Here is a 56,151-nt window from a genome sequence, read left to right as displayed (position 1 = left end):
AAATCGGCAAAAAATCGCCGAAAATCCTTTGTGCGCATGCGTACAGGCCTCTCCCGACCCGGAAGAGGTCATTTCTGGTGCACTTCCGGGTCGGGGGAGGCCCATACGCATGCGCACAAGCGATTTTCGGCTATTTTTTTCCGCCCGTGTGCGTGTGCGCATGCGCACGGGCGCGCACTCCCCCGCCCTCCGGCCCGCTGCGCGCGCACTCCCCTGCCGTCCGGCCCACCGCGCGGGCGGCGCGGCGGGCACCGGCCCGCCGCTCGGTAAGTCTGGGGACCCCTGTAATAGACAATGGGACTTGAAAAAGGAATATTTTTTGTTTTTGTTTTTTTTGTCTCTTTTCTATTTTTCTATTTTGTTGTACTTTCTATGTGTTTTGTGTGTTGTTGTCATTTTTTGAAAATTAATAAAAATTATTATAAAAAAAGAAATGCAGAGCAAATGTAAATGAGCACTTATTAAAACTATGTTTAAATGCAAAATGCATTTTTATTGTGACATTTCCTTAAATTTCCAAATGTGCCCTCTGGCCTTGAAAAGGTAGCCCCTGGTCTACGACTTTAATATTAGGGCAAATTTAGCAACTTCAGTTAGTCAAGCGGGTAGCAGATTTTATTGAACACACATGGCCAATACAAACACCGTAATAGTTGGCCTCTATTTTTGGAAAGAGGCCAAGGATCAAAGATCCTGAAAACATTTATATATTTTGAATGTCTTCATAAAAATAAAATGTAAGAAATGAAGGCTACGGAACTTTACAACAAAAATTGGCATCAAGAACTGTCTGCGGCTCTCACTGACTTAAGTGAGTCAGTGCTTTGGCAGCAAAAGGGACCATACTGTAAGGGGACTGGCAAAGAGATAGGAGATGTTATGGACTATCTTTGTCTGGTGGTTTCTTGCATTCAAAGTTTTCTTACAACATCATGGCTGACATGTACGTAGAAGCAGCAGGATTTTTTTCTGCACAGCCACTGCTTACAGCTGCAGCTGTGAGAACACGCAGAATATATTGCATGTGGCCATTGCTACACAGACGCTCTTCCTGTGCCATTCATGTGGTACAGTAATTGTAATGTTGGAAATGCTTTTAATTCAGAACATGCTAGGACCATGTTGTGGTACCCAGGAAGGTACAGTATATGTTCTGACAGAGTGAACGTCAGTTTTGTATAGGAAATGCTATTGCTGTATTCAATATATAGCATTTTCTCTAGGTTGCACACCCTGATCAGTCTAATTAATTAGTCTAATTAGCAGCATCCTACTTTTGTTATACCATGTTTTCCTGAATCCACTCCCCCCCCCCTGCACAGGTTAGCTTGCATCTGTCTTTGCTCCATTTAGAGAGAATAATGTTCCTTTGGGAAATACTAGTTTGCTGATTTGAGCATGTTTACTATTGCAATACTTGGCTGTTTCAAACAAGATTCTTTACTGATTGTCAGGAAAAGAAAAGAAAAAATCCCACTAATGGTAGTCAGCCATGCCAAGAACTAAAAGCAAAGAACTTAACAGACCTTGGTTGCTGCGGTTGAAGTTTTTTCTATAAAAACCGGACTCATATCTGCTGGCATAAGACAGGGCATGTATAGTAAATGCCAGAGAGGGGCTAAAGTATAGGGAAACCCATGATGCTGATGATCTTTCCAGGTTTCTTCCTTGAACTCTTAGCCTCTTCATTTTAAAAGTCTAGCCCTCTTATTAAAGGAGAGAGAAAATGAAAACAAAAAACAAACCGCACAAGCAATATACTGTTTAATTGCTCAGTTAGACACAAATACCTGTATGATCCCACATTCAGGTTTTCTAGACAGTGAATGCAAACAAACAACAGTGGGATGACTACCGGTAACTGATGCTTGTCCACAGCACATTTTCTATGCAAATGCAGATAAAAAAAATTAGCTACTTATATTTTGAGTTATGTTTTGAATTATAAAACTCCACCCAATGTGCACTCGGTTTTACCTCAACTTTCTTCTTTCTTCTTCTTCTCTGAATGCCAAACTGATTTCATTTTGTACCGTGCCATGAGGACCTATTATACTCCCTTCCTGTCACTGGGAAGGCTGGGGCATCACTGCAGGCTGTTATCTGAGCACTGGGAGGTGTATTGTTCTGAAGTGTCAATCAGCCCTAAGAAAAGTGCTACATGGCTGCATTGTAAGCATTTTGGCAGGTGTCAATACCAGAAGCTCCATAGTACTTCAGATTACTCTGGTCCCAGGCAAGCTACATGACTTGTAAACTGGCAATGGCCTGTGGCAGAAATGCAGGGAGGCACAGGCCAATGAAGTTAGCACATTTCCTACAAAATCTATCTAAGGAGGCTCTGTCCCTGGCTCATTCAAATTCCTATTGATTTTTTTAAAATTACTTGGTACTACTACATGGGAAACACGGTTTGTTCTGCACAGACATTTTGTGCATTTTTAAAAGCTAAAAGAACATCACCCTGCTGTAAATCTTTGAATACCTCCACCCTTCTGCCCATTTTTGAATTATTTAGCATCTCCTGTTAACTTAAAAAGTTAATTAAGGCAGTCAATACTGAGCTTTGATGCAAAGCAAGAGGGTCACTAGGAAGAAGACAACTGGAAACCAGCCAACCTTCCTTTGTCCTTCTAGAAATGCTCTAAGTGGGCTGCATTGTAACTGACAGACTTCCTTAGTGGTACTGACAAGCCCCAACCAAATACTGGGTTCAAAGCAAACATGCCTTAATGTAGAGAGACGTGTGAGCACAGTGATGCAGCCCAAATGTAGCACACAGCAAGTCCTATAACAAGGGTCTCCTAGGGAAACATGAACACTCTCTCTACAAACTAACTAAACAGGGTGACAAGGCTTGAACAAATGCAACACTGTGGCCCTGTTACAGGATTGCTAAGCAGGCAAAAGAAAGAAAGAAAGAAAGAAAGAAAGAAAGAAAGAAAGAAAGAAAGAAAGAAAGAAAGAAAGAAAGAAAGAAAGAAAGAAAGAAAGCCGGAGCTGCCCTTGTGCCTTTAACAGCAGCTGGATCTTCAGAGAGATCAGTGGGTGAAAATTTTGCAACATGGAGATAAGCATTATCACTTGCTCCTGTCTGAAAATCAAGCTACAGTTAAAAGGGAGAGAAGCAGAGACTTGGGGGGGGGGAAAGAGGCAGCCTTATTCTATAGTAAATAGATTATGCTTTATTGAGGCATGTGATTTTACAAGACAAATTGCCCTTTGGGTGCAAGGAATAAGAAACTAGGAAAATAGGAAGACCCCCTGAGGGTCATTTAGTCCAACCCACTGCAATGCAGGGATCTCAACATGCCGTTCCCCATCCAATCTGAAACCATAGTGGACCCTGCTTAGACTTGCGAATGTGCTAGCAGCTTTATTGCTGGACTACTAGGAGTAGGATTAATATTTGAAAATGCAAGAAACAATAAGCCCTAGTAGAAAATTACCCACACCTCAAGAGTTGAGCTCACTATACAAAATCAACCAAAAATACAAACCTAGAGCAGCATACAAAGCATTACTTAAAGAGCCTGTTTTTTTTGTTTTTTTTAAATATCCACAGAAATCAAACTTTTGAACATGTGCTTAAACACAACCGGAGAAGAAAGAGGTTTCTGCTTGTTGTGAAGCTATTGAAAACACAGGATCCCCCCCTAGAAAAAAGAAGGCAAATCTCTTGTTCCAATCGTATTGGGGTGGAGGGATAATTCAGAACTTATTTTGTGACACTTAGAAGTTTTAATTCAGCATGTGAAAAAGCTAACTCTTATGGGGTTATTTGCTTCACAGGATATGAGCAGGAAGGAAGTGCTCAGTTGCTAAAAAAGAAAGTAGACAAAATATGCAATGGTATCTCTGTATGGCTGCATAAACAACAATTGTGAATTGATTCTTGTTCTTTTCGTTATTGTGCATAATAAAAGGTGCTGGAGAGGAGTGTTTTGGACTTTGAAATTTTCTTTGTGTTTCTGTTTAGAATAAGGTTTGTCATGTTGGATGTTAACAGTGTTTTGAATCCAGAAAGTGTTTCCCCCACTCAAAACACATTCATATCTCCTGTATTTCCCCTTTGATAGAACAAGTACCAGATGCGTGCAACTTCAGCCAAGATCAAGACTTGGCTGAGTCAGTCATGTTTGTGATGCATAGGATACAACAGAAACCAAAACAAATTGACCCAAAGCAACATCTGACTGCACTTTGGAATAGTGTCCAGATCTTAAATGCTGGTTTGGCTTTAATAATGTTTTTGCTAAAAACATTTTTTGTTCAGGCAAGCCTATGAGGACATGTTTTAATCTGGTTGGTGTTTTTTATATATATAGTTTATTGGTGATTTTAATTGTTTTTTAATAGTCATTTCAATTGCTGGGAGCTACAGGCTCCATGCCACATAAAATAGTATTGTTCACCTGCACAGAAATCCGAAGAGACTGAGCACTGCAGCCTGTGGAGAGCATCTGTGCAAGGCTAAATAGAGCAACACCTCAACAAAAAAAGTCAAACAACATTGTGGTCAGCATCTACTACTACAGGCCACCACACCAAAGAGAGGATATGGATCGTGTCTTCCTGCAACACGTTTCAGAGAAGCAAGAATTAGAAGTCACAGAGAAATTCAACTGCCCTGATGTTTGCTTATTAGACAAATGCTAAGCATGGAATTGTTGGGCATCTGCACCAACCGAGTGTCTGCAGCGGCAGGGACGATGAAATAACAAACTTGCCCACAATATCTTTGCTTGCTTTTTTATTTTTGAATATATGCAATACACCCCTCTCACCACCATTCCTCAACTATTCACACTACACCTCACACTACACCAACATATGAAACATTTGGGTAACTTAAATACAGTTTTCAAAATAATCAATTACCCAATCACATTGCTGCATTCAGTGCAGCAAATAAACTCCACCTCCAATTATTCAAATTATCAAAAGCTCACAGGTGTGCTATCATTCAGATCAGGGCTACAAACACACACCTCTGAGTAGCACCATTGACCACATCAATTTTAAAGAGAAACCTAACAGGAATATCCAACACATTCCTGGCATGCCACTGCAGAACAACATCCTCTTGCAGAAGTTGGAGGAAGGACTAAGGAGATTAGCTGCCCTCCATTTGATCGTAACCAGTAGTTTGGTCAGTGAGGTTAAAGCAGGAAGAACCTTGGGGGGGGGGAGTGACCATTTAACAATGGAATTCTTATAGTTATGGAAAGCTAAATGTTAGTACTGTATAGGCAAACATGTATAGTGGATTTCAGGAAGACTAGTTTTAAAAAGCTCAGATACTAGGTTAAATTTCATGGCTAGATATATTAATAGAGAAAGAACCACGAGATGTAAGGCACAATCACAAACGTTTCCAATCAGAAAGAAAAACGGGATACATCTTAAAAAGGCCTGTGAGGAGGACGAGGGGAAGAGGAGGGGGGATTGGACTTTGTTTCCTTGGCTACTTGTATGGATTGTTACATATCATAGAGGCATGGATATTTTGCCTGCTTATCCATTGGGGATTATAATGTTAATTTAGAAACCTAGCAAATACTCTGAGACTCAAGAAACAAGGTACGTACAGTGGTACCTCCGTTTACGAACTTAATTCGTTCCGGAGGTCCATTCTTAGTCCAAAACCATTCTTAACCTGAGGCGTGCTTTCGCTAATGGGGCCTCCTGCTGCCGCCGTGCAACTTCCACTCGTATCCCGGGGCAAAGTTCGCTACCCGGAACACCTACTTCTGGGTTAGCGGAGCTCATAATCCGAAGCGTTCGTAAGGAGGATGGTACAAGACCCGAGGTTCCGCTGTAGTTAAAACTCCATTGCACATGTAAGAGATGACATGTCTCTTCTGAAGTTAAAAGACTCCAGACTTCCTTGAGCCTGTAACCTGAGGGGAGGAACATGTGATTGACAAGGGAGAACCTACATAAACTGGTAGATAGCTAGGATGCTGGCAGTTCAAAGTACAGTATACAATAAGGAAAAAGCTTTGGAAGCCTGGCAGATAGGCCAAAGGGCTTCTATTTCACTATTGTTTGGTGAAGAGCAAGAAGTAAACTACTGTAAATGTGCACAAAATGGATATGCTTTAAATTCTGATTTTAAATTCTCTGTTTTGCATAGTACAAAGACTGTGGCCCAGGGACTGGGAACCTGGGGTCCCCCAGCTCTTGTGGGACTCCAATTGGCATCAGTGGCAGTCAACAGGGCCGACAGTCAGGGTTGATGGAAGCTGAAGTTCAACAACATCTGGAGTTCGCCATTCCTACTGAAACCAATAACTTTATAACACTGGAGCCAAGCTGAAGTGGTTAAGCATTCTTTAGATTCCTCCCTGTACATAAAACCTAGGTTTTAAAATTTCAGAAAACCTAAAAATCAAGACACTCTGGCACCCTCTAGCGTCCGGTTCTTAATTTTGCAGCTTTAGACAGCAACAATGCGAGACTTTCAAGGGCTGCTTCCAGCATTGCTTCTGTTTTACAAAGCCTGGTACAAGTTTGAGAGCAGTTTCTGATGTTCTAACAAATGCTGATGGAAATGTGATCAAGCAGTACTTTTTATGCTTTTTCTGCAATGGAAAATGCACCAACTATAATCCCCCCCGATCTCTTGAAGGAGAGAACACATACACCCCCAAAGTCAAGGTGTGCATGTTTTGTTTTCATAGAGAAGCAGCAGTGGGAAACAGGAAGCCCAGCTCAGTCACACTTCCTGTTTTGGTGGCTGTTCTATTCCCCTAACTGGGCAACCATTGAAGTCACCCACCAGAAATCGTCTATCAAGCTAAGCTCCCCATACATTCTGTGAAGTTCACACAGCTCAAATAATGTGGCAGTGTGACTCCCATCTGTGCACTGGTTCACAGTGCCCAGTACTGTTACTGTGGTAACTATCAACATTTCTGACCATAGCTGCCAAGTTATCCCTTTTTTAAGGGATTTTCCCTTATGCTGAATAGGCTTCCTCGTGAGAAAAGGGAAAACTTGGCAGCTATGTTTCTGACCATTATTAACATTATGAAGACACATTCTATCTTCTCCCCTACACCCATTTTCAACACTCAAGGAAGGGGGTGTAAAATGATGTGAATCCGGATTGCTCTTGATTAGCATGGAGTAGCTCTGTAGGGTAGAATCATAGAGTTGGAAGAGATCACAAGGGCCATCCAGTCCAACCCCCTGCCAAACAGGAAACACCATCAAAGCATTCCTGACCAGGGCCGGCTCTAGGTAGACCCCTGGCGGTGCGGTGCGCCGGGCCGGTAGGCTGGGCGCCACGCAGCAAAGCCGCGCGGAAGCCATGCTACACCCTGCGAGGGCGGGGGCGCCGGAGCGATCTCCGCCCCTCAGCACCAGGGCGCGCGACCTGCTCGAGATTGCCCTGTTCCTGACATATGGCTGTCAAGCCTCTGCTTAAAGACCTCCAAAGAAGGAAACTCCACCACACTCCTTGGAAGCAAATTCCACTATCGAACAGTGGTGTCAGAATGTGAATGGAATAACCAAATTATATAATATTGGTCTTTGGCTCTGTGTTGCATTTGCATTTGCAAGCTAGTAGCAATTCCCCTTCAAGAGCTGGCAGTGCCTGGGTGCTTGGTTTCTTTTAATCTTCTATCCCCATCTTTTCCCTATTGTGTTGTCTTTCGGATGAAAATCCTGCAGCTAGGATCCATCTTGGGTTTTTTGCTAATTGATTTTATGTTTGTGAGCCATTCTGGGATTTGAGGCTGAAGAATGTAGAATTGCTTAAAATAAATACCCAATTGGGAACAGGCCATGGGATTAGACTCTCCCTCCTCTCTATTATGAAGCAGAGATTCCTCCACCAGGCTTAACCATGACTAACAATTAAATTGGCAGCAAGGGGAATTAGAGTTACTGAGGAAACTGGGGTTGTCTGCTTAATCTAGGATCTGAAGCTAGCTCTAAAGTATGGTTTCAGGTCTTGTCTTAAGTAGAACCTAGGTTAGTCCTGCACATAGTTAATGTTGATTTTGGCAGGGTGCTTGTCCCATCTGAACATTATTTAGCTGTTTACCCAATCCCCAGAATAGTTCCCACCTGCACATTTTTAAATTCATGTATGAACAGCAACTTTGGTTTTCCCATTTATACCAGTAGGTATCTCTTTTGTGTTGATCCCTGCCTTCTAATTTGTTGGTTCTGTTATGCAAGTACCGTACTGATAGGGCATGATCACATATAGCTGCTCATGTTTTGTTTTGTTATTAATTCCCCACTTAAGAAGTGTGCAAAAGGACACAGTCAAGCAATTGTAATTTGCTTGTGCAGCTTTCTGGTTCTGTGGAAAGGTGAGGGATCAAAAGAAAAGTATATAGAAAGTACTGTATATACTTCTGTATATACTTCTGTGATCACTTGTAGCTGAGTAAGATTGTCTTCCATGAACACGGTCTTAACAGTGAGTCCGTAAGTGACTGTGGAGGCCAATTCTGGATCCGCACGTCCTTCCACAGTGGGGACATAGGTTTCCGGGCAAGAGTTGATCATGGTGAGGGTTTGCCAAACATGCCTTCCTCTTAGCACGTTTATCCCTTTCATCCTGATTTGAGTTCAAGCGTCTTCAAAGTCCATGACACCTTTGGTAAAGGCTGTTCTCCAACTGGAGCACTCACAGGCCAGTGTTTCCCTGTTGTCGGTGTTTATACTACATTTTTTTAAAAGATTTGCCTTGAGAGAGTCTTTAAACCTCTTTTGTTAACCACCAGCATTATGCTTTCCATTTTTAAGTTCGGAATAGAGAAGTTGCTTTGGCAGATGATAATCTGGCATCTGAACAACATGACCGGTCCAACGAAGTTGATGTTGAAGAATCATTGCTTTGACACTGGTGATCTTTCTTTCTTCCAGTACGCTGGCATTAGTTTGCCTGTCTTCCCAAGTGATATGTAAAATGTTTCAGATACACCCTTGGTGGAATCTTTCAAAGAGTTGAAGATGGCATTTATAAGTGGTCCATGTTTCACAAGGATACAGTAAGGTTGGTAGTACAATAGCTTTGTAAACAAGTATTTTGGTTTCCCTGCAAATGTCCCAGTCCTCAAACACTCTGTGCTTTAATCGGGAGAAAGCTAAACTCACAGAGCTCAGGTGATTCTGCATTTCGGCATTAATGTTGGCCCTTGTGGAAAGGTAACTGCCCATGTAGGAGAAGTGATTGACACTTTCCAACATTACATCATTGAGTTCAATTTGTGGTGCTGCAGAGGGGTTGTTTGGTGCTTGTTGGTAAAAACACTTTGGTTTTTTGGATGTTGAATGATAAGGCCAAGCTTCTTGAAAGCTTCTGCAAAGATATTTAGGATGGTTTGGAGGTCATTCTCTGAGTGTGCACACACGACGTTGTCATCAGCATACTGAAGTGCTATGACAGATGCTATGGTAACCTTACTCGTTGCTTTCAGCCTACTCGGATTAAAGATGTTTCCATCTGTTCAATATATTATTTCTACCCTGGTGGGGGGTTTGCAATGAAAATAATAAAGTTGGGGTGATAATACAACCCTGTTCAACACCTGATCCTACTGTGAATGGTTCACTTTGAGAGCCATTGCTATCTGTGATTGTTGCTGTGATATTTTCACAGAGGAGCCAAAGGATGTTCACAAATATATCTGGGCAGCCAATTTTCAGAAGGACAGTCCACACGGCATTATGATTTACAGCAGGCATCCCCAAACTGTGGCCCTCCAGATGTTTTGGCCTGCAACTCCCATGATCCCTAGCTAACAGGACCAATGGTCAGGGATGATGGGGATTGTAGTCCAAAACATCTGGAGGGCCGAAGTTTGGGGGTGCCTGATTTACAGTGTCAAAAGCCTTGGTCAGATTGGTGCCCAATATATCTAGCGCATAAATTTTTAATGTGGTTTGCTTGTGCAGTTTTCCAGATTTGTGCAAATCTGAGAGATCAAGAGGGAGGACCCTGGAAATAGTTACTAGCACAGCTGGAAAAGAAATGACAGCATAGAGGAAGTAGTGGGCCCAGAAAGGAGGGGAGGAGAAAGCGACATTGGATCCACCCATTCCAAACTCAAATTTACTGGGGAGGGGCAAACATGGACATTGGTGCTGTTTGAGGTCAATGTCATGTGGACTATGCAAATTAAATGGGAATGCAAACAGCTGCAAACATACAGTAAACTCCAGTGGATACAGGCCCTAAATAGCTAACCATGCTTAAGCCTGTCAGAGAAAATTTATAGCTCCAAAAATATTGCTTGGAAACATTACCTTGTTCTCTCTCTCTCAAATGATCTAACAATGACTATGCAGCTGATAGCATTATGTTTGTGTTCTCTAGTGAAACGTTCACCATGACCATATATTATCGTCTTTGTTTCCACAACTTGGGAAAGGAACTCACCCATCAATTCTGAATACCAATTTAAAATGTTTAAAGGTTACACTGGAAGATTTGTGTCACATCCACACCCTCCAGTTAAAGCACTCTGATACCACTTTCCCAGTCATGGCTTCTGCCAAGGAATCCTGGGAACTGTAGTCTGGAGTCTGCTAACAACTCTCAGCACTTTGACAAACTACAGTTCTGAATATTTGTTGGACAAAAGCCCTGACTGTGAAAGTGGAATCCGAGTGATTTAACTGGATTGTGTGGGTGTGCTGTTACACTTTGCTAGGCTCCTTACACCTTTGGATGGATGAGGGATATTTGTCAGATTCAGGTTTTCAAAGTACGACATGTTAAAAGTGTCCTTCCATTAAAAAAGTGATTGTGCAGCAAAGTTTGATTTTTATTTTTTGGAGAGATCACCAAATCCACATGTCACTCTATACTCTAATGTCTATAATTTATGGAAGAACCTCCAAATAACAGAAAGGAGTTACAACAGAAAAGCAAACTTTTGCTTTCAAATTTTATTGAAGGTGAAATGTTAAGCTGCAAAAATAGTGAAAGTGTGTTTTCCAGCTTTGTTATATGCTGCTGGCTTTGGTTTTCATCAATAAAGTACAGCCAGGTTTTCAGGACAGAACACAGTCTTCTCTGATCACCACTTGCTGAGTTCCTGTGACGCTAAGATGGCTGCCATCCTTCAGTTATCACAGTACTGTACCTTTTGTATAGACAGCATCAGCACAGTGATAACTGAGCCAGGGCAGCCTGTCAGTCATTGCCTACCCATGTTCTTGGGATGACTGGACTTCCATTTACCGGATGCAGATGGCCCCAAGACTCAAAAGCTTTACCTCTCCTCAGCCACATGTGCAGAAAGATGAAGGTCACAGGGAGCACTGATGCTTGACTCTTGTCATCGCTGCATCTGATGCACACATAATAAATATACAGGAAAATTTGCTTGGAAGGTTATTCAGTAATTGAGCAACCATGCTGCAGGGACTCTAGTTAATGGTTCATGGTATGGCTAGATGTATTTTTATACAAACTGCTCAGAGAACAACAACAAAAATCACTGGTACAGCATTTATTGACAAAATGGTGGCTGAGTCATTCCAGAGAGACTGGCATCATGCTCAAAAGATTTCTATTTGTGCAAAAGAACAACATTGTGGTTGAAGAGCCGTCCACACAGGAGGGAAAACATGGCATGGCTTGTCTTTCACAGCTCTGCTGAAACCAACTGAAATGTTGAGTCAGGATTCAGTGATGCGTAATTATTAGATAGGCACTCCTACTAGGCCTTATTATGTCACTTCCCTCAGGAAACCTTTCACATGAAATCATGTTTTACACAATACCTATTTTTAAAAGCAGCTTTCGGACTTGGAATGAGGAGTTCCTGAAAGAAGGAACATCACCCAATGAACCTCAATTTGTTTGCTCCGTCACCAGCATGTACTTTCTGGAAACTCCTGAAGATATTTTTGTTTCAACAAGCTTTTTCCAGCTGAATGAAATAGTCTCTGCCTTAGATGTTCATTTTGTATTGTTTTTAACCAGGGGTCCCCAGACTTACTGGCGTTTGGGCCGGTTCCCACCGCGCCGATCGCGCGACGGGCCGGAGGACGGGGGAGCGCGCGCCTGTGCGGGCCGGCTTAATGGCGCGGTGGCGCGCTTCCAGGGTGGAAAAAGCGCCGAAAATCTGTTGTGCGCATGCGTATGGGCCTCCCCCGACCCGGAAGTGCACCAGAAATGACCTCTTCTGGGTCGGGAGAGGCCCATACGCATGCGCACAAAGGATTTTCGGCGCTTTTTTCCCGACCCGGAAGAGCGCTGCCGCGCTGTGCGCGGTAGCAGCGGGCGGCGGCGGTGGGCGGCGGGGGTCGTCGCGGGCCGGATTGGCAGGCCAATTGGGCCGCATCCGGCCCCCGGGCCGTAGTCTGGGGACCCCTGTTTTTAACCTATCTTCAGTAGTTGCTTTGTACTATTTTTATGGTATATTTGTAAATCACGATAATCATGTAACTGGGAATCCCATTCAACTCCATTAGACTTGCTTCTGCATAAACATGCCTAGGATTGTGCCATTGGACCATTACTAATAGAACAGGTAGAATAGCAATGGTGTTGCAACTGCAATTGTTCAGGCTTCTGTCTTGGGTGCTTGCTTATATTTAAATCTAGCTGTTGTTTTTGTAAAAAAAATTACCTGCTTTTAATGGTTTTTATGGTGTGGTTGTAAATCACCTCTGGACCTATGTGAAAGGTAAATCATAAACTAATTTTAAAACACAACCCCCACCAAGACCACCAGAGCTGTTATGTCTTGTTTTGACTACAAATCTAATCTAGGTCTCAGAGTTTTAAAATCTAAGCAGATGACTATAGCTATTTCTCCAAAGCAGCTCTTTATTTGAAAGCTGGAACAGAACTAACTCAACTGCTCAGCCAGCCTGCTTTTATAGCCTGCTGGCTCAAACAATGTAACAAACCTAACTCAAAGTTCCCTCCTAAAGTTCCCACCTAAAACAACTGACGAGGACCTGAGGGAAAACTCCAATACATAACACCGCCCATCTGGCTGAGTTTCCCCAGATTCTCTGGGCAGCTCCCAATCGAGTGTTAAAAACAATACAGCATTAAATATTAAAAACTTCCCTAAACAGGGCTGCCTTCAGATGTCTTTTGAAAATAGGATAGCTGCTTATTTCCTTGACATCTGATGAGAGGGCGTTCCACAGGGCGGGCGCCACTACTGGATTAATTGCAGTTTCTGGGTCACCTTCAAAGGTAGCCCCACGTAGAGCGCATTGCAGTAGTCCAAGCGGGAGATAACTAGAGCATGTACCACTCTGGCAAGACAGTCTGCAGGCAGATTGTGAGCCAGTGGAGGTACCCAGTCACATCAACTTCTGACACCAGTCCCAGAAGGTAAAATCATTATTAATTTATATTACTTATAAGTATCCCGTGCCATCAACATTCTCTGAGCAGCTCAGGAAATAAAATATTCTTTAAAAAGCATGCAGCAATATAATTAAAAATACACTAAGATAAAAGAAGATATAAAATACCTGTAAATTGCTGTTTGCATACCCTTTGCTATTCTATGTGTTTTATTCATCATAGCCCAACAGTACAATCCAAGGCAAGTCTACACAGAGGCAAGTCTTTTGGAGTTCAATGGGACTTCCTCCTGGGTCTGTGGGTATAGGCTTGTAGTCTTAGGTTAAATAGAGCTTTTTGTGACTACCTAAAAGGTAAAGGGACCCCTGACCGTTAGGTCCAGTCGCAGACGACTCTGGGGTTGCGGCGCTCATTTTGCTTTACTGGCCGAGGGAGCCGGCGTACAGCTTCCGGGTCATGTGGCCAGCATGACTAAGCTGCTTCTGGTGAAACCAGAGCAACGCATGGAAATGCCATTTACCTTCTCGCTGGAGTGGTACCTATTTATCTACTTGCACTTTGACGTGCTTTCGAACTGCTAGGTTGGCAGGAGCAGGGACTGAGCAACGGGAGCTCACCCCGTCGTGGGGATTCAAACCGCCGACCTTCTGATTGGCGAGCCCTAGGCTCTGTGGTTTAACCCACAGCGCCACCTGCATCCCAGGCTTTGTGACTACTTACTGTAGCATTAATAACTGTTGTGGCATACAAAAAGGAATTTTCAGGACCCAGGGCTCATCTGTGAGTACAGTACATCTTTCCAAAAACAATGCAGCAAAACTCTCGGGAACTGATCCCAACAGAACTCTGTCTCTAGTAGTCTTACTCCCTAATGGAAACAAAATAAAAAAATTCCTTCCAGTAGCACCTTAGAGACCAACTAAGTTTGTCATTGGTTTGAGCTTTCATGTGCATGCACACTTCTTCAGATACCCTAATGGAAAGTCAGTGCCATCCAGTGGCTGGTGTGTTGCATTTGTTATGAAACCTGCCAGTTCAAATTTCAGGAGAGAGATTAGAGATGGGGTGACTACTCCACCCCAGTGGCTAAGAGACTGTTAATGCAATAGGCAGCCTCAGGCAAACTGCAGCCTGCTTCCAGTAACAGGAGGATAAGAATGTGATCTACATGACAGGTCTACCAGAACAGTTACTGAGATGAGGTATGGTAAAGCACTCAGAATATGAAAAAGGTACTGCAGAAGTGGTAAATATTACTAGCAAGTCTTCAGAACCATGCTTTGTCACGAGGCCCAAGTTCCGGAATAATAAAATACAAAATGCTGAGAAAATATATTGGGTGCTGCAGCGCATTTTCCATCTGAAAAATAGGTACTGCAAACTTTGCATTAGTGAGGAGTGGGAACCTGGGTATGTGAACTCTGAAATCGCAAGGAACCCTCAATGAAATTTCCTTGTGATAAAGATATATGAGACCTATTGCTGAAAGGCCAGCCATCCTTATGTTAGCCAAATGATGAATGAATAAATGAACCTAATAGCACTGTGGCCATTAAAACGGGTGGATGCAGCAAATCACTGTGTTTCAAATGCTCATGTGACATCAAAAAACACACATATTACAACTGATGTTTCACCCTTTCCACCAGTGACTATACAAGCTGGGTATAAGAACTTTGTTTCACAAAGCATTTCAAAATGTTTTATCCCAATTCAGGCAGCCCATCTCTAATTAGGCAGGGTGATTTTGGGCAGCATTAATATGCATACATCAATCGCATCTACACACAAACATATAAACTATCTTGCTTATCTTCACCCCCACCACCGCCACTTCCTTCCATCTGCTGTCTCCACCTCTAAATTTAGATTGTAAGCTTGTTGGGGCAGGGACCTATGTATTGCTTATAGTTCTCTGTTAAGTATCATGTTCACTGATAGTTCTGAATAAACAGAAAGCAAACAAGCTGTTTTTTATTAATGTAAAGCGGGAACCCTAGTTTGATTTTCTGCTCAGGTAAGCTTAACTTACCTGGGACGCGGGTGGCGCTGTGGGTTAAACCACTGAGCCTAGCGCTTGCCGATCAGAAGGTTGGCGGTTTGAATCCCCGTGACAGGGTGAGCTCCCGTTACTCGGTCCCAGCTCCTGCCAACCTAGCAGTTCGAAAGCACGTCAAAGTGCAAGTAGATAAATAGGTACCACTACCACGGGAAGGTAAACAGCGTTCCCGTGTGCTGTTCTGGTTCGCCAGAAGCGGCTTAGTCATGCTGGCCACATGACCTGGAAGCTGTACGCCGGCTCCCTCGGCCAATAACGCGAGATGAGTGCCGCAACCCCAGAGTTGGTCACGACTGGACCTAATGGTCAGGGGTCCCTTTACCTTTACCTAAGCATAACTTTACCATATTTACCAATATGCCTTAAGTCACTCCTCCAGCCCCATGGAACAGAAGATTTCATCAAAGGGATCCTGCTACATTTGGTGCTGCACACCAGTTTGGACTTTTGCAGTCAAAATTGAGCCTCAGTGCCCTCTGGTTATTCCAAGGAGCTCTGGGGCATAACCTCTTACTGTACTCTTACAGGTCTTAACAAACATAGCAAGAAACCAGAGCAAGTCCTGCCTCTCCTAGAAACAGTAGTGCGCTCAATTACTGGAATGCAAGTAGAATAAAATAAGGCAACCTGCAAAAAGATGTCAACATTTTCCATATGAAGACAAAAGCTAATGACAAATTACATAATAAGATGGCTTATATAAGTCTGGTGATTTAGGATGCCACTCAAATCAATGGCTGCTTAGCCATTAACTTCAGCGAAACGTGAACTGTAACCTCAGGCTACAATGTTCCTTGACATTTAGATCCAAAATACAAAATGTTAAACCAGTATCTCTAGAAATGAAAGGAAACAGAACTGCAAACAATAAATAAATAAATCTGCATCTAAGTTTCCAAATTAGCTATGTATGTATACGCCAATGAATGTTTTCATATTATAAGATGGAAATCATAAAGTCATCAAGCAATTGCACAGAGAAATTGCTAGGCTGAATTTGTATTAAAATAAATCTTGCATACTTTGTTAAACACAAGAGGGCAATAAAGAGACAGAAAAACTTCTTGGAAAAATACTTTTAACGTCTTAAAAATAAATCCCAAGCAAATGTTACATAACAGCAGACAGATATTTACACAACGGGATATGAAGCCCCAGCCATCCGATCTTGGTTAGTTGGAACCTGGAGTGATCCGACAAACCTATTTACCCAAATTTTCTGGGTATCTCCCACAAACCCCTGTGCCAGTATAAAAGAAAACAGGCATGTAACATAATAGCCCCAGATCCAGAGATCATACTGTGTATAAACAGCTGTGCATAAGCTGCAAGATGTAAGATTTGAGGATTTCCTGCACTCACCACAAAACAGATGAGCAATATATTCAGTTCAGATAGTGATCACCTGTTGGGGAAGGAGACACTGCCTCGAGTCAGTCTCCCAACCCCCAGGTCAGCACTCTATGCACACTTTCAGGTGTTGGATGTGGGTCCCCCCCCCTTGTGTTTGTGCTGGCCAATATCCATAAGAGCAGTTCACACACAGATGGCTGTTTCCAAGTACAGACTTGGCACTCACACTTATCCAGACCTCTTAATACAAACCTGTCATTTTCAGATACGATGGTGCCAGATGTTGGAGAAGCTGAATAACAGGGTTGAAAGAGGCATTCTTACTTGAGACCTACAGCAAGAAAAGCAAAATAACATATTGCCTTGGGTGTTTTTTTGGAGAGGAGAAAGGTCAGAGGCAGTATTTGAATGAGACCTCATTACGGTATAATTCACATCACAGTACTCTGCTAATCAAATTCCCCAAGTGAAGAAATAAAAGATTCTGAAATTGAACAGAACTAGGCAACCTACTTCAACTTCCTTACTCATATTCACATGCCCATCATCTAGTAAGTATAAGTACTTCCCATATATAAAGTATATGTTGTGACTGATCCATAAAGTGAGTTTGCTGCTACTCCCAATCTTCTTATTCCAATGTCTCAAATCTTCCCATTTAATGCCTATTAGACTGGAATGTGAAACCTTATTTTCCATTTCACCTTTCTTTTAAAATGAACACTGGGGTGCAGCTAACTCTCCAGAATGAACAATAGGAACTGCCAATGGTAAAGTGGCTAAACCAAAACAGCACCCAGTCTCTCCAGAAAATACCTTCACATGAAAATACTGTAATAAAAAGAGGCGGTGGTTTGGATCAAGAGGAAGCAGGGAAATTGAGAATTAGCAAAAGTCACCCCCTTTCATACTGCACAAAGAAGTGCAATTTCTTTCAATATACATATGCATATACCGGTACATATGATCCTGAGCTCCTTGGAGAAAGAGCTATAGTTCTGGTCCATGCCTCAAGTGGTAGAGCACATGCTATGCAATCAGACTCATGGAACTGTAGAGTTGGAAGGGACCCAGAGGATCATATAATCCAACCCCTTGCAATGCAGGAATATACAGCCTGTTTATAAGGATGATGTAAACTATATGTTGTACCACTGAGCTGCACACTGTACTGTTCCAACAATATTTTTTTCATTATATAATCTGTAATGACAATCAAAGTTCAGCTTGTTTCTAAATGTATTTTTCCCTTTCCCCATAGCACTATATGCTTCATTAATAGCCTCCACACTACCCAGCATTTACATCTACAAGAAGGAAATGCATCACAATCATGATTAGCAAAAATTAATATTTTAATTGAGGGAGATATTAAGTACAATCCCCTGGGAAACTTGTATGCAAGGCCTATTGAAATCAGGGGCACATTTCAATGTGGTTTGAGCAGGAAAGGTTTCCAGTAGACAATGCTGTGTGAAATTACAATAAGAGCAGAGCTACGAGTGCTCTGGGTGCTACTAAGAAGAAAATCTATATTTTTTGAAACAAATGAATTACTAATGGAAGGAAAATGTAGACACAGCAACGGTAAAGCCATAGTTCTGAAACTGTCATTAAAATCAATCAATTTCTCAATAAGTTTAATGAGCAAGACTTCTGTTCTATATTTTATTTTTGAGTTCTCTTTCCTTGAATATTTTAAAGCACTAGGCTCCAGCCTTTTGTGAGTCAGGGCCCATATTTAATCCCAACCTTCAACACTGGGTAAACCTACTATTATCCATCTAAATGGCTCCATCTATCTATCTTCCTTTCTCTCACTTGCTTCCTTTCTCACCCTGTATGTCTGTCTTTTTATTTCCCTCTCCAGATGGTGGCTGCTAGAGGAACAGACCTTAGGTGAGGTTCCAGATTATATCCTACCAAATGAAAACCTATATGGCGTAGGCAAGTCCTATGCAGGTTCCCCAGCCATAGGCTTAAATGGCTGTTGTCTGTGGTTTAAGAAGAATCACAAGAATCACACAAACGACATAAACAAAATCTCAGCTGTGCCATCAGTCATCAAAAGGCTTCTGGCTGCCTTTCTTTGGTCCATTCTTCTCCTTTCCCTTCTACCACACCTTTCTTTATAGACATCTGTTATTTGAGAGTCTACATATGACAAGAGAATTCTCACTCACCCTGAAAGACAACTTCTGCTGTCAGAGCACCAAACAAATGAATAATTCAACACATAAGTCTCCAAAATGCCTTATTAGTTATGCATTAGCTATTATTCACAGGCATGTAATCCCGTCTTTCTTTCTTTTCCCTGGAAGCCTCATGGACAAAACAACCTTCTCCAAAAATCCTCAAATATGCACTCCCAAACCAGTGCTCTTGGAAGATATCAGGTTAACATTATGGCAGCATTGATCCTATGTCTCCTAAGACAAAGGCTGCAGTCCTAGCCCCACTTACCTGGGAGTAAGCCTCACTGAATTCAGTAGTGTTACCTCCGAGCACACCTGGTTAGAATTGTGAGGTTAGAATCTTCATCTCTTCCCATTATCAAGTGAAACAGAGACAAATTTTGCTCACAAAGAAGTTTAGATTCATTCACTTCCAAAGCCCTTATTAGCACTCAAAAATAAAGGGAAGAGAAAAGCCAGCTGTTATTTCTAGAATGTTTCTGTCATATTCAGGTGTGCTGTAGTGTAGATCAGTGGTAGAACACCTGTTTTAGTATGCAGAAGGTCTTAGGTTCAATCCCTGGCATCTCCAGGTATGCCTGAGAAGGACTTCTGTCTGAAACTCTGGAAAGCTGCTGCCAATCAGTGTAGGCAATACTTAGCTAAATGGGCCTATGGTCTGATTCAGTAGAAATACAGCAGTTTCCTATATTCCTATCAAAATTCACGGATGCTGCAGTCATGGAACCAAGGCCATAGACCTGGACCTTTGTCACTTATTGGCCAAAGAGAGCAAACATCCCTATATTTTGTTAAAATATAACCTCGGTCAGTCATCAAGAAGCAAATGGTTTATCCAAGCATTCTGACGGAGTGGCCATTCTGTTTGTTCATATATAAACTTAGCCCTAGAAAATCCCTGGGTTTGCCAAGTAGAGTTAAATGATCTTATCTCCCCTATAAAGCAAAAAACTAGGATCCAACTGCAGATGAGACTGGGGGTTGGTAGTATCTCCACCTCTTCTCCTTATCAACTTATGTTTTTGGGTGCTCTGCTGAAGCCCTCCTTCTGGTATTTTCTTGATCAGAGGGACAGCACTCAGCAGCAAGAGACAGGGCATTTTCAGTGGTGGCACCCCAGCTATGGAACATCTTCCTTAGAGAAGCTTGCCTAGCACCAACTATACAATAATGTTGGCACTAGGCAACAATGTATTTTATTACCCAGGTGTTTTAATATGCTGGGAGTCAATTTTTAAGCGCTTTACAGTATTCAGTTTTATTTTTGTTATAATTATGTATTGTACACAGTTCAGAAATGAAATAAAAGATGACGGTAGCATGAAAATGTTTCAGGTAACACAAGCAGAAGGGACCTAGGGAAGGAACTTCAAGTCTAACCTCTTGCTCAGGGTGGGATCCAACTATAGCATTCCTGGCAGGATAAGCTGCCCAGTCTCTGCTTAAACATGAGAGCCTGCTGCTTCCCAGGGTCATATTGTTCCTCTGTGTCAAATATCTCCTACTACTTCTAATCTTTAGCTGAGGTCTGCCTTCCCTAATATTTTCACCCAACAGTTCTAGCCCTGCCCTCTGGAGCAAGAGAGAATAAGAAATAAATAATTAGTACATTTGGGTGAGCAGGAAGACCTTGAAGCTCAGCTGGCAAGTAGCCAGTTGACACAAGCCTGTTCAGGAACAGCTAAATTGCAACATAAAAATAAAACAGGAGGGAGAGAGAGAGAGAGGAAATGCCCCCTGGATCTTGCGGTAATAGCATCATAGGGATTTGTTATGCCTAGAACTATCAGATATCCTTAATTTTTTAAAAGATGTCATGTATTTGAAATTTGTACCCTAACTCCATATTTTCAGAGTTTATTCCTGGAATCTGAGGGTCAGAATGTCCCAGGCTTTACCCGGCCCAGTAGTTAATTTTCAGGATGAGTGGGAGGGCTGGTAGTGACTCAGTGTGTGATGAAAAGACACTCTGCCCATACCCGGAGGCACTCTTGTCTTACATGCATTGACAGGAATTGAAAACAAGATGGAGGTTAAAGCTTAATTGGGGGTCAGCCCCAATGAACTCAATGGACCTTCTTTCTGAGTAAACGTGACTAGGATCAGTTGGCATACCACCGTTTCTGGAAAAACTCAAGCCTTACAGGGGCAGTGTGAGACAGTAACACTAGTACTGGCTTCTGAGAAGAGACATACAAGTCTTAATATCTGCTCAGCCAAGATGCCACTAGATGGCCTTGGGCAAGTCACTCTCTCTCAGAGGATTGTTTATCAGGATAAATGTGGTGTGCATGCTATGACTGCTTATAATAGGGGCAGTCTTTTAAACACCCAGGGCCCTAGTTGTGCAGATGAGGGAATTTTAGCTGATGCAACTTGCAACCCACTGCACACTTCACCTCACCACAGTACTGATGGGCCTAAGCTCCATCTCCCCAAATCTCTCTGTCAAAAAACACAAGACCCCCAAAGTTAGTGTTGTCAGCTGACAGGCTAGAGATCATGTGTGGTCTTTTGAAACATCTGAAGCAAGAGCAAAGACACAGCCACTAGGCTGCCCTTTCCATTCCTTCACCGTTTCCTATCTAGCTGTCTTAACAAGCAGGAGTTGATCTTGCCCTACAGCAGGCAGAGGAGAAAGGTGGGTGACAGGGGCTAGTGGTGGAATAGGGCAGGTGGCACAGAACTGTAGCTTCCTTCACTTTTAAAGTGACAGGCAATAGAGAGCTAAGAGCTGACAACGCCCCCCTCTTTAATTCAAAAGATGATCATTTCATACACAGCCTCAAGACATTTTGGCTTAAAATCCAAACTCTGCAGTAAAACAAACAGAACAGAGCGCACTACACTGAGTCACTGACAATCTGCTGCCCTTTCAGTGCATCTTCAGCTTTATTATGTTGGAAGGCACCCCTGGCCCTCCCTAACCTTACCAGCTGAAAATAAAAGAAGATGCACACCAAAAAGTGCCCAGACTGGAGAAACACGACTCTATAGGAAGCTGCCTTGGAGCAAATCAGACCAATGGTCCATTTAGCCCCCTACTGTCTACTCTGAATGGCAGTGGCATCTCCAGGATTTGAGACAGAAGACATTCCCAGCAAGCCAAACCAACGGGCTCGTCTGCCCTTTGCCAGCCCGGAATCTCCAACAGGGGAGCTTTGGGGTATCCGAGTAGCAGCACTTGTCCGAGGAGCGACCCTCAAAAGCGCGCGGTACCAAGGCAGCTTGACAACAGCCTCCAGCCCCAGCTGTAGCTCCTCCTTTCGGGATACTCACCCCAGCCAGCCTTGGAGCCTCCTCCGTCTTCCTCTTCCTTCTGCTTCCGAGGCTCCTCCCTCTGGATGTTTCATGTAAACAACATCTAGGCTATATTTACAATCGCTTGACTGGAAGGGAGCAGCGCCAGGATTCTTAAGCAAAATAAGAGTGCGCAACGTTTTTTAAAAAGCCACCCAGGCACCCGCCCACGGGGGGCTCACTAGCCATGCGCCCCCCACCACCACCTCCACAATCGCAGTGCAAGAGGAGGTCTCCCCTCCGCAGGGTAGAAAAATTCGCCTTGTTCTAAACATCCGCTCCGTCAAAGGGTTCGGGGAGAAGATGGTACGCGGCTCCCACCCCTACCCACCTCTCCGTCCCTCGGGTGTGTGTGTGTGGGGAAGAAACCCCAAAGCAAAGCAAAACATTAGCTCCCGTACCCGAAAGTGCGCCTGCGGTCGGCGCGCCTGATGGTTAGAGCAGAATAATTAACCAGCTGTTAGCGAGTCCCGCTTGTAAACAAAACCCAGCGTCTCCAGCGGCGTGCAGCTACGGGTGATCGCGGATAGGAAGGGAAAACAAGGGGGAAGGGAACCCGAATCTGACCCGCTACTCCTCCCCTCAAACCCCGCACCCTCGAGAAACACCCCTCCCCTCTCCGCCGTATAAACATGCACCAACCTCGGTAGCTGGGCTTTCCAGGATAGTCTGAAATGTGAATGGAGACCTGGCAGCTCGGGAGTTGGGCTGCCTAGCTGCGATGCCCTGGAAAAAAAAACACACACACACACACACGCCCGTCCGTCCCCTCCCTGATCCCGTCCAACCCCCCCCCTCCCCGCAAGCCGCTGCCTTCTGCCCACCCACCTTTCCAGCCGCGTTTTCTACCCCCCTCTCTCTTTTTTCTTTGTTCTTAGCGATCTTTGCATGAAGATTATCTAATGACGCAGCATAGACTCGCCACAACGTGACTGTCGCCATTTTTCTGTTTTTATTATATATCTCACTGCCATGTGATGATTTTTTTTAAAAAAAAAACCACCGAGAACCACACACACACACACACACACACACACACTTCCGGGTCTCATGACCAGAATGAAAGCAGCAAAACAAGAAAGGAGGGAGACAACTTATGGGGAACGTGTGGGCACCGTGTCTCGGTCCCTCTCCTATCCAAGCGGGAGTCTCAGCTGACAGAGCGGCAGCAAACACATGGCGCATCGCTTCTAACCTGCACAATCGATCAGCTGGTGGCTAAAGTGTCTGACCAGGACCACACGACGCAGGGCAGGCATCGCTTACCCCGGAGTCACTGACAGTTCAGATGGTATCAAAGCAAAATTGGCTTCCCTCCATCCTTGGCACCCTAAAGGGCTTTCTGCAACATGACATCTTGGGGAACCAACTCAAGGCATTTAATTTTACTTCCAAACTGCATTAAGGATACTAAACACCCTCCCTTGGGTTTTGTTTGATTTTGAAAACTGCTGCTGTTTTGAAGCACAATGGTAAACAACTCCTTTTCCTGCATTTTAAAACATCAATAATAAGACGGAATGCCAGGGATTAAGGGTCAGTTCACGTGTGTGTGTGCGCGCACACACACACACACACACACACACGTGTACATACACACACACACATGTGGTGCCTCACAATTGGTATTCATGCTCAGAACCAAAGGTGTGAATTGACTGCATTGAAAAAGCATTCAGATGCAGGTGACATGCAGTTCTGTGGCTGTTTAATTTCTGGTGGCAGCTTTACACATGCAAATGAGGATTGCAGCCTCCTTAACTATTGTAAATATTGGCATGAGCCATGAACTTTCATAGGCAGACATATATCCAGTATTCACACAAAATAGCATAATGGTATATGTTGGACCTTTGACAGCTCATATGGTATCTTCACTGTAAGCCCCTCAAGCATGGCACAGCTTCAGTGGCTGCCTCCTTCTCCTTCTCCTCCTGCTGTGGAGGGGAAGGAGGGCCAAAGGAGCCCCTCACCAGTGGCAGTGGTGGCAGCAGCAGCCAGTGGCCACTGAAACTATGCTGCTGACGCAGCTCCATCCTGGCTCCTCCCATTGCACGCACAATACCGTGCGCATAATGTCGCCACCCCATTGCAAGCTGGTGCCTCTGTGCTGGATGGAGCTCAGAGAGAAGAAACGCCATGGTGCATCTGAAGTTCCCTCCATCTTCCCCAGCTGCAACAAACATGTCTCTTCCTTATCAGCCTCTACAGCCACAGCAGGCACTGCAACCTTCCAACAGTTTGACGTCACCCCCAAAGGCGAACTCCTACATTGTCTCCCGAGGCAGACGAATGCCAACATGCCATTACATTTTAAAAAACAAAATATAAAAGTTCACGTGGTGTAAATAAAGCAATAAAAGTTCAGGTAGCATATAACAGTAGCATCAACAGCACCATTAGAACTGAAACCTTCCATTAAAACAGGAATGCAGAGTCTCTGGATCAGGAGTCAAAGGCAGCCTTCCTGGCCCGTTTAAACTCATAGCTGCCAAGTATCCCGTATCCGCCGGGAAAACCCCTTTTTTCTTACCGTTTCCCGGCGGTCTCCCGTTTAGGTTAAAATCCCGGTATTGTCCCTTAAATCGGCTTCAGCCCGGCGGCCATTTTTCTGGTGCCGCTTTGCACCAGAAAATGGCGGCGCCGGAAGTCGCTTTTACGTGCTTCCGGTCATGCGCGGAAGCGACTTCCGGCGCTGGCGCCGCCATTTTCTGGTGCCCATAGAAGGGCAAATCGCCACCGGAAGTTGCGTCACGCAACTTCCGGTCATGCGCGCGCTGCCGATCCCGGATCTTTAGGTCCCGAACTTGGCAGGTATGGTCTAACCTGTGTTCAGGATTCTCCCCAAGCCACATCCCTCACTTGCCTGGAGTGTGGCTGGAATGTGTCTTTGAATTCTCCTAATGCTTTTTGCTTGCCTGTAGGTTTCATCTGCAATATATATTTGAAGCAGTGTAACACTACTTTAAACAGTCATCACCTCCCCTTAAGGATCCTGGCTATTGTAATTTGTCAAGGGTCCTAGGAGTTGTTAAGAGACAATTTGCCTCACAGAGCTTCAATTCCAAAAGCTCTCTGGGAAGAACAATTGATTGTTAAACTACTCTTGTCATAGAGAGGCATAGACTGAATACAGAAAGTAGCCTATTGTAGGAACCTAAAATTCACATTTGTTGGTCTGCTCACTTTTGCCGCAACCCTGACCACCGCTATTATGCAGTCTGCAGAAGGTTGTCCAGAAGGAAGTGCAGCACTGTGGCTGAGAAAGGTTCAGCCAGCATAACCCACAGCACACTTTGACCTCTCAGACATCCCTCGTGGGATATTTCTCCCAGGTTTCTTGTGCTGTAGAAATAAACAGTTCCATGATTCTCCAAGTGGTAAGAAACTCAAAGCAGTGCTCAGATTTATTACTATTTTATGAAGCATCCTTACATGAAGAGAGTGTGAGAATTTCTCTATGTTTAATACGCACACAGCCTAAAGAGGACGAGTATGTATGTCAAGCATGCTCAAGTAGCCACAAAATGTGGAGTGAAATTTCACAGATTTGTACTTGAACTTAGCTTACAGTAATTTGTTCATTTATTAAATTTCTATACCACTCTGTGGTGCAGCTATAAAACTGCTAGCACATTTGCTAAGCTAAGCCATAGCTGCCAAGTTTTCCCTTTTCTCACGAGGAAGCCTATTCAGCATAAGGGAATTTCCCTTAAAAAAAGGGAGAACTTGGCAGCTATGAGCTAAGCAGGGTACAGTATGCTTTCAGCTTGGAAAGGGGGCCACATGTTGAGATTCCAACATTGCAGGGGGTTGGACCACATGACCCTTGGGGATCCCTTCCAACTCTACAATTCTGTGATTCCTCGGAGGAGCACAGAACAGTTTATAAAAATCACAAAAGTGCACTACATAGTAACAAACAAATCCCCCCTTTAAAAGGCCATAGACTGCTTAATTAGCCAAAGGCTTAGGAGAAGAGGAATGTTTTTGCCTAAAGATATGTAACAAAGGTGACAGGGTTAAGGTCCTTGGGGAGAGCATTCCACAAGCTAATGTTGCGTCCTCTAGACCTCTCATCAACTTTGAATAATCAACAATCAGAGCAATCTTAAAACAGGTTTACTCAGAAGCAAGCACCATTGAAGTAAATGCAACTTATTTCTTCGTAAGTATTGTTACTAGGTAAATACTTTCGAACTCAAGGGGACTTACTTCTGAGTAGCTATGTAACCAATTGCATTTTAAATTTTTTAAAAAATGTTACAAAACAGCTTGCAATTTTGTGGTTAGATTCCTACCTCCAAATTGAAAACAAACTTGTTTCTTCAAAAGATAGCAGAGAATGATGAGTGATGCTGCATATGGAGCTCCTATGTAGATGTTTGTGATTCATCAGAAGAAACTGCTTAAATGTTTCTATTTTCCTTCTTTGCCTTTCAATTCGTTATTATGTGACGTCTGAAACATTATTTCCATTATAACTCTAGTTTTTGTCTGTGTATAAGGGTTGTATAAGGATAAGGCTGGGCACATGTCCTTATAGATCTAGCATAAAGGGGTCTCTGGTCCATATTTTAATTATTAGGGATTGTGCATCTACAACATGAGGAGAGGGCTGCATGCATTTCCTAAATGGGGATGTGAAGGTCCTAGTAAAGCAGGCATAAAAATGACTCCCAGGGCCTTAGTACTTCAAGGCTGCAATGTACTTTCTTTTGAGCAGACATGTATCAAGTTCAGCTTTGGGGATTGTATTTTTGTTATACAGCATATGTGTCAGGTTGTACATTCTGCAGGAGGTGTTTTGCCCTCAGAACGTGGGTACAGAAACTTTTAATGTTGAACGGTGTCTATTCAATGAGTAGTGATATTTATGTAAAAAAATGTAGCTGCATTAATTGTAATATTTATATCGACCTCAGTGAAAATTTTATGTTCCATAGATCTCTGGGTAACGTTGCATTTTCGAGGGGTGGGGGGAGGAAGAATTTATAGAAATAGCTATGTCTGCCTCCCAATTGTGGCTGTTCTTTAAAAATTCCACCACATGTGTTGGCCTAGAAGACGTTGCAAACCTATGAATTAGCAGTCTTGTTAGAAGGTTGTTTCTTAATGTGTGGGTGTTTTTTTTAAAAGTCATACTGTGTAAACTGCATAATAATAATAATAGGTCTATTTATACCCCGCCCATCTGGCTGGGTTTCCCCAGCCACTCTGGGCGGCTTCCAACAGAATATTAAAATACAACAATCTATTAAACATTAAAAGCTTCCCTAAACAGGGCTGCATGATACCTCCTCTAATAGAAATCAAGGCAACTTCCGAGTAAGCACGATTCGGGCTGCACATAATTGTTCCCTACTCACTAGGTGCCAGTAGGGGGACCCGCTGCCTTCCTTTTTCTCTACTGTTTCCAACCCTTAAAATTAGCAAAGGGGATGGAGAAACTCTGTATCCGAGGAACAAATTTCCAGGTTTCAAACAGTTAAAAACAAATAGTACGCTTTTGATAATACGGTAGCAATCCAAAATAATTGCTTCTACCTCTAGACTACTCGCCGCTGATTAAAAGCATCTCCTGCACGAGCTGTCCCGCCCGCCATCCTTTGTAACATTACGAAATAGCGCCTACGTATCAAAAATCCCCATTTTAAAAATCACACATTGCCCAGTTGCACCTACATTCCAGCGTATTCCTCTAGTCCTATAGCAAGGTGGGTGGAGAAGGGCGGGACACGATCAACTTACACTGGGCTGCTGGGATTCGTAGTTCAGCCGAGCGGCAGAGGTTAAAGAACGGTAGGCTTTTAAAAATGCAGATCAGTACTACAAATCCCGAAGTTCTTTGCTTCCTACAAGGGGCGTAGTTCTCCTCGCTGTTGTCTACATACAACTGGCATTTCTTTGCTTTAATGATGTGCTGGGCTGGCTGCCGCCGCCGCCGCCGCCGCTTTCGCGGGCAGGATGAGTAATTGAGAGCAGCAGTTTGCATTTGCAGGCACTCGCTCTCTTCTCTTAAAGGCGCAGGCGGAGCAGTGGGACAGCAAGCGGGGGGGGTGCATTGCGAGCTTGTATTTTTTAATTGGATGTCAGGATAGAGAGGTAACATGTGAATCAATCAGTTGAACATTTTAAAAACGCCATTTTGCGGGTTTATTTGCTTTCCTGGTGTTCCCTCGGCCCTCCTCTCTTTTATAACGCTCGAAAGAAGTGGTGAGTTGAGTTTTCTTTCTCCTTACTCTAACAGGCTATTTTTGTTTAAATCTGGGCGTGTGTCAGTTTTCCCGACTAGGATAAAAGAATGGACAGCGTTGCTTGCTTCTGCCCCCCACCCCCTTCTCCGATCAGGCGCCAAAGGTTTTCTGAGAGTTTTCTAGGGGTCTCTAAGTCAAGTTAGTGTTTGGGGCGCTCTCTTTTTTGTAGCCTGTTGCTTTAGTGGACGGCAGGGATGAATTTTCACTCATAACGGCGCGAAGGAAGTTTCATTATTGATTTCTATGGAATCCCTGCTGCCGCTAAAAAGGCGTTGGGGGAGACTTTGTCCACGTGCAAAAAGGCGAGGTTGAGAAAGGGAGTGCACACGGGCATAGCTCTCGTTCAAACTTTTGCAATTGTGTGTTCCATATTGCTTTCTCTGCCTCTGCATTTATTTAACTGGCTCTGGGAGGAAGGGATTAGAAGTGACAAACCACCATTCAGTTCTCTGTTCCCCACCCCTCGCGGGCAACATTCCTGCCTCGTCTCCGGAGGTGATGGGCGGGGAGGGAGAAAGTTTTGCTAGATCAACACGGTCGGAAACGACTGCTGTGGCGCTTGCTCTGGACTTGGAATGATTTGAAATCTGGGCTGTCCTCTTCCCCCCACCCCATACTCTCTCTCTCTCTGTGTGTGTGTTGTGACACGGAAGCAAGGGCAGTTAGGAAGAGTAGGACGGGACCGTATGCAGTTCTCTGATAAGGCAGAGCGTTATGGGAGCCGCGCTATGCTTTGCAGGTTTTCCTGGACGCTACAGTTTTGACTCTCTGCTTCTTCTCCTAGATTGGACGCAATGGCCTCCAAGCTTCTGCGAGCTGTTGTCTTGGGTCCTCCGGGCTCCGGCAAAGGAACCGTGTGCGAGAGGATCGCCAAGAGCTTTGGACTCCATCATCTTTCCAGTGGGCAGTTTTTAAGGGAGAACATCAGAGCAAACAGTGGTAAGTAGAGGCGGGGGAAAGTCCTCCACTGCTTGAGATCTAGTACGTGCTTTGCTGCATGCAAAAGATACATTCGGAACGGAGCAGATCAGTTGCAGCAGCTGCCTTCCAGCTCTTTTTCGTGATTTGTTCAAAATTACTGTACACAGTTCCTCTAGGAAAGGAACAGATTGGCATGTGTTGTTTTGGGTGGGGGCGGTAGCGTGTATCATCGGAACCTGCACTTTGGAAACGGCTTCATGTGGAGTACTGACTTGGGAGGAGGACTACAAGATTTAACGATGCAACTCCATCTCCGTGCTGTTTTAGGGACTTGTGCAAAAACTGCAATATGAGTGCAGGGCAAAGATTAGAATCAGTTACATGGGTGGGAGGGAGGGAGCAGCCTTTCCCCCAGTATTCTGAGAGCTGGTGGTGAAGTCCTTTGTTTAATCTTAACTAACATGCCATCCTATATCTACAGTATCCTGTCTTGCCTGAAGCAAGCCCTATAAAACTTGGTGATGCATACTTCTGAATAGTCATGCAAACAATTACACTGTAATATTTCAACACCACCACTTCTGTGATTTCAGTTAGTAAGGCAAGGCTGGAGATTGTGGACAAGGTGCTTGGATAGGTCAGGCTGACCACTTGTGTGTGCTCTGGACACTTGTTCCTCTTGTTCCTCTTGGCTGAATAGAAACTAGCAGGGAGGGAACATTTCTTGGAGGAAACTGATTTTCTCTAATCATTTCAATCAGGGCTTAGACCCAGTTTTGGTGCAGAAACCAGGGGCGAAACTAGGCATTATTTTGCCCAGGTCAAAGACGTACATTTGTGTATGCCAGAGGTTTTAAACCTTTTTGATTCCACGTTTACCTTGACCAACTGCGTTCTTTCTATGACACCCCGTGAGGCTCAGAAACCCAGTTATGTCACCCCTTTCCTGCAGAGCTGGCAGCCTCTCATGCTTTTTTGAACATGATCCCTTGTAGAGTGTTCCCTCAGCCTCCTCTCTTCTTTCCTCTCCTCTCCTCTCCTCCCCTCTCTCCTCTCCTTGGGAGTCCTCTGGGCAGCTGTTACCGCTGCCCCTGGTCTTTGAGCTGCACCCCCCCCCAGAGAGATGCCTTTCACACTGCCCCACAGGGGCATGGGGCTGGCAGCAGCACTCCCTGGCCCAGCCCCAGAGGCACCATTCACCTGCTGAACTTGTAGCCAGGGCTACTGCAACAAACAGCCGCACAAACCTTTGGGAAGCAGAGATACCATCAGAGGAAGAATGGAAGAGGGACAGAGGCTAGTTGCCCATGGCACCCCTGACCACAATTCAAGGCACCCCAGGGTGCCACGGCACACTGGTTGAAAACCACTGGTGTACATACACAGGCTGGGAGCCTCAATGGCACACCTCTGGATGCTTCACTCGGGGAAGAGAGGGGAAATATATTCCTGTTAATTCTCAACCTCTCAGCTGTGGCGGACCTTGGGATCTCAGATTTCAGCAATGCCCTGTGCAAGTCCAAAATTTGGTACTCCTTGCCTTCCCTTCTACATCTTACTTGTGGCGTCCCCTGCAGTGCACCTGAGGCTCTGCGCCCAGTGTGACTGTATCAGTCACGCTTTCCTAAATCAGCCTCTGCTCTCAGTGGCTTTCAGTACCATCAACTGTGGTATCCTTCTGTAGCAGCTGTCTGAGTTGGGGTGGGTGGCATTGCCTTGTGGTGGTTCCATTCCTACTTGGGTGCTCATTACCAGAGGGTGATGCTTGGGGAGTGTTCTTCAGTTCCACGGAGTTTCCATGTGGGGTTAATCAGGGTTTGATTTTCTCTCCCATGCTGTTTAACATTTACAGTACATGAAACTGCTAAGTGGGGTTATCCAGGGTTTTGGAGTTTTAAACCAAAATGTCAGAAATATGCTGATGACAAACATGCAGGGGTCAGCAAACCTTTTCAGAAGGGGGCCGGTCCATTGTCCCTAAGACCTTGTGGGGGGGCCGGACTATATTTTGGAGGGAAAAAATGAACGAATTCCTGTGCCCCACAAATAACCCAGAGATGCATTTTAAATAAAAACACACATTCTACTCATGTAAAAACACCAGGCAGGCCCCACAAATAACCCAGAGATGCATTTTAAATAAAAGGACACATTCTACTCATGTAAAAATATGCTGATTCCAGGACCTTCCGGGGGCCGGATTTAGAAGGCGATTGGGTCAGATCCGACCCCCCGGGCCTTAGTTTGCCTACCCATGCTATAGTAGGGTGTTGACGTATTGCCAAAAATGTGTTCTTTGCAATCAGCTTTGTTAGGCTGCAGATATGCTCTTAGGCACACTGGCTCCCAGTCACTTGTAGTTTTATGCATGTGCAGTCTTCTGAGCCTGTGGTATAAATATCAGCCTTTATTGCACATTTTTGGCTTTGTTAGTCATATCTTATTCATTCCCCAACATTGCCATTTTATCAGTTTGTTAAAAATGTAACAAAGATGAGCCTTGTAAATGATGCATGTTACCAAGTGTTTTGATAAATAAAAATGTCACTTAGCTCCCTAAATGTGAAGTTTTTTATTTAGACTGTAGCATTTAGAAAGCATGCCACACAGGACAGAATATAGGATCAGATGATGGCACCAACAGCTGGTCCCATTCCTGTGCTGAAACAATGACAGCCACCTGCTTCCAAAGGGAGACCCTGACTTGGTACAGGGATACTTTTTTAAATAATCCATTTTTCCTTTAAAGACGGGTAGCAGACATTAACATCTTTAAATCTGCCAACCAGTTTATAACACAGATGCAGTTTTGTGCTGTTCTTCCTCACATTGCATAAGATCTTGTTTTGTAGGTGTTTGCTCCATTACAACTGCAGAAGGGAGTAGGAGCAAGCTGCCTATCTAATCACTGCCTTGTACATGCGGCAGATTTGAAGCTGAAATTTGAACCCATAGCCAACATGTCAGAATTGGCTTATTCTATAGTATATTTGTTGATAGAATTTGCCTCAAGTTCCCCAGGAGTGAACTTTGGCATTTATGTAGCTATTCTTCATTCTACTACTATGTAATTATCCAGTAGAATCCAGAATCAGTACTGTCATTGTGCCTAAAAACCAACTATCAATTTGGTTTTGCGCTTACGTATTGCTGTATTACTTGGTCTTGTACCTCTGAATGTGCAGTTATATGGTTTTTGGCAAAATTGTGAACAGATGCATGTAAGCCACATATTGTGCTATACTTACATTTTACGTTTGCCTAATAATGGAGAAGGAATGATAAGTATCAGTTCATCAATTGGGACAAACTTTCCCCTCCTTTATCATTCCTGTTAAAACCAGTGGCACACCTACTTGTTTAGCATGGTCTGGATCATGCCATGGATCTTGTCTGTATCAAAGAAGCATGTGATTATATAACCTGATACTAACTACAGTCCTTGGAAACAAGTTGCACTGATTTCAGTGGAGTTCATTTCTGAGGAAATGGGTTTAGGCTTATAGCCTTCATGTTGAGCCTTCCTAAGTAGCAATTTTGACAGGCTTACTGAAGCTAGTTGCAGCTGTTGAGTGCTCTGTTAATGTGCTGACATCCCAATTATTTAAATGGGACTTGGTATATCTAACTGTGTGGTGGCAGGTTATTCAGCCCGGCAGAGTTTCTGTGGAACAGGTGGCTTTAAGCCCATTGTACTGAAGAAATTACCGTAGTTCAAAATATGTCTTAAGTGCTTCTTTAAATGCTGAAAGTTTTCTGTCCTCTTATGCATGGATTGTTATATTGTTGAAAGCAAAAAGGGGAAACAATGAAGCTGTTTTCCTTTATATTAAGTGTATCTTTCAGGAAATAAGCAGCAGCAAGCAGATAGGTTTTCTCATTTTCCCCCATCTTGTGAGGATGAGAATATACAGTGCTTTCAACTATAGTGTAACTTTATTTTAATGTCGAAACAAAATAAAAAAACAAAAAAATCCTTCCAGTAGCACCTTAGAGACCAACTTAGTTAGTCATTGGTATGAGCTTTCGTGTGCATGCACACTGCAGCTAATGGGAAGCCGGCCAGCATTGCAGAAGGCGGTCCCCGCTCTGCTCCGTGCTGGTTTAGCACAGCGCATGGGAGCTGACTGAGAGAGTGGCGGGGGTCCATGGGCTGCTTGTGGCCCATGGGCCTTAGGTTGCCGACCCCTGTGCTAGATTATATTGACAATCCTGATCTAGGTGGACCCATGGCCTAAGGATAATGCAGCTTCTCCCCCCCTCCAATGCTTCTGTGTAAGAGGAGGGGAGGGCATCTTATCCAAATCTCCCTGCATCCCCAAAATTCTGTTGCAAAGGTTTAGGGCACTGTCCAGGAGAGTAGGGGGGATTTGAAGAAACAAGCTCACCATTTCTTACGTTAGCATTACTGGAACAAGTTAGTTCACTAATGGAACAGCATCATTGGATTTCACCCCTATCTTCAAATTATTCAGGACTGCATCTTGTCTCATTTATTGAAGCAAATTGCTTCTCTGCTTCAAGAAGCAAATGTCTTCATGGCTTGTAATTATAACAAGACAAGAGGTTGCAGGAGGGGAAAGACTGTGCTGCCTAGCTCTAGGACTGGCTCCTATTGTCCCTGGTATTGGCCATGCAAGCTGGAGCTGATAGGAGCTGGAAGTTCAGCAGCCTCTTGAAGGATTACTAGTTTTCCCACCCTAGCCTGGATGAATGTATTCTGATAGTGCTATGAGGACAAAAATGCAGCATACTGCTGAATGGAGCATATTTGAAATTTTGAATGCTGGTCATTCACTAGTGCCAGCATAGAGTCTGCTGTGCCCTCATTCAATAACTGCAATAGTGTTAGATCTGGTTAGTTCTGCCTTTCAGCATCTACCCACTTTAGTGACTCCATAAGCCAGCAACAGGGAAGTACTGGTTTCATGGTTTAATGGTGAAGGCAGTAAAGGTCCTGTGTGAGTGCCTAGAGGCGGTTGGAGGATGGATGGCGGCTAACAGATTGAAATTGAATCCTGACAAAACAGAAGTACTGTTTTTGGGGGACAGGAGGCGGGCAGGTGTGGAGGACTCCCTGGTCTTGAATGGGGTAACTGTGCCCCTGAAGGACCAGGTGTGCAGCCTGAGAGTCATTTTGGACTCACAGCTGTCCATGGAGGCACAGGTTAATTCTGTCTCCAGGGTGGCTGTCTACCAGCTCCATTTTGTACGCAGGCTGAGACCCTACCTGCCCGCAGACTGTCTCGCCAGAGTGGTGCATGCTCTGGTTATCTCCCGCTTGGACTACTGCAATGCGCTCTACATGGGGCTACCTTTGAAGGTGACCCGGAAACTGCAATTAATCCAGAATGCGGCAGCTAGACTAGTGACTGGGAGTGGCCGCTGGGACCACATAACACCGGTCCTGAGAGATCTACACTGGCTCCCAGTACGTTTCCGAGCACAATTCAAAGTGTTGGTGCTGACCTTTAAAGCTCTAAACGGCCTTGGTCCTGTATACCTGAAGGAGCGTCTCCACCCCCACCATTCAGCCCAGACATTGAGATCCAGCACTGAGAGCCTTCTGGCGTTCCCTCATTGTGAGAAGTGAGGTTACAGGGAACCAGACAGAGGGCCTTCTCGGTAGTGGCACCCGCCCTGTGGCACCCGCCCTCCCAGCAGATGTCAAGGCAATAAGTAACTATTTTACTTTTAGAAAACAACTGAAGGCGGCCCTGTTTAGGGAAGTTTTTAATGTTTGATGCTGTACTGTTTTTAATATTCGGTTGGAAGCTGTCCAGAGTGGCTGGGGAAACCCAGCCAGATGGACGGGGTATAAATAATAAATTATTATTATTATTATTATTATTATTATTTATTTACTGATTATTATCCCCCTTTTCCTTCCCAAGGGATGCCTCAAGAGGCAAACAACAAACAGAAAGCAATTCAGCTTAGCACAAAATATAAGAATGGTAAATACAACAAAATGTAGCATATATAAAATAAACCATTCATGTCAAGACAATGACAGAAGAAATATATCCAGAAGAAATAATTCAATATAAAAGGTCCTACTTCCGGCCTTAATATTCCCACCCTATGTTCCCATATTTGGCTTCATTTGTACAATGATGTGGGCTGCTGCTCCATGGGATAATCCCATACCAATACATGATAGCTGGTATGTGCCTTGATTCTACAATAGAAACAGTTGTGTCTGGTATCATATTAAATGTACTTTTTCCATTGCCCCATAGTCAGTTGTTTGAAAACTTGTTATAAATGAAGAGTCAGCAATATACTCTGGCTAGTGTCCTAGGTTTGCACCAGAGCTCACTCAGTTCTACATATCATTTGGGCAATTAACAAATTACTGATAAAAAGAATTAACAATAATCTTAAATGCACAAACCTAAGTTTCCAGGTATGCGCTTGAATTCCTTCCACCTGGAGGCATTCGGGCACCCTATATGATGAGTTTCTGTGGCATGTTAATAAACCTTGAGTTGCAAGGTGGTTTTTTTTTTTTTTTGAGTGACTGTCACCCCAGCTGTGTTTGGTGAAGATTTGAATGGAAAGATTATACTTGCATGGCCTTTGTACCCTTAAGTAGGGATAGAATACCACTGGAGTTGATCCCATCATTGGATATTAAAATTCAGCATGACAGGTGTGTATATGTTAGCAAGAACAAAGATCTTTTGCTGCTCTTTCTCTTACTCCATTGTTTCTGCATTGCCCTCTTTGCACAGATACAGTGCCTGTGTCGCTCTTTTATGTCCTTCTTAGCTAGTTGGGTAAATATTGGACAAATAGTAATTCGGTATCTGAAAGAAAAGTGTTATTCTTATTGGTTACCTAGGAGATGCAATGTCAGATAGGAGAACTTGGGTAATTTAATGTTATGTTCCTCTGAAGGAGAAAGTGACAGATATTTATTTTTTAAAAAACAGGGCATTACTCTAAACACACTGAAACTCTCAAACTGTGGCAGGAAATTAAAGGTTGCAGGACGAAAGGTGTTATGGTGCAAGGATAATCCTTCTTGGGTAAAAGAACTCATTGTCCTAGAAATTTTTTTTGTTTGCTTATTTAATGAAAAGACTTAATTATATAGTTTTCTATTTTTGTTTTGTTTTGAGTGGTTCTTGGGAGATGGAGGATTGGATGCAAGGCCAGATTCCAAACTCAACTGTTAGGATTTGCATATTTATAAATCTCTTTCACTATTGAATGAGAACAATATTGCGAATTGAAGTGGCCTCCTTCTGTGGGTAAAGTTCTGTTACATACCTATGGCAGCAGACCACTCGATCAGGTTAAATTCTTGCTCCTATTCTCCACTATACCACTGGGCAATAAAAGTTATTGACTTCAGTTTATTATGAGCTTGTCTTATGGCAAACCCTTTCTAAAGGTTTATCCACACTCCCTCTTGTTTAACTTATGTTAAAAGGTTTATTCTTTATTCCACAATAATAAAGGTATATAGAGTTTACTCAGCACCACTCTGTACACACTTGAGTTCATTAGTAACCAAGAGCAAATGTTAATTGCTTTTCTTATTAAATGCAAGTAAAATAAACATGCTAAATTAGATCACTCTCTAGGGCACCAAATTTTTTTACCATGAAAACTGAAAATATTCTAATGCAAGTTTCCCTGTTGGTAATTACCCTAATTTGCATAGATTTTTTCCCTGAAAAAAGTCTCTTATTTTCTGACTTTCAAATATCAGAACACTGGTTTTTCACAAGCACCATAAGTGATTTCTGCTAGTTATCTCAATTTAAGATTTATTGGACTTTCCTAGCCAAGAAAATGTGGGTTGGCCTCGTAAGCGCCAGCATGCCTTGGAAAGGCCAAGGACTGTATATTCATAAAGTATTGCTTTATTCTCAGCTTTCCTTGTAGTTATTGAGGCATATTCTGAGAATATGAAGCTTTGGTTCAAGGCCTTGTGGGCTGGGAGCAGAGAGAGCTCTCTCTTCTCCAATTTTATATAATGTAACTTTTGACATATGTGGCTCTTCACTTTATGATGAAATTGGTTGTGATCATTAAAGCGTCTTTCACCAATTCCATGTTCGGATTGCTAGGCCCATCAACTGGCAGGGCCTAGACCCCGTTCAACCTTTGTCATCTCTCTTAGAAATGGAATGCTTTCCATTGTGATACTATTGGCCAGTGGTGAAAAGGAGCAAGTGCCTTTTAATTATAATAATAGGTGTAGGGTAATTTGTGACTCCATCTTTATTGTTATTCATTCACAGTTCTGGGGATGTGTTTATGAAGGTAGCACTTTGATGCTGTACTTGAGCAGATGGATCTTACTCTCACCCCAGATAAAGACACGGAAGTTTTGAAAAGAAGCCTGAGTCTGTGAATGAATTGCCGCACAAACCAACTCACACTAACAACTGTGTTGGGGAGTGGCTCTTCCTAGCAACAGGGCATTCTCAAGCTTTTAGCAAAGTTGTTAAAACATAAAAGCAATCAGGAAATTGTTATTACAGGTCATCTGCAACAGTTGGTTTCATAACTTGTGTTTTTCTAGTTCTCTTATGGAGCATTAGCCAAGGTTGCAGTGAGGAGTGGAAAGAATGTTGATGTGTCTGTATACAAAAAATTATTCAGTGAAAATCAAAATTGATCTTCACTAACACTATGTGTGCACACAAATCTCCCCATCTGATCTAAGCTAGCTTTAGTAAAATACCTTGCTTTAACCAGTGACTCATCTTCTTTACAGTAAAATGAATGAGCTCACTTTTCAACATAAGGTTGATTATCTGGAATATGCTGTGTCTCCAACTTCTTTATGCTCCCTGGCAGGGAAATGCAAAGAAATATCCATTAAGTATTGTAAAAAGCATTCCTAGCAATGAAGATGCGAATTAACCGTTTTTAAACTTTGGTATACATTTTATCACTGGTAATGCTAATGATTTGCAGATCTTTCTCCATTTGCTTGGCACAGTTACTTGCCCCTTCTGAAGGACTTTGTGTTAAGTTCCATATTAAAATGGGAACCTTCCTGTATCCCAGTTTGTGGTGATTTCTAGCTGACTCTGCCACAGATCTGTCTTGAAACTTCTCAGAATTGTCCTGAATATTATTGGTGCTTGCTGATTTGGGGCTGAAATTTATTTTGCTTCTTTGTTTAGAAATATGTCATCAAAAATTGATTCTGGATCACAATAATACAGCCAATTAAAATAAAGCTTCAATTAGACCAAGCATCCCCAAACTTTTGGACTACAATTCCCATCTTCCCGTCCACTGGCCCTGTTAGGTAGGGATCATGGGAGTTGTAGGCCAAAACATCTGGAGGGTCACAGTTTGGGGATGCCTGAATTAGACCATAACACCCAAATGTGGTAGGGAGTTATTGAAAAGGTGTCTGGGAAGATGGGATGAAGAGTGTTTGGTACAGATTAGGTGACTGCCTACTAGAGAATGTTCACAGTGGTGCTGCCTGTTTGTCAAAAGCCCTTATTGGGGGGATCACTTGGTGTCTACATTGTGATCTTTGGGGCACTAGGTCTCAAATGTTTAGTGTTTTTTAATATCATTTGCACTATGGTTGTTCCCTGTCACTGGTTTTACTTTGGAATTATTCTCTTATTTTTATTGGCTTTTGGTTCTATGTTTTGTATACTCATGGACAGTGGTAGGGGGATCTTTTTCAGCCAAAAGGCTGCATCCCCTCATGGGTAACTTTCTGAGGGGTGCATGCCAGAGGTCAGTGGAGCTAGCAATGTGACTATTGTCTTTGTATTGTTGTTGTTGTTTAGTCGTTTAGTCATGTCCAACTCTTTGTAATCCCATGGACCAGAGCACACCAGGCACTCCTGTCTTCCACTGCCTCCCGCAGTTTGGTCAGACTCATGTTCGTAGCTTCGAGAACACTGTCCAACCATCTTGTCCTCTGTCGTCCCCTTCTCCTTGTGCTCTCAATGTTTCCCAACATCAGGGTCTTTTCCAGGGAGTCTTCTCTTCTCATGAGGTGGCCAAAGTATTGGAGCCTCAGCTTCAGGATCTGTCCTTCCAATGAGCACTCAGGGCTGATTTCCTTAAGAATGGATAGGTTTGATCTTCTTGCAGTCCATGGGACTCTCAAGAGTCTCCTCCAGCACCATAATCCAGTCTTTGTATAGTTGGCTACAATTCCCATCATGCAAAAGTCTCTCTCTCTCTCTCTCTCTCTCTCTCTCTCTCTCTCACACACACACACACACACGTACACACGTGTTCCGTTCTTCTTCCAAGCAAGCAAGAGGCATTAAAATAGTTCAAGGACCTGTTCTAGGCAGGGCAAAGTACTTGAAGGGAAACTTGAAGGGGGGCTGTATTCGGCCCAAAGGCTCATTACTCAGCTTTTTGACTTTAAACTGCTCAAATAACTTGTTATTAGGTGGAATATAAATAGTGTAAGTAAATATTCCTAATAAACAAAAGTGTCCAATGCAACTACTGATGGCCAGAGCCATCCTTTAAAACAGTAAGTCCACCTAGTGTGAGAGAAAATGTAAGTCAAAGATGTAATTTAACACAGGTGTTTTAGCTAAATTCCTAACTACTGTGCTGAGTTTCAGTAGTAACCAAGTTATGGAATACCCATCCCAGTTTTGGATTGTTTGCAGGGTTGGTGTGTCCCCTAAAAAAAAATGCCTTTTTTTCTAGACAGGAGCTTAGGTTGTGCCATAATTAATAATTTACATCAGCTTAGTATGAAGAATAGTGTTTTGTATGAGAGCCAAACACTAGTTAAACAGCAGTCTTTTATGAAATGCTTCCAAGTGCCTGCCATTCATTACAAGGTTTATGCTGCATTCACTTTAGCCATAAGTGGATCTGTTTTATCCCCTAGAGCAGGCATAGGCAACCTTGGCTCTCCAGATGTTTTTGAACTACAACTCCCATGATCCCTAGCTAACAGGGCCAGTGGTCAGGGATCATGGGAGTTGTAGCTCCAAAACATCTGGAGAGCCAAGGTTGCCTATGTCTGCCCTAGAGTTCTCTTTTATACCAGGGACATCTAGGGTTTGTAGTGTCATAGAGGGCATTTAGAAAAAGCTGTGTTTATAGGCCTTTTCATTGCACCATTCCAAGATGGGGCACCAACCATGGAACCCCCCTTCAGGAATCCCCCAGATTCCATAAGTCACTGGGCAGTATCCAACTATATAACTGTGCAAATGGAATTACTTTTGCTTGAGCAATGGGACTCCCCCCCCTTCTCCTCCCATCATGTGTTCCCTGCACCACACCCAAATGTCCTTCAGAGCAGATTAGGGGAGCACGAGGAGAGAAGGGAAAACATCCCATGGTGCAAGCTGAAGTCCTTTTGTTCATGTAAGGAAGTTACTCAATGTTATAGGTCTGTCTGTGTAGATCATCCTAATTGTCCCTCTATCCCTGCAGTCAGTCCAAACCAGGAGATGGTTGCCCTAGACTAGGCATAGGCAACCTTGGCTCTCCAGATGTTTTGGAACTACAACTCCCATGATCCCTGACCACTGGCCTTGTTAGCTAGGGATCATGGGAGTTGTAGTTCCAAAACATCTGGAGAGCCAAGGTTGCCTATGCCTGGTCTAGGGCAACATGGTAACTATCACCGTAACTATTAGCCAGCTGTCCAGTTGAAGAAGAAAAAATATAGGGTATGGCCTGCCTGCTTCATATAATGAACCAACGATGTTTTGAAACAACCCCATGCCCATCAATGTTAGTCATGAAGTACCAAGCCAATCCATTCAAGGCAACTTTGGTTGTTTATTGAAATCTCCCAGAACCAGCATTCTGGGATTATCCAACAGTACCCCAGAAACCACCTCCACCAGCTCAGTGAGGAAGACTTCTGATCAGTGTAGTGGATGCTGCACCAGCAGAATCCCTGCTTTGTATCTCTGGTGCCACTTTGTATGTATGTATACTGCTTACTGATAGCCATGCCAAATGATAGTTTGCATGTATGAAACATATACCATAGATGTGATAGCAAGCATGCATATCACCTGGAACAATGTTTTAGGATGGAGTTGGTAAATGTGTTCTGTGTGTATGAATTAGGCCATGATACTCTGTTCGGTTATTTGGACTTTTGCTATGATGAATAGTAATTGGAACTGACAGCTGGTGCAGGCAAACAAATCTCAGAGCTCACCTTACAAATATTTACCCCTATTAACCCTGTAGGAAGGCAGGCCTGGATTTGTATCCTCTGCCACGCATTCCTGTTACAAGACCTGTGATCTCCTGCCGCATCCATCTTTATTTTGAACTGCTTCCCTGTCAGAGAAGACTTACAAGCCATGGTATTTGGTATCTGTCTAGTTTATTGTATCTATTGTCTCTGAAATCAAAGATTCATTTAGCTAACAATGCAGTCTGCTGAAGAGAGGTTGTTCTAGCTTTTCTGGCAGAAACTATTGTGAAGAAATAAAAAAGCTTTTGTTGTGTCATATACTAATAAAAGTATATTTAGGGAAAGGGTAGGATTGCTCCCTTTCACCTACCATAGTAAATGAGTTGCAGACTTTTCCACTGCATTATTGAGTTAATATGTAAAGGTACTGGTCAACTGAGAGCATTGTTTAGGAACTTGGTAAGGAAGGGTTAGCTAAAAGAAGTTTGAATGGGTGAAAGGTTACTCGATCTTTAGGCATCTTAACATGCTGTATACTGTATATTGTTCAATAATTTGTAACATATATGTAATGTAATGGCTAAATTATCACCAGATAAAAGATGACTTAATATGATTTTGTAGTACTGGGGGATAAATGTGCCTGGTAAAAAAAAGAAAGAAACAACATCTTTCTGGAATAAAGTTCTCTGTATAAACTAATAACTATTTATTTATTCATTCATTCATTCATTTACATCGCTGCAACAGGGTGAGCTCCCGTTGCTCGGTCCCAGCTCCTGCCAACCTAGTAGTTTGAAAGCATGTCAAAGTGCAAGTAGACAAATAGGTACCACTCCAGCGGGAAGGTAAACAGTGCTTCTGTGTACTGCTCTGGTTTCGCCAGAAGCGGCTTAGTCATGCTGGCCACATGACCTGGAAAAACTGTCTGCGGACAAACGTCAGCTCCCTTGGCCAGTAAAGCGAGATGAGCGCTGCAACCCCAGAGTCGTCTGCGACTGGACTTAACTGTCAGGGGTCCTTTACCTTTTTTTTATATTATCTTAAGTCTCTGTCATCTTATACCCGTCTCTGTATTAGCCTTCCCTAAAAAAAAAATCCAGTCAAGCAAGCTGAAGATGATTTATTTAAAGCATTTTCACCTCACTTGTTAACTGAAGCCTCAGAATGGCTTGCAAGATTCTGTAGGAAGACAGTTCCTGCCCTCGGGTGTATAAGCTGAAAAACATTATGCACAGGGAAAGGGGTGGGGATAGGGAGTAAAGAAGAGAAGAGCAAGCTCACACACCAGTTCTTAAAAAATTCTGTTCTTTTCACGGCCAGCTGGGATGGAAACAGTTCAGGTAGCCTAATGGAATGGCTGCTGGTAGGTGATAGTTGACTGAAGGCCAAAGGAAGTTGGTCTACTAGCAGGAGTGATGGAAAAACCATGATTCTCTACTCTTCGTCAGCTCTTAGCAGAGGCAACAGACCTGGGATAGTTTGGTCAGTAGAGCATGAGACTCTTAATCTCATAGTTGTGCATGCAAGCCCTATGTTAGGCAAAAGATTCCTGCATTACAAGGACTAGATGACCTGTATGGTTCCTTAAACCTCTACAGTTTTATGAGTCTTTGATCATACGCCTGTAACCTCTACGGGCTTTTTTTTGGGGGGGGAGGGTGTTTTCAGCCCATGGGCTGCACCGTTTCCTGAACAACCTTCTGAGGGGCACATGCCAGTGGTGAGTGGGGCCTGAGGCAAAAGTGGAAAGTGCAACATTAATAATAATAATAATAATAATGTAATAATAATGTATTATTTATGCCTTGCCCGTCTGGCTGGTAAATTCTGCCTTTGTACAGTAGTTTCCACACATCTATCCTCTATCTAGGCAAGCCAAAGGCGGCATCAGAGCTCAATGACACATTCCAGTAAGGCAAAAGTGTGTGTGGGGTGTGTGTGTGTTGAAGCAGGACTAGTGAGGGGTGTGGTCTGCGGATAGGAAGCAGGGGTGCCAACTTGAATAAAATATGGGAGGGCAGGCAACCCCACTCCACAGAAGCGATCACATGACTCTACATGCACACTCCATTTGAATGGCAATGCCTATCTGTTGGTTTTGTTCCCCTTGTCTGCACTCTAATATTATTTTACCAGCTGCATGGCTGCTGCTGTTCCTGTTCTGACAGGCAGGCAGGTTGATTACATGCTTGTTTTAGGTCTTCTATAAACAAAGATAACCTGCTTTTGTGGAAAGTACATTTTATCCTGCTTTGAATAATACAGTTCAATTAAAAACAATGCTTGTGATGTCACCTCATATGCTATTAAAAAGCATCTTTAAAAATGCATTATATGTACTGTCAAAGATCTAGAACACTATTTTAAATGTTACTTTAGTAACATTCAGATACAAATAGCTTACTGAAAAGCTATTTATTTGGAGTGTTAATAGCTATTTTGCATCATTTACAAAAATGAGGGGTAAAGCGTAAGGTGATTTGTTTGTTGCGGGAGTATTTATTGAGTGCTCATTTAACTTTCTTTACAGTGTTTTGAAGTCTTTCGAGCTTAGGTCTTATTTCTGTTCAGAGCAAAAATGAAATGTTCATGTTACATGCCCAAGCTATTGAATGCCTGGAAATGTAACAGCTTGGTTTACTCTGTCACTAAGTTGCTCTGCCAGATAAGTTGTCTGTCATGCATTGTTTCCTTTTACCTTTTCTCTCTCTCCCCCTCCCCAGTTACATCTCTGAAGCTTCTAATCTGAAGCTTCCTTACATTGCAAATTATTCATAGCATGGAGAATACAGGGAGAGTGTTCTTATCCCTTTCTCATAACACTAGAAATCGTGGACATCCAGTTAAGCCTAATGTTAGACTATTCAGGGCGATTCAAGCAGCAGATAATTAACCTATGGAACTCTATGCCACAGGAGGCAGCCATAGCTACCAGCCTAGATGACTTTAAAATATTAGACAAATTAATGGAGGAGAGGACTATTGATGGTTACTACGGTAGTCATGGTGGCTATGCTCTCTACCTCCACAATTGGGAAGCAGCAATGCTTGTGAGTACCAGTTACTGGAAGCCACAGGAGGTGAGAATGTTTGTGTGCTCCAATCCTGCCTGCAGATTTCCCACAGGCACCTGGTTTGCTGCAGTGAGAACAGGATTCTGGACTAGATGAGACATTGCCCTGATCCAGCAGGTTGTTCTTATGTTCTTACCAGAATTGTGGGGAAAGGTAGCCACCTACCTGCAGACAAATACTGAAACCCTGAATGGAGTAAGCCCCATTTATAGGCAGTGGGATTTACTTCCGAGTAAACATGCAGTAGATTGTACTCAAAACATAGCTAGGTATGTTAATAAGCAAATGAATTATCAGGTGATATAGTGTGGTATTGTAGGTCTGACTTTGCAGGAGGTCATCAAGGAAACTAAATCATTTAGCAATTTAAATACTGGGGATGTGGCTCTAAAAGTTGGGTCCCCATTTGCCTCCACTGTTCCCAGCCCTCTTAGATCTATGATTCTCCCCACTGGTTTTTACTTTCCCCAGTTATCTTTATTTAAACTCACTGCTTCTTCCACCTCTGATTTCCTTACCTGTTGTGTTTTGGGCTGATGCCTAATCTGCCCTTCTTCTTGAAGTCTCTGGCCCCTCTTCCATGGCTCCCTGCTTTTTCTTGCTGTACCAGGAGTGGGTAACCTGTGGACCTCCAGATGCTATTGGACTCCATCTCCCATCAGCCCCAGCATGACCAATGGTCAGGTATGATGGGACTTGTAGTCCAATAACATCTGGAAAGGCCTCAGGTTAGCTACCCCTCTCCTACGTTTTCAACTTGGCTCTGACCCATGCTTCCTTTGTATTGTCTTTCCACAGCAATTTCTGCATTATCTGACTCTATGCTCATTTGCAGAGCAAAATAGGTAATCTGCTCAAGAGTATATTGCAGCAATATCTCTAATACCACCCCTCCCCATGTCCATGCAAGCACTTCCCTTATGGCTGCAGATATAGCTATAGCTATGTAGATTGAGCACAGGAGAACTTCCACCCTTAAGGCTTCAGAATTGGTCTTTGGCCTGCCAGATGCAAGATGGCTAAGCTATTGTACATGGCAACTTAATGATTCATCTTAGCCTGGCAGATAATGCTGGGAGTTGGAATTATGCTAATGAGATGAGAGATATAATGTTTCCCCGTTTAGGGAAGTTTTAAAGGATTGATGTTTTTATTATATTTTTAGATATGCCGTAACCTACCCAGAAATCCAGCCAGATGGGTGTGGTACAATTATTATTATTATTATTATTGGTGTCAAAAGGCACGGAACACTGAATACCCAGCCAGTCTTCACATGGCTTTCTCTGTAGTTCTATAGGGCATGGGGAGATATTGGGGGGGGGCATTGCTTTGGGGTAGACAGTAATGGAGGTTTCAAACATAGCCTGTTTCTTTCTCTTGCTCTCTCCCCCTCCCCCAGGCATTCTGTTTTGTACCTCTTTCTTCTGAGTTAGTGAAGCAGTTCAAAAGGAGGGAATAACTCATTCAGAATATGTCCAGGACATATATATATATGCAGAACAATAACAAGTTTTTGTTTCTTCTTTCGTTCCTGAACAGATGTTGGCATACTAGCAAAGCAATATCTTGAGAAAGGCCTTTTGGTGCCAGATCATGTATTCACACGAGTAATGATAACAGAACTGGAAAAAATGCAGACCCAGCCTTGGTTACTTGATGGTAAGTGATCCCCGCCCCACTTTTCTTTAAACATTTCGAGTGCTAGTAAAAACCATTTTGCACTTCCCTCCTTCTACAGGCTCTTTTAAATTTGATTTAAATAACATGCTATTTGTGGAAAAGTAATGTAACATGAAAACAGCCTTTCCAGTATTTTTAGCAACTGGTGGTGTAATGGGGAGGTAAGTGAGAACACCCTGAGAGCTTCTAAGGACAGAGGATTCATAGTTAAACCTTTGGCAACTATGATTCCACACATGGAAACTAAGGTATGAAAATATCTGGGTTTCTTTCACAATGGTGCATTTATTGAGAAAATGAAGAAAGGTGACCACAGTCCAAGCCACCTTGAATTTCTCTTCGGACAGCTCAGTACAGTTATGTACTTTCCTGAATTATCTCCAAGTACTAATATGGACTACTTTGCTCCTAATATCCCAGCACATTCGATTTCATTTTGCCTCAAATGTTCATTCGGTGAAGGAATTGGGAGGTTACTGATGATGCCTAGAGCAGTGTGTCCTGCAACTGGCTATTAATGGTTTCCACGTTGGCACACAAATATGTTCAAGAAAGAGAATGGCCACTTTCCCCTCAATACCAGAAAAAGGTGAAAAAGACTGGCCTACTCTTTTAGGAAAAAGAATTATGATAATACTGTGGAAGATACAGGATACTAAGCAGGAGGTACTGTCTTTTCCTAAGGTCATCAATGTGATACCCACAGGGACCAGTGTGCCCACCAGCAGGTGCCTACAAAACATAATACCGTAGTAAAGATCCCTTTCAAAATCCAGAGTGTGTGGATGTTCAAGGCTTTTTGCTTTCCCTGTTCAGTGCCTGTTTGCTCGGCTTACCCTCCACTAATCACATAGCCTTGAACATGTCCATGTGTCATTGGATGCCACAATTGGACACCCACCATCCCATTTGTTCTGAACAGAGGAGAGGTATGATGAGCTGTCTCTAGCAGTTCTTGTTGATGATGGTATCTTTCCCTGGATTGATGGGGTATGCCCACAACACTTTGTGGTCCTGTCTCTTTTTCTGCTATTTAGATGCAACAGCTATTTTGTGTTATGCCATGCCTTCATGGCAGCTATTTGGTGACTGGTGCCCATTGACCCTAAAAGATTGGCAACCCCTGCTATATTAATATCCTGTGTTAGACTGTCTCTCAACTTCTGCTGCTATGGCCAATGAATGCAAAAGCACTAGGAACTTATATTTCCTAAAATATAAGATGTATATTTTATTGCTGTTTAATGGGTGATATCCTATGTAGCCTGAGGGGGTGTCTACTTGTGCAGTTGGGGGTGTGTGTCTTCTTCCTCCACTGCCCCACCTGCAGGGTGCTGCTCAGGTTTGGCCAGGCTTATGTTTGACAACGCAGTCCTTTTGGTAACTAGGCCCCAAGCCATCTAGGAGTTCAAAGACAAGTGCCAACACGTTGAATTGTGCTTTGAAAGCAGTAGTGCTCTGTCTGTTGCTTCAGCATGGTATTGACCTTCTGAAATGAAATTGTGCAGTGGTTGAAAAACACATGCTTTAGCTTTGCCATCTGTAACGAAATGTCCTCCCTCTCTATTACTAAAAATGCGCCACAGGAATCCAGGGGTGAAACCACCCCCCCCCCCACTTCTCCTGCCGCCTTAAAATAAACCCCTGTTACTTGGGTTCCTTAGTAAAGAGAGTCTTCCAGCTTACGTGGCCTGGTATCATGAGAAACTCTAGGCTGAAAGACGGAATAACCTCCTGCCTACAGTAAAGGGTCTCACTCAGTTTGATTCCCCACTGCAAAAGTTTGCCCTTTCCACTCTGGCAACTTTGTAGCACCCCAGGTTATCCTCCTAAGCCTCCTCAGTGTAACTCTAGGACACAAACCGTTGCCTCTATTCCCGAGGTAAGTTTTGTCCTCTATTGAGCCACCACTTCTGTGAGTTTAGATACCCAGCTGGAATAACTAAGCACATCCACTAACATTTAAGAAAGCTTTATTTAGACTAGATGACTTTTAAATGCGTAATGGTTTCATGTGCACAGGCTCTTAGATCATATTCTTAGTTTCAATTAACAATGGCTAGATAATATAATTCAATTAAACTCCTCAGAACACTTTAAGATCCCCTACGCCTACCCACACTCTCCCTCGCTCCCACAACCCTCTCCACCAAATTAACTGCCTCCCATTCCTTTTAAACTCCTGGCAGTCCCGCCCCTCAGGAATGGAATGCGTCATTTATCCAGGAGGTTGGGGTTTAACTCTCTGCACCCTGAAGTTCTTTTGCCCACCAGGCCAATCCATCACACCATCCTTCCCAGTGAAAAATGACACATAGATTCTTGCTACTGTCCAGTGCTTGGGGATATGACTAAGCTGTGAGGCTCCTGGATCGGCCTTCTGTTGCATGAAACAGTGTGCTCTCTCTGTGTGTCTGAAGTGCGGCAAGTAGCAACTGGTAGGTGGGAAGGAAGGCATAGAGCCAAGATAAATTGCTAATAGCAACATCATCTGTGTGCTATGAACAATTGCTAGCTATGCCTCATTTATGCTAATTTGCATCCTGATTTATTTATTTATTTTTTAAATAGATGCTTCATCCAAAAATCATTTTCTTTTAAAAAAGCAAGTTTCTTTGCATTCAGGAAACTTGAGTTTATGACAAATTACTATGGGAAGAATTGATTATATGGATTTCTGAACCCAGCCTCCATACTAAAGCAGGAAGAAAGAGGTCAAAAATAGAACAAATACTATTTTTTTTGGGGGGGAGTACTTGGCCATGCATATTGAATTTAATTTATTGTAAATAATAAAAATAATTCTGAAACACTCTCCATCTCTCTAAGACATTACTGAGTAAGGCATAAAGGTAAAGGACCCCTGAATGGTTCAGTCCAGTCAAAGGCGACTATGGGGTGTGGCGTTCATCTCACTTCAGGCCAAGGGAGCCAGCGTTTGTCCACAGATAGCTTTTCAGATCACGTGGCCAGCATAACTAAAACACTACTGGTACAGGGAACACCGTGATGGAATCCAGAATCTCGGAAATGCAGTTTACCTTCCTGCAGCAGTGGTACCTACTTATCTACCGTACTTGCACTGGTATGCTTTCAAACTGCTAGGTTGGCAGGAACTGGGACAGAGCAATGGGAACTCACCCTGTTGCACGGATTCGAACTGCTAACCCTTCCAATCTCAAGCCCAAGAAGCTCAGTGGTTTAGAACTTTAGACCACAGCGCCACACTGGACAGAGAGACAATGAGACTTCCAGCAAAGTTGGCAGATCAGATGAGAAAGACTTTGTTTTCTGCCCAGGGACTTATTTACTAACAAACCTTGAGTAGCAAAGAAATAAAGGCTTTCTGCCTTGAAATGCAGCTGCTACTTGGCATTAACCAACTTTTCCCAACCTGATGCTCTCCAGATGTTTCCACCAGCATGGATCAGGGATGGTAGTAGTTGCAGTTCAAGGCATCCTGGGGGAACCAGGTTGGGGAAAGCTGGTGCAAAATGTGCATTAGTTGGAGATGGTATAAGGCATATACATCTGATATAAAAGTGAAGGAGCTCTATCTAAGTTGCTTATACTTCAGAGAAAGCTCTGAGCAGGAATCTAACCACAAATTATGCACTATTTTGCTCACTATAACATATGATTTATTCAGTAGTTGTCTCCTTTTTTTTCTTGACCAAGTTCCAGATCTATATATCTATAATATTAAAGAGGTGGCTTGCATGAGACTTAAACAGCCATTTGCTTGAATAAATGTGTCCTTGCTGAAATACGGCAGTACAGTGGTACCTCACAAGACGAATGCCCTGCAAGACTAATTTTTCACAAGACGAATGCGTCTTGCGATCTGATAGTGACTCGCAAGACGAATTCGTTTTGTGAAAAATTCGTCTTGCGTATCATGGTTTCCCATAGGAATGCATTGAAATTTAATTAAGGCATTCCTATGGGCAAAAAAAGAAATTCCAATGCATCCCTTTTCGCAAAATGAATTGACTCGTCGGACAAATTAAATTTGTCTTGCGAGGCACCACTGTATTCAGAAAGAGAAATAAATTGTTGCGGGTTCTGAAATGTTCCTGTTCATCTACATAAAGAAACCAGTGTGGGTTGAGAGCTCCAGGAACTAATGCACATGGCTTGCAGTATTGTAAAAGATCGTGTTGTTTCCTAACGAAAGACATGAAGTAAATCTTTAACACTCCCATCCTCTCTTACAGTGATTCTCACTGTTGCAAAGAACATGTATAGATCTAGTCAAGACTGCCAGTACAAGAAGATAGCATTGTGTATTTATAAAAGGAGAAAAACCCATTTGTTCTGTTAACTCGGTGCTTTCCATTCAGTGTGAGGTAAACTTTGTGGTGGAAGCAAAAGCAAAGCAAAACACCACCCGGGGGCTGTTAGACAGTCTGAATTGGGGAAAAATATGGTTATCAACCAGGCTCTGAGTAATAGGAAGCTGCCTTCTACTGAGCTGGGCCATTGGTCCATCTAGCTTAGTATGGTGTTACACTGACTAATAATAATAATAATAATAAATAATAATATTTGTACCTTGCCCATCTGACTGGGTTGCCCCAGCCACTCTGGGCAGCTTCCAGCATACAGTGTATATGAAAACATAATGAAACATCAAACATAAAATACCTTCCTATACAGGTTTGGCAATGAAAGCTCATGTAGTAATTAAAGTAGCTTAATACTAGCATATTATGTTGTGTGGGGCAGCAGTCGGAACAATCCCTGATGTGATTGCTGCTATAGCCTGTTGCACTTGAGATCCTGATACTGTTTCAAGTCTGTAGTCACAACACAAGTGGGGGTAGATAGGTAGGTGATGAATTCAAAACTCACGGCAAACTCTTGTAGCAGGTTATTAATTTTTGTTCTCTTTTTGCACATAGGTTTCCCAAGGACACTGGGTCAAGCTGAAGCACTTGACACAATATGTGAACTGGATCTAGTGATAAGCTTGAACATCCCATTTGAGTCCCTAAAAGACCGCCTAAGTGCTCGCTGGATTCACCCAGCGAGTGGGAGAGTCTATAATATGGAATTCAACCCACCTCAAGTACATGTAAGATAACTAGTCCTGCCCAAACAATATTACTTGGCAAGAGAAACCATAGACTGTTCATCCACCAGTAAAAATGTGAATTATATTAATAGTTGTTAGTGTGTTGCCATTGGGTTTTGATGTTGTCTTTATTCAGGGGAACTCTCCAATGCACTGCTTCTCAGGCACACAAATAATTCCTTCCATGCACCATTTTGAAACAGGAAAGTCAGGTGAGTTCCATTTGTGCTTGCCAAATGGTAAAGAGAAGGAACCATTTATGTGTATGAGAAGCAGTACATGGGATATTTTCCCTGGCAGAAGACAATAGAACCCACTGGGAACAAGGAAATTCATTGAGAACTATATTGTAATACTGGGTGCTACTTAACACTATTAGCATTTTTGGGTACTTACCAATTGGTTTGTCCTGTGTTCTCATTTTTTTCCAAATTGGGCGTGGCTCTTTTGGGTGAGGGCTGTGTATATTTTGGCATACCAGTAGCACATGTGTCTGAAGTGTTTGGCTATATAGTGCCCCCAGTTCCTTGCCACAACCAAGGCTGTGACGATAGGCCAAAATTTGACACTTTTTTGCCTGAATGTAATTTTATTTTTAGTGCAGCATAATCATATCCATTGGTGATACTAACATGTTGATTTGTCATGCCACTCTTGTTAACAGGGGGTTGATGACGTTACTGGTGAGCCATTAATCCAACGGGAAGATGATAAACCTGAAGCTGTTGCTGCTAGGCTTAGAAAATACAAAGATGCTGCAAAGCCTGTAATGGAATTGTACAAGTAAGTTGGAAGCCCAAGCTCCATCTATGACTAAATTTAATTGTTACAGAGATACGGTGTATGTGCTCTGGCATGGCAGTAGAGTTTTCATATTATTTCATGCAAATTCTGCTGCCATAATCATGGCACATACATTTCTGGAAGCAGTTTCTTTGGCCAACTTAATATCCTCTTAACTGTATTAATTATTAGTACATTATATTTTTGAAATTTGGCTAATGAGATCATAGCTGGGCATCTCCATATCATTTAGGAAACCAAACTCTTTGGTTTGGGAAGGTGATCACCACCCTTAAAATAAAATTTAAAAAGCACTTTTAAGAGAGCGCAAGCTTTGGAACTTGGAGCATGCATGAGTGGCCACACACACACACACACACACACACACTACCTTATATTATAAAATAGCTATGTGTCTTGTTGTTGTTTAGTAATTTAGTCGTGTCTGACTCTTCGTAACCCCATGGACCATAGCACGCCAGGCACTCCTGTCTTCCACTGCCTCCCGCAGTTTGGTCAAACTCATATTTGTAACTTTGAGAACACTGTCCAACCATCTCATCCTCTTGTCATCCCCTTCTCCTAGTGCCCTCAATCTTTCCCAACATCAGGGTCTTTTCCAGGGAGGCTATGTGTACACAGAACATATGCACAAGGGTTACCACATGTTGGTGAAGCCCATGGATCTCCTTGTGCGGGTTCTGTTCTCGGAGAGAACAGAGTATGGTGGAAAGTGGAAGTAGAGGTACTGTGTGCCCACACACATATTTTTTGCACCCTGTTCTAATCTGCAAATCCACTCCAGAGGTTTATACAACAGCGTCTTCTACCACTGTGCCTTTTACAAAATCCCAACACACAAGGCCCTTCCATGTGGGAAATAGCATGCCTTTTATATATAACAGTCCTTCATGTAGATGCATTTCTTTTTTATTCTGTCGGTGCCCATGGCTTGTGGAATATTTCACACATTGCCTTCCTTGGTCACAAGTATGACTACAAGTATACACACTAAAAAAGGGAATATGAATCAGCACTCTATCATAAGATAATTGCATCGTAACTAAACTCACAATACCAGGGTTTGTTTGTTTGTTTGTAAAGATTCTTCATTTACATTTTTTATTTCTTTATTTCAGAAACAGAGGGATCCTACACTCATTCTCTGGGACAGAGACCAACAAAATATGGCCTTATGTGTATTCTCTGGTGTCCAGCAAAATTCCTCCACTCCAGGCCAAAGAAGCAAACTAAGCATTTCCAAAACAAGCAAGAGTTAATATAACCAGAGTTGATTTTCTATTAAGTTTGTGGTGTCCTGTATCTGTGCTCTGCCTTATATATATATATATATATATATATATATATATATATATATATATATATATATATATATAGAAAGCAGCTGTCTCCCTGGTTTTACTGGAGAATAGCTGCAGAAATATAGTGATAGCTAAGAACATCTCTGAAAATGCTATACAGTATATGGAATCCTAGTCTTCAGCGTATTAAGTACTTGTCCATGGACTTCCAAGGCATCCTAAATTGTTATGCAGAGACAGATATGCCTTAGGAGGCTTACAGAACCTGTTGTCTGTTCCATCTAGCCACAACTAGTTCTTCTGCATATTCAATGTGCCATTTCATGAATGTTTGGAATTGTTTTCCTTGATCTCACACTCCACAGCAATTTAAAAACAAACACTTCTCTAAATGTACCTGCAGAGCAACAAGCACTGTTGAGCATATATGCATTATATAGTTCAAATAACAAAAAATGGGTCTGAGTATCAATTAATGGGGAATGGAAATTATGGTTGTTTTTAAACATGTTGGTTTGCGGAAAATGCCAACATTTAAGAATATATATTATAAAAATGCTGCTGTAATGTTTATGGAACTAGTTTTTAATTCAGTGGTGTGGATTTAGGCCATCCTGTAGATTAGGATATAGAGGTGGTCTATTTTTTTATCTAAGAAAAGTTGCACAACTTGGATAGTAGTATTTATAGCAGGCATCCCCAAACTTCGGCCCTCCAGATGTTTTGGACTACAATTCCCATCTTCCCCAACCACTGGTCCTGTTAGCTAGGGATCATGGGAGTTGTAGGCCAAAACATCTGGAGGGCCGCAGTTTGGGGATGCCTGATTTATAGCTTTAATATTATACAGAGTTACAGCCTCTTACTATCTGCCAATGAACTTCTGCTCTTTTTATCACATTTAAAATTGTCCCAAATTATCTCCCAGACAAGTGATCATATGATTTAACATAATGACCTGTCCAGATGATCACTATTATATTGAGCTGCTTCACAAGTCACTTGTTTGCAAGTCACATTAAGTCATAGTTTAACCACTGAAATGGCATGCACTTTTACTGCTTGTTTTGTCCAAACCAGAGACTTGTTGTTTCCTCCCATAAACAAATCACAATCAATAAACCAAGAGCAAATCTTGGTTACGGCTTGTAATTTGGACAGAAACAATCCATAAACCTAGGTTCAGATGTAATGGCAAGCCAGATCATTGCGTGTTTCCTGGGCAGTGGCAAAAGCAGGGGAAGGGTGAAATTCCTGCAATTTCGGCACCATGCACTAGCATGCTATGTGTTCACATTAAATGTTTAAGCCATTTAGTTTAACTGCGGTTTATTGTGACATGTGAACCAAGACATTTAGCAACAAATTTTCATGACCACACAGTGTAGGAAAAATGCTGTCACAAATGTGGAAACTGTTGCCAGTATATATAAATGGTTTGATTATTAGACTTGTTCATATAAGGACAATCAGTTGCAAAGGCTCACATGTGCAAAAGGAAAAAAAGTTATGCACTGGACCAAAGACATAGGCTATGTACACTTTTGCCGTGTTAAAACACAGTGAGGTTGTTCTCTCCCACTGCATTTGAAGTTGCATTTGCATGTTGCTGTACACACTAGAAAGGGCACAGGAATATCCTACCCAATGCACATTTCCTGTTTAGTTTTTCCATGCCTGCAACCCCCCTACCCAGTTCCTATTTATGAAGCAGTCATTGTGCATGCATGGTCATTATGCATGTGCAAGGGCTATCTCAAATGTACACAGCTCAGCTTAATTGCATAGTGGATGTGACTTAAGTTTTCAAATTGGATGGAAGCTGATTTGAAGGGAACACATCAAACAGCTGTATTTCTCAAGAAACTACAGGATAGATGTGAATTGTGGCCTATGTCTTGTATGCATGTCTTCAAACCCAGGTGGTGGGAGCAAACCAGAGCCAGATTCTATGGTAATGTGTACATAGCTTTACTTCAGTTGGTCTCTCTCTCTCTCTCTCTCTCTCTCTCTCTCTCTCTCTCTCTCTCTCTCTCTCTCTCTCTCTCTCTGTGTGTGTGTGTGTGTGTGTGTGTTTTAACCACCTGTCTTTAACTGAAGTCCTTTCTCTCCTGTATGAGTTTGGCCTGTTTTAAACCAATTTCCGCTTTCCTCTAAGTGGTCTGTCTTTGTCCACATAAGTCTTAAGATCTCATCTATTAGTTCCAATTAGTTCCAATGAACGCTTCTTTGCATCATTCACTAGAATCCAAATGAAAGCACTCAAGTCTGAATGGAAGCAAAATTGTCTACTATGCATGTATTCCTTGATAGCTGGCCATTTGGAATGTTGCTCTTGAAATGTGTTGCTAAGTGTGCTAAGCTGACTTGAACATTGAACAGATTGCTACCAAATAATTTTAGACCAAAATCTGAACAGAAACACTTGATTTTTCCTGAGCAATTGTTTCAAAACTTTCTTTCCTCAAAGAACCAGTTTCTGCATGGCTGTTACTTCTAAAGAATTCCAGGATTCCCTGAACATAACATAGGATTTTAGCTTATGATTTGGCTCTTGCAGTACATGCATGGCCCAGCCATAATTCATGGTTCTTGGAGTTGATCCATGCAAAATGGAGAAAGTACCCTAGAATATCTCCAACACACTCCCTCAGAGAGTGCATTTAATCAGATCAGTAG

At 42.8% G+C, this 56,151-nt stretch overlaps 1 protein-coding gene and 1 long non-coding RNA gene across 7 annotated transcripts; one reads left to right on the top strand and one right to left on the bottom strand.

Annotated features, from left to right (window-relative positions):
- Nucleotides 1-10,886: 10,886 nt before the first annotated feature.
- LOC148685033 (uncharacterized) lies at nt 10,887-23,001 on the bottom strand. 3 transcript variants are annotated; one of them, XR_015951023.1, is made up of 4 exons: nt 22,859-23,001; nt 22,196-22,329; nt 16,974-17,052; nt 10,887-11,324 (listed from the first exon to the last, which is right to left on the bottom strand). It is a non-coding gene; the product is annotated as an uncharacterized LOC148685033 (long non-coding RNA). The 3 variants fall into 3 exon arrangements; XR_015951024.1 differs by lacking the exon at nt 22,859-23,001 and adding an exon at nt 22,618-22,750; XR_015951022.1 differs by lacking the exon at nt 22,859-23,001 and having other exon boundaries at nt 22,196-22,501.
- Nucleotides 23,002-28,104: 5,103 nt separating this feature from the next.
- AK4 (adenylate kinase 4) lies at nt 28,105-53,456 on the top strand. Of its 4 annotated transcripts, none has more exons than XM_035123715.3 (6): nt 28,105-28,432; nt 29,258-29,412; nt 46,150-46,269; nt 51,195-51,367; nt 52,032-52,150; nt 53,290-53,456. In XM_035123715.3, the coding sequence occupies exons 2-6, from the start codon at nt 29,268-29,270 to the stop codon at nt 53,402-53,404; spliced, it is 672 nt and encodes a 223-aa protein (XP_034979606.2). In that variant the 5' UTR covers nt 28,105-28,432; nt 29,258-29,267; the 3' UTR covers nt 53,405-53,456. The 4 variants fall into 4 exon arrangements, with proteins under 4 accessions (XP_034979606.2, XP_088530068.1, XP_034979607.2 ...); XM_088673942.1 differs by having other exon boundaries at nt 28,150-28,432; nt 51,195-51,319; XM_035123716.3 differs by having other exon boundaries at nt 28,206-28,321.
- Nucleotides 53,457-56,151: the final 2,695 nt, after the last annotated feature.

Source organism: Zootoca vivipara, chromosome 7 (genome assembly GCF_965207765.1).
Source record: "Zootoca vivipara chromosome 7, rZooViv2.hap1.1, whole genome shotgun sequence".
NCBI classification, from domain to species: Eukaryota; Metazoa; Chordata; class Lepidosauria; order Squamata; family Lacertidae; genus Zootoca; species Zootoca vivipara.
Note: the sequence above shows the minus strand (reverse complement) of the source record. Positions and strands in the feature narration are given on the sequence as shown.

Bases quoted from the DNA above. Each gene is read 5' to 3' on its own strand.
- AK4 (XM_035123715.3), top strand. From the start codon at position 29,268: ATGGCCTCCAAGCTTCTGCGAGCTGTTGTCTTGGGTCCTCCGGGCTCC. The intron at 46,270-51,194 runs GTAAGTGATCCC...TTTTGCACATAG, and splicing joins CCAGCCTTGGTTACTTGATG to GTTTCCCAAGGACACTGGGT. The intron at 51,368-52,031 runs GTAAGATAACTA...TCTTGTTAACAG, and splicing joins TCAACCCACCTCAAGTACAT to GGGGTTGATGACGTTACTGG.